We start from the raw sequence: 59825 nt of genomic DNA, 5'->3' as shown, positions 1-59825 counted from the left end.
AAACATCTGTGACAGTGAGTTCTCTTTCGGAGAGTCAAAACCTTAGAGTGAACCATAAAGAAGGAGCTTTGAACAGAAGAATGCCATTGATCTTGCATGGTTTGCTAAAATCCTAGCTAATGCTGACTGAGCATTATTATTATGTGTACCACTTCATCTTTCAACATCTTTAACTGCCTTTTTTCTTATGTGGGTGAGGTCACCACCTTCTCTCTCTAATATCCTGGAACCAACACAGCTACAACTACAGTACATACTTTTTCTTACATAACATTTATATCTCTTGCATCCCATCATGGCTCTAGTTAAATTATGTATATTCGTCAAGTAAAAAGAACACCAAATCTGAGGTCGGGGGGGGAAAGGTAAAAATGTTCTATTATAATTTTAGAACTGTATTAGCAAGTTTTTAAATCTATCTATTGCTTGTAATGTGAGTAAACTCTTTAATATAAAAAAAAAAAGCCTGAAGGAGATGGTAATTATTGTAGAGTTGCAATATTGGAAATATTTAGATGTAATAGCCTTTGTGGGGAAGTTAACTGATGTTTAAAGTTGTCTTTAATAGTTTTCATATCTGTTTATACAATGTGTATATATACTAGAAACAATTTTTCTTGAAATTAATAGTTTTATGATCTGTCAAATACTTCATTTCAAATATATTTCATGTATATATGGCATATAAATATGTATAAAGAACAAAAAATCCTTTTTCCTGTGGATTTATATAATAGAAAGGGGGTCATTTAAAGTATAAGCATTCAATAGCTGTTTCACATTTTGTTTTAACCTTCAGTCGGTACTGAATAAATGTAATCGATATAAATTTATTGCCGTCCAATAGTTTTAAAATGTGATTTCACCCAACTTGGATTTTCAGATTGGGTGGATGAAAGATAGAATAAATGGAAAGAAACAAAGTAGGAAAAAACAATTTGTCTTCACCTTTTTGCCATAGAATTTCAAACCATTTTGTGGGCTCTACAGTGATGTGTCATACAAATGCCTATGAATAAAGTTGAAAATGTTCATCTTTAGAAAGTTACCTATTTTCTGAAGTCAGGAACACTTTCTGTAGCTTGACCTTTTGCTGTTAGCAATGCAACTGGAATTGAAGTTCACTCAGAAGCCATTGTGATGGCACTGTAGGGAATAGATAACAGTGTTTCATGAACTATGATTCTAGCATCCTGAGGGAGGCTCAGTCAAGAGCAGGAGAACTGTGAAGGGAAAGTTTAAGGAGGGGGAACTGTTCTACCTTTATTGTTCTGTTTTCATTTGAATCAAAAAAAGTGCAGACATCTGTTACTGTTCTGTATTCAACAGGGTGGCCCTAGTCCACATGTAAGTGCACTCTTTTATTGGTGTAAACACTACTCAGTATAAAAATACAATAGTGGTACAAAATACAAAAGGGTTTGTTTTGTACCTTAAAGGAGGAAAATTGGAACAAGCTGAGAAACTCTGATACAGTTGCTAACATTCTAAAAGTTAGGCCACCACACTAGCTTTGATAGAATAAATGACTTCTTTAGCCTTCAGCTTCTGGGTCATATGGTTTTGATGGTACTACTGATTACCTATGAGCCAAACTCCGTCTTTGAATGTAGACGTATCTTATGATTGGGCCATAGGACTGGGAAATGAGAAGGTTCTTAATTTTGATTGCAGCCCTTATGCCGACTCCCTCTGTGACTTTGGCCGAGTCACTTGATTTCTCTTCTTCAGTCTCTTCCTATGAGAAATGAAAATAATGCTTCCCTACTTACCTCATAATGATGTTGAAATGCTCTGAAAATGAAGGATTTATTTCTTCTTTCCAGTGTAAATCAGCAAAAACTCCAGTGAAATCAATGGAGTAAGGCTGGTGTGAGAGAGTAACAAATCAAGCTCAAGACATACTGTGAAGTGCTGCAAATTAGTAGTCAGACAGGAATTTTTCCACAAAATGTTATTGTTGGAAAATGCCGATTCATCCAAACTGAAACCTTTCATGGGAAAAGGTTGGTGTTGATGAATTTCCCATTTCAAAACATTTTGGACTTCCTTTTTAAGTTGTCAGTATCCCATTTTGGCATTTTTGAAAGAAAAAGTTCAGTTTTTGGTTGAACACAACCTGTTTTTTTTCATTATTTAATTTATTATAATTAAGAAAAAATGTAAAATTTTAAAAGGTCAGTCTAAAGGAAATGTGGAAATTATTGAAACAAAATGTTTTGACTGACCCATTCCAAAAAGCTTTTAGGATTTTTGTTTTGCAAAAATTTTCAAGTTTTTAAACATTCCATCCTGATGTAAGAGAAGGTTTTGTTTTATATCTCAGATTCTCATGGCACAAGAAAACAATTTTCTTGCACAGTTTTACCAAGTGTTATATTCATTGTTGCCACTCTGCATTTGAGTTAGTCAAAAATGTTTTTTCACAGAAAAAAAAATTTTTGCAGAAGAAATTAAAAAAAATATATATTTCTATTTGAAAATACTGCCATGGTGTATCACAGGAATTGTAGTTCAGGAGCCTTATGCTCCAAGTCCCCTCTACATGCTGAGCTCCCTGGTTAGACTGTTCCCCATAGTACACCACAGTCTCACATATTGAGAAGTGAAGTGGTGTATATTGGGAGTCCCTGACCCTGGTGTATCATGGTGTACCATTGTGGCCAGGGTGTCCCGCCTATAGAGGAGAACATTTGCCTCATATCCACAAATTACAACTCCCATGAGGCCCAGGAGCTGCATTTCCAAGTTGAAATATTTTGATGTTCAGATAAAATATTTCAATTTTGGGGCATTTGTTTTTCTGACAAAAAGATCAACATTTTCCCTGGAAAACAGACAATTTGCAACAAAAAAGTTTAGTCAAAATCCCAGTTTTCTGATAAGTTTCAACAGAAAATTTTTGACCAGCCCTACTCTGCATACCGTGGGCCTGTTACCACCAGAGCAGCTCTTCCAGCCTAGATGTATTGCAGTCTGCCTCAGAAAGGACAGACTGCTTTTTACACTTTTATGTGGTGCAGTATCTAATACATTTCCAGAGCGGTGTAAAGCCTTTCTCCTGTTCATTCATGTTTCCAAGTTGCAGTGTATTGTGATCTACTTTGTGGAGGTCACATAATAAATTAATTAGAACTAAAATTACATGCCTGCAATACATTGACAGCTGCTACTTTGTTAGTGACAGGTTGAGATCACTTGGCAGTGGAAGACAGCCTTGAGTGATCTTAAAGACAGGCTAATGAAAGCCAAAGAAAAAAGTGAAACTCTGTTCATGTAATGCAGCAGTGAAGACAGTATGAGTTACATCAACTAAAAATTGAAAATTAACACTTCTGCTTTCCGTGTCATTTCAAGAGTTAATGATCTAGATAGGGGAACTGTTATTTAACTTGTGATCATGATTAGAGAAAGGGGCAGCAGTGGTGAGAGAAGGCAGAGCTGATGGAAAGATGAAAAATAAAGAATAACCTCAAATAGAACACTTTAAATATTTACACATTTAAAAAATAAGGTGTGTTCATTTAATAGTCCTCATAAGAGAATATAAATAGATACACAATTTACATAGCAAGAGATTACAATCCTGTGAAGAGTTTTATACAACAGATGAAATTTAAGAATTTGTTTTTCTGAAATCCAGATGCATCTCCCTGTGGTAGCTTGTAGTGATTGGCAGGCCCAAAGAAACCATCCAGTCTTTTAGCAGATGTGAATTAGAGCCAGTGCTCCATCCAGTCCCGTGTCTGCCTCTGACCAGAGCCGGTAACAGATGCTTCAGAAGGAGATGCAAGAATCCCTATAATGACTAATGGGGGTTGGGGGGAATCTGTCCATTAGGGAAATTTCTTCTCAACCACTAGTAATGGGAATAACTTTATTATTTAGCGTCCAGAGTGTGCTAGGCACTTTATAAAACTGCTAGGTAGTATATATAACCCTGCTGCTTCTCCTCTGCTATGGGGCCATGCTCTCTTGACTCCACTCTGTTGCGCTCTTGGTCCATCAGCCTCCCAGTCTGAATTCCTTACTTGTGCTTATGAGACAGGTACACGCAACCAGCCAAACAGAAGACACTGCCAAAGTTTAAGGAGCCAAAAGTAGTCTCTGGGGCTTCCCCTTGTGTTCTTAAGCAACTCCTGTTGCTGGCTGGAGTGAGCCCATATGGGTATGTCTGCACAAGCCTCCTAACTGAGGTAGACAGGTGCATCGCACTAGTGGGGCTCAAGCTGGGACTCTGTGTGGACTCTGTGGCTCTGGCAGAGACTTGGGCTAGCCCCCTGCGCCCACGCCTGGGGGGATGTGACATTATCTAATTAGAATTTGACCACACAAATCATTGTTGCTACCACTGTTATATAATTGCAACGAATCTTATACAAACTGTAATACATGGCCAGAAAGGGTTAAGCATCCTGCAGGCTAAATGACCCAGAGTCAACCTGTAGAGCCATGTTAGAAAAGTATATAAATGGTAATTAGGGCCACTCCATGTTAGACAGGCTAGAACTTAGAAGTTCAAACCTGTATTGTTAGAGAATTGGAGGTGATACTAATTGTGTGTGTATATCGTGTTAGATGTTAGCCGTGTAAACAAACAGTTCCTGTGTGTCCCTATAGCTATTAATTCAATGATCAAAAGGAAATATCAACATTTAAATGAACTGTAAACATAGTAAATTGCTGTATTCATCTCTCTTTGAAATGTATAGCAAATCACCTGAGAATGGTGGAAAACGGGCGATTGCCTTATGTTAAGCCATATAGCTAATTATCAGTGATGCTTAGGAAATAGGTCTATTTAAACGTCTCCATAATTGCCTATTGTGCGCCTGAGGATTCCGAACAGTACAAGAATGTCTGGGGTCCTGATCCTTTTTATCTCAGATCTGCTTGATGCTTCATGCAGGGGAAGCTTAAGCCAAAAGGCTGAGCTCTCCAGTCCTAACCTGAAATCACCCTGAATATAAACATTGGACTATAACCTATGAACTAATTATGAAAGGACTCTTTGCACCTACAAAGCTCACCATCTGTACTATGAATCTGAATCTCAAGAACTGTACTCATGTCTGTGTGTATATGGTTCTTTTAACCAATACCCTCTCTCTTTTCTTTTTTAATAAATTTTAGTTTAGTTAATAAGAATTGGCTGTAAGCATGTATTTGGGTAAGAGCTGGAATATTCAGTCCCTATCTCATGACTCACTAAAGAAAATGTTTTTCATCATTCTTATGGCAGGAGGATGGAAACAAGAAAAGGCTGATCATGTGATGACTGCTCCAGTCCTTCACTCCTACACCAGAAAGATGGTTAGCATTCCAGCAGCTTCCCTGACCATTGTGGACAGCAATTTTTTCTCCAAACAATGGTATAAAACCATGGAGTGTAGACATAGCCTGGTAATGGACAGATCTTCATTAGTATTGTTATAGCAGTTCCGCTTGTATGCACCTCCTGCTGTGCAACATGTATGCTTTCAGGAAGTATACTGCAATGTCTGGCAATGAATGTATCAACTGGGTGAATTAAGAATCCAGTCACTTGGAACGTTAAAGATCAAAGATATTGTTAGGGGTTATTCCCAGGGAAAATGTCTGAATAGATCTCTCAGTTGAGGTTGATTTGTCACCAAATGAAGCTAGCAGTTCTTTAGGCACACAGGACTGAAGGGCACATCCGTCTTCAACAGACAAGCACTGATGAAGTCAACCATGCACACAAGAGAATTAGAGGATCTGGGGAGAGCAGCAAAACTAGGCGGAACGAAGGAAACAGTCTGGAAGACAAAGTAGCCACAGCAGCAGGAGGGCCAGAAAGGTGAATTGCAGCAGTTTATCCACACACAGGTATTTATATGGGTTTTGTGAATTTCCTGCTGAGGGAGGCTAAGTAATCCTGGGTACCCCAAAGAAATTCTGAACTGTTAGAAATCCAACAAGCAGCACTGCTTGTATTGATGGTAAGTTACTTGGACTCATTTGTTCTGTGGAGCAGCTGCATGAAAGGGTGGCAAATACAGCTGGATGACAGATCTTTTCATAGCCAGCACAATTTTATGATATGTTAGCAGTTTTATTTCTCTGATACAAAATGTGCCCTTAGGGCTGGCATTCCCTTCACATACTGTATCTTTGAAATTCAGTTATTTTCTTGCACGCATCCTGGGATAATATGGTATGAATGAACCAACCCTTCCAGAACATTATCAGCCAGAGAATGATGGATGTCATGTAGCCCTTTTAGCATGTTTAATGTGCTGGCACTTATCTATGTTACACTGATCCTGGGGCCTTTAGGCTGCTCTAAATTACACTGGCAGGAACAGTCTGTTGAAGACCATTCCTCTGGCTAGGGATTACTGGAGCATAACACACTCCAGTCATGTCCCATCGTATCCCCACATTGCACCAATCACGTCTCCCTATCCCTAACCCTGGAGACAAGAGTGGCTGGCTGGCAGAGAGCTGGCTATGATGGCTTTACACTGTCCAAGAATTCGCCTGTTCCAGAGGGAGCCCCAGCTACCTCTATAAGGCAACTTTTCAGCTCCTGTGTGCTGTTTGAGCAGTGCAAAGCAGGCAGAAGGGTGACTGATGAGCATTTTTATGATATCTCTGTCTCCTATCCCTTGTTTGTCCCTTGTCCTCAGAACAAAAATAAAAATGCCCCATCAAAAGCTGGAATTAACATGCTATGTGCCCTATCACTTTGGTATTATACTTTGTCCAGCTCTCCCTCACTTAATCTGGTTTTTGGTTTCATCCAAATCCTGCAAACACTTACACTCCTGTGTAACGTTACAGGATTGGGACCTTCGATTGTAAAATATGTGGGGCAGTGACTCTCTCTGACTATCTGCTTATGCAAGGCCAAATTTTGTTTGGCACCTTTGGGAATTGCAATAATGCAGTAATCAGGGCCGGCTCTAGCAATTTCGCCGCCCCAAGCACGGCGGCACGCCGTGGGGGGCGCTCTGCTGCTCGCCAGTCCCGCGGCTCCGGTGGATCTCCTGCAGGCGTTTCTGCGGATGGTCAGCTGGTCCCACGGCTCCGGTGGAGCTTCCGCAGGCGTTTCTGTGGAGGGTCCGATGGTCCCGCAGCTCCGGTGGAGCTGCCGCAGGTGTGTCTGCAGGAGATCCACCGGAGCTGCAGGACCAGGGCAGCTCCACTGGAGTCACCTGCCGCCCTCCCAGCAACCGGCAGAGCACCCCCTGTGGCATGCCTCCCCAAGCACACGCTTGGCATGCTGTGGCCTGGAGCCGGCCCTGGCAGTAATATAGAATATTAATGTTGGTTGAGTGGCCGGCGTAGCTGAGGCCAAGCAATTTTAGAAACCAGTTTGACTGCAATGGAACTTAAAGTGGGGTTCTATTCTGAAAAAAGTACTGTAAAAATGGTACCTACTTTTGTCCTTTGGGTATTCAGAGCCATAAGTTAGTAGCTAAAATGAGTTTTCACTGCTTTTTACTCATGTTAGCCCTGCAGAGACAACACAGTTGACACAGAAGCTGGATTCTATTCTAGCTTGTGCAGGATCAACGTAATTTTTTATTAAGTTGCAGATAGTTTCACCCAGGGATTATGACTGTAGGCATAATGTGACAGGATGGGTAAGCCAGGATGGGTAAGGAAAGGTGTCCCTAGCCTCTGTTTATCAGAGGGTGGAGATGGATGGCAGGAGAGAGATCATTTGATCATTACCTGTTAGGTTCACTCCCTCTGGGGCACCTGGCATTGGCCACTGTCGGTAGACAGGATACAGGGCTGGCTGGACCTTTGGTCTGACCTAGTATGGCCGTTCTTATGTTCTTAACAATATGGCTTCATATATGTTGCTGAGGGACTGATTTTGCCTGCAGAACCTTTTTTACAGGTCCTAATGCATGAGAAGCAAAGACCGCAGCTTAACGCTTAGATCCCAATTGAGTCTTCAGGAATGACAGTTAAAATATCTTTTTACTTGTAAATGGAGGACAGTTGCTATGGAAATCACTAAGACACAAACATGGAACCTTGCACTGCCACTTAAAGGTCACTTTTCAGAGCAGATCTGACCTTTAGACTATGTTTAAATGGAGTTGTGAAGCCAGTGTAAAAGAGGTCTTAGACAGTCTGCTCCTCCATTACTGACTGACTCTCTTGAAATAACAGGGCTCAAGCCTGGCATGACCTAGCAGAGTTCCTACAGTCAGCACATTTCGATATTCTCATTGGCTTTTTTTTTTTTAAACCACTGGATCAAACTGTACTGCAGTTTTGTTTCCTGTACGACCCAGAGGTTTCTTCTGCTTCAACAGCAGTGTCGTGAGAGTGGTACACCCAATCACCCTTTGGGGGAGAGGTGGAGGGGCATTATGGTCCTGCCGCTTAGTTTGAACGACTGCCTCTAATTTCTGGGCCGTATGGCTCAATGTTTGGGGTCAACAAGGTGGCCTTCCTATGTTGGGCTTTCCTATACAGCTCAATAGCCAAGTCAATGCGGTTTCCCTCCCAAGTGGCACTGTGTGGCCTAATAGCCAGAGTCAATATGACTGCCCTCTTTGTCAGGGCGGTGTGACCTAATGGCCAGACTCCCTATAGTTGCCCTCCCAGTCAGGGCTGTGTGGCCTAATGGCAGAGGTCAATAGGGCTCCCTCTCTGTCAGGGTGGTGAGGCCTAGTGGCTGATGGGTTGGAGGGGTAGGCTGCCACCTCAAAGTGGGTGGTGGCCAGGGTCAGGGGACCCAGGCCCTCCCTTCTCCATTGGGTCCCAACCAAGGGCCCTGGCAGTGGCAGGGTTGCCCACCACCAGCTTGGCAGGGATCCTGCCAAAAAAAATGCCACTCTAATCTCTGGTTCTACGACCCATTCCCCATTAAATTCCCATGGGTTACTTCTACCTGTTTCTCTGCAGCTTGTCATCTTGGGGTTCATGGTCTCTCTTCCCTCTGTGGCCTCAGAAGCCTTGGGGTCATGGGTCATTACCATCTGTCTGGCCTCTGAATCCTGAAGTGTCAGCAGTCCTTCCACAGGAGCCTGCAGCGCACCTCCACTCCCTTTGGTAGTCAGCCTAGACTGAGCTAAGTTGCTCCCTTTCATATCCTGGTTCCAACTGGAGCATGCTCAGCACAGCCGAGGGAGCATGGCCTCCTTGGCCCACAGAGTAGGATTAACCCCTGCTGAACACCCCATCACATGCAACAAGACAGAACTCTCAAATATCTTTGAATACTTAACTTGGGAAAAAATGAAATGAAACACACTAGTTCTGCATTTTAAATTAATAGCAATGTTAAAATATTAATAAAATATTTGTAACAGCTGTGAATACTTGACATTTAAGCATGGAACCAGCAGGCAGTGCACAAAGAGTCACATGATGGTTGCAGAAGAAATGCATTACCCAGTGTGTTTGGAAAGAGGGTTCAGAGTGAGGCAGAGGTTGCCACTGTATGTCATCTGAGACCTTGTGCTGCATATCAAACCTCTGGCTGAGTGGGAATAACTGAGAAAGTGTAGCACAGGCATAATGTGGCTTATGATTGGATACCATAGGCCAATATAATTACCTTAGGTTGCTTTAAATTACTCCAGGCCATTTTGATCTTCAACTGGCCTAGGATCAGGGATGAGGGAGGCAAAAAGTTCCCTTAGAATTTACACTTTGCTCAGTGGAAGATAGAGCCTCTAATTTCTAAAACCTATGTATTAATAATTGGCATAGAGACACAATGAATAATAATGATAGTGCTTATGCATCTCAATGCACTTTACAAACATTACTTAGCCTAAGATTTGTTCAGAATCATTAGTAAAGCAAAGGGCTTGGTTTGTAGTTTCAATGCCATAAAAGCATCATTAATCCCTGCAGAACAGAGGACTATTAGGATGACTCTTGCCTTACCAAGCTATAACTTCAGTGTGGTGTATAGGTGACAGCAATAAACACTCCTGCTTTAAACATACTTTTCACAAGGGCATTGAATCTAGCAACAGGAAATGTAATATCATTATGTAAAATGTTTTCTTTCTGCTGGACACCATCATTCCCTAATGGTGAGCCATTTATGAAAAGTAATTACAGAAGAGTGACTATCATGGCAATAGAAAAGCCAAAAAGACTTGTTCTCCTCTGCTAAGTGCTTCAGCCTAGGGGCTCAAATAACTCACAATTTTAACCTATAAATAACTGCTTAAAATCAGATTTTAGTACACAAAAGAATCGGAGTAAATAAAGTCCTGTTCAGTATCACAGCTACAAAATTAGCTCCTTCTTTTCAGTTTCTCTAAAACTATCCAGGTTGATTCACAAAGTAAGATCAATATTTTTCCACTGTATGTACAGTATTACTCATTACATGGATAGAGAGTTTTCCTTTCAGTTCCTTCTCCACAGAAGGATTTCATTAGAACTTTCAAATCCCATTTTACGCTCTAAATGCCTGCTCTAATACCCACTGACTTCAATGGGTGCTGGAGCAAGCCCTAAGTCAGGGGGGTAAAACAGGTGTTAAGAACAGTCTAGAAAAGTACACAATCCTCTTCCATGCATTTATGAAAACACAAGATGTGCCCAACATTTGCATCAATGAAAGGTCTTTAAATTACAATAATATTGCTGCACTGGTTTTAAAAAGTCCTCTCTCTTCCCTTGACAAGTTTTTCTGTATAAGTAAATGATCTAGCACGGGATTACTGACACACATATTGTGACCACATGCAATATCTTTAGCGACCATATTGTATTAAGGGTCTGAATGGTTTATGTATCACTGTGAGCCAGAGACTGTATGCAACTCCAGGAGGGGAGGGTTGCCAAAGCTTTGCCAGGAACTAAGAACAGTGCAGGGTGTTGCAGAGAGTCAGCTCCCTGGCTTCTTCCCCAGCATACATTTCTGTCATCCATTTATCCATCTATCAGAATGTATACAGACCTCATCACTGTAGCAGCAGGTATTTGTGTACCTCATTTTAAAATCTCAGGATACCTCAAATCCTCAGTTGGGACAGATGCTTTGGTAGCTTTTCCCTCCCTTTTTACTTTAATCTCCTCCTCTCCTCACCATAAGTGGAAAAGGAGCCCAGAACCCCCAGTCCTTACTCAGGCAAAACTCCCTCTAGCTTTGGTTGGAGTTTTCCCTAGTAGAGTTCCAGACCAGGCCCATAATAATGGGAGTATTTAGTTTTAAATGACAAACAAATTCACGAATCACCAAATGATGGTGGGCAGTTGTGACATGCAGTGAATTTTTTTGTTAGTTTTGTTTAAACTATGCATGGACAACAGCCCCATTTACTAATGGTGCCTATACACACCACAATAAAATACAGTAGCACATCTACCCAAGAGAAAGCTTTATTATTGACCTGCAACATCATTTATTACAAACTCTTCCCCCCACAATAGAAAACATTTCCAATCTAATTTATGTTGTTTCTTTGCTCACTGAACATGTAACTGGAAATCCTATTTTTTAAATCCACTATGCCTTTACAGTGTGAACACATCTACAGCATAAGAAGCAATTTAACTAGAAATCCTACCCTTCTCTACTTTCATGCTAGATTAGAAGTCATGCTTCTATCTAGGAGATAGGTCCTTATTATCTGTTGTGACAAAGTCAGGCTGGATGGCTGCAGGAGGGTCTGGGAAAAAAGGTATGTTAGCCCTAGAATGCTAAAGGCCTTTTTTCCTACAAGCTGGAAAGGGGTTACTTCAGGTCCAGTTCAGGGCTGCCTGAAACCTGTTAAAATCTCTCTCCCAGTGAGAGGGGATCCAAACTGCTGCAAGGCTGGTGGCAGCAGGGAGATAGGTTTCTGAAATGTGAGACACACCAAAACCCAGTGCCTGTTTAGGGGAAGGACTGACACCCGGGGGCCAGGGAAAGGCATTTCCTTTTTGTTTTGGTGCTTTATAGACTTGTTCCCCTTTGTTTGGCAGGGTAGCACTCCTCAGGCCTGCCCAGAGACCTACGAGGAAGGCTCTCAGAAAAACTCCAAAGGGGGAAGACAGACACGCTCCAGAGTGGGGGCTGACTGACCCCAGGCCCTGGCCCTATCAGAGGGGGAGCACTAAGCCCAGAGAGGCAGAAGGGGTGCCCTTGCCACATAGTGTAACAGTTGCTGCTAGCAGCCTAGGAATTCATTTTGGAATACCAGGGCAACCATCAAATAAGCAGTTGGTCTGTGAACTGTAACAGTCTGTAGCTTATATGTGGAGCTATTGGAACAAGAGGATACTACTATATTGAAATGTATCTAGAGAAGTATTGTGTGAGAGAAGAGGGAATTAGTAATTCCTTTGTACACAGCCTTGCTAAAACTTGTACTGTTAGGTATCTCATTACTATAAAACACCACAGGATTCACTTATGACTCAGAACAATTAAAGGAAAAAAAACACAACTGAGGACAGGTACATCTGTTTTATAAAGCAACAGTAATTGCTGGATAGTCACAGTTGCAACTGAGTTGTCATTCTAAACCCTGTTTTGAGCCTCTCTCAAAAATCCGCAAAGTAACATAATAGCCTCAAAATTAGATGATTAGACCTAAGGTAGAGACTGAATTGTATTACAAAGTTTGAAGAAAATTGGATAGGGTGTTTGTTCTTCATAACACCCTAAACACAGGGATGGCGCAAAGTTAAAGAAGTTTTGTAACAGTTTATGCCATTTTGTCACAAAAAAAAATCCCAAAAGGAAAATGCCCCACCAGAAAGCAGGAAAGAAATAAGTCTTAGTTCATGGAACTCCCCCAGTGATCTAGTGCCCATAGCCAAAATGTCACTGATTAAAGTTTAATTTCAAAAAGGTTTTAACTTAGTAATGTTGTTATGGAACATCAGTGCTTAGGGTAGGACGTGTAAAAAGAAAAAAAGTGCTGGAGACCTAACTTTTTAATTTTAGAAAGTAACAAAGCTAGTCCTTTTCCTTGCAGAGAAAGAGACCTACCTCATCACAGAACTCCAATTCTAGCAAGTCTTGTTGTGCAGTTGCGGGAGAGGAATTTTCCACCTGAAGTTCTTGAAGAGGGGCTGACTAGGACTCCCTTGTGGGTTGAGCCTGTTGAACCTTTGCTTTATTAAGCCAACCCCACCTTTGCTCTATCACCACTGCCAGCATTGATTGCCCATTTGTCAAGTTTTCCAACAACCACCTTCTTTCTTTTCCCCATAGCCTCTCTCTTTATGCATGGAAGGAGTTCCCTGTACAATACCACTACATTATCTTCCCTTAATATTTCACTTGAAACCTGTGCATTTCTGCACATCTTTTTGTCAGAAATCGCAAGCAGAAATACTTTGACTAGCTTTTTAAAGAGTTTTTCTAGTCCTGATGAAACCAGGTAGGACTAGCAATCTTGGAAGAAAGCGCTTTCTTGTAAGATCTCCACCTCAACATCCAATAAAAGAGCTCTACCTATGCATGAAAGTGTTTGGATCTTCTCAAGTTGAAATTTCAGGTGTCACAGCAATAAGCCTGATCCAAAGCCATTTGAAATCTGTAGAAAAACTCCACTGACTTCAGTGGACTTTGAATCAGATCCAACATGCATGCTGCAGTGGTCTCAGCACAGGGAACTCATAAATACTGCCCCCTGGCTCTGCTACTAACTATCTCTGACCTTGGGCATGTCACCTAGCCTCTCTGTGCTGCAGTTTCCCCATCTGTAAAAAGGAGGCAATAGTCCTACCTTGCAAGGGGAACAGAGAATGAAGTAATTCGTAAAGCCCTTTGAAGATGAAAGTCATTGTATAAGAGTGGTAAATATCTCTAGTAAGAAGTTATATTTTATTTTAATTCTGAACAGGTAATCTACCTAGTAGGCTTCCACAACATTTGATATTTAAGTGTCCTAACAAGGTGGTCTGGCTTTCCGAACAGTTTGAGATGCAAGAAAGGGCTGCAGACTGTCCAGATCTTAGAGAAGCAAACTTCTGATGCTTGTTTTCCATAAATTCTTATATAACAGACTCTTACCACACATGGATTGCAGAGTTAGTCATTCAGCCAGCAGTTTACCTCAGTCTGAACCACAACAGCAGCTGGAAATAGCGGTTTTGACAGTGAAGGTGTGGAGAGGTGGCTCAGACAATAAGCATGTCCCTATTTGAGAGGAAGGGGAGTCACTCCAGTCAGGTAGAGAGCCACAAGGGAAGGTTATATCTGGTCCAGCGATAGAGAAAAAACTGCCAGGGTAGGAGTAAACATTTTGGGACTGCTCAAAAAAGAGAAGGCAGCAGATAGGAGTCATTAGTGGCTGACTAAAGGGAGATAGCATCAACAGAAAGTCAGAGAGGACCAAGGAATAGCAGCAGAAGAGGTTGAGACAGAAGGGCAAGAGGGCGTCTGGACATGGATCAGTTACTTGGGTCCATAGGCAATTTTTAAATTACAGGGCTATAAATTTTTAATCTCAAAGTCTTAGTGCCTTGAGTCCCGTTCTCAAGGTTTGTCATCAAAGCCCCTTGACAGAATGATAGCACCCAAATTCAAATGTGCCTTGTATTTCTGGGTGCCCTTGCTAGGTTTTAGTTAGATCTCAAATATAAAATACAAATCCACTTACACTCTTTGACAAGCCAATTTCTTAAATGGCCATGTTTTGCAATCTCCACTCTTACGAAAAGGATCAACAGCTTAGACACTAAATAAATTATATCCCCAAAATGATCTAAACATTTAAAATGATGAGAAATTAATAGGCAAAAATGAAAAGATGTTAAATACTCAGTGCTATGGAGATACAGGAAACTATTCCAGCTGAAGCATGAATCTATAGGATTTTCTATACATAAACTGTATTTAGGCAAGTAGTTTTGTTCACCGAAGGCACAGAGTACCTACAACCTCCACTGAAACGTTTAGGTTTTTAAGAATTGATTTTTGGGGTATCTAATGCTAGGTACAAGGTTGAAAATTTTGGCACTCATATTCAATTGCTCTCTCCTAATACCATTAGCAGAGTCACTGAAGCCAAAATTCCCATTTAAACTACTGACAAAGCAATCTCTGTGAGAGCCTTCTCAACTTTGGAGCTTATGGCCCCTGTTCCACAATAGCCTGAAATGTTTTGATCCTTAAAATATGCTCCAAAGAGTAACTTTTGGAATAGCTATTTAGGGTCATACTGAGTGAGGACTGTGCATCAGGTGGATTGAGAAGGTTCTTTCAAACAGCTGTGAAAGGGAAAGATTGTTTGGTAGTTTTGCTGACTTGCTGTTGTCCATCTGCAGAGCTCTGCAGCTGCTTTGGTTTTTATTATGAACTTTATTTTTTGATTGACAGCAGGACAGCTACAGCTTGGAATAGGTAGCAAGTTTAAAATAAAACTAGATTAAAGCTCAAACTGTGACCCTAGAAACTGGTAAAGAATGCCCTTTCAGCACTAAACTACTATACTAGAATCCAGGTGTTATAAGGTTTGATTTGACATTTACAGGGAAGCTAGGTCAGTTTTAATGATTTGCGTAGGCCTGTTTTAAACAGAAATGTGAACGAACATGTTTGAAATTCTGCATTGCCAAAGCTGTTCAGAATAAAGGTATGAAATTTTCTTTGCTGACTGTGACTATACCTAGTGTTGTAATGGTTGCATTCAACATGGCACGGACTGGAGTGAAAGTACATGTTAAAAAAAAAAAAATCAGCTCAACTTCCAGAAACTGGAAATACTTAGTGACAACCTCTAAATGTTTAGGGCAATCAATGTTAACTTCAAGAGGTAGAGACAACAGAACATGGAATCAGACTGAGCACATACAGAAAAAAATTAGAATCCGCTAGTCAATTATATTACCATGAACCACAACAAAAGTGTGCCCCCTCTCACCTTCTTAGGATCTACTGTAATCATGGTTTGATAGATATTTGGATATGTCATAGTATCTTTCCCCAATCTGAACCTTAGAGTCCAAAAGTTGGGGTACCAGCATGAATTCCTCTAAGCTTAATTACCTGCTTAGATCTGATATGCTGCCACCAATCAGGAATTCCAGTGCCTGATACACTCTGGTCCCCCTCAAAACCTTCCCTGGGGACCCCCAAGACCCAGACCCCCTGGATCTTAACACAAGGAAAGTAATCTCTTTCCCTCACCCGTGCCTCTCCTAGGATTTCCCTCCCTGGGTTACCCTGGAAGAATACCGTAATTCAAACTCCTTGAATCTTAAAACAGGGAGGAGTGTCCCTTCCCCCTCCTCCCCTTTCTCCCTCACCCAGAGGCAATACAGATTCAAGCTCCGTGAATCTAAAACAAAGGGATTCCACCCTTCTTCCCTCCCTTCCCTGTTAAATACAGACTCAATTCCCTTGAGCCTCAACAAGGGGAAAAAATCAAAACAGGTCTTAAAAACAAAACTTTTAATTAAAAAAAAGAAAGAAAAAGGTAAAAGTTCTCTGTAATTGAGATGGTAAAAGTTACAGGGTCTGTCAGCTTATAGAAACTGGAGAAAAAACCTGCTCCAGCAGAAATACAATTTAAAATACTTCCAGCCAAATACACATTTGCAAATACAGAAAACAATCAAAAGACTATAACCGCCTTTCTTACTAAATACTCACTATTCTGAATACATAAGAGACGGTAGCAGGGAGATTGGCAAGAAACCTGGTTGCACGTCTAGTCCCTTCCAGGACCCAGAGAGAACAAAGCCAAACCCAAAAAATACAAACAAAGGCTTCCCTCCACCGAGATTTGAAAGTATCTTGTCTCCTGATTGGTCCCCTGGTCAGGTGTTTGGTTCCCTGTTTGTTAACCCTTTACAGGTAAAAGAGACATTAATCCTTAACTATCTGTTTATGACAGGACAATCCTCTAAATTAGTCAGATTATCTTAGGAAATGCAAGTATTTCTTAAGTGCTGCATGCCCTGAACTCCAGAAGACTCCATTAAGAGTATTAGATCTGCCCAGTTAATTTACAAAATGGAAACTTTTACAAGGAAGTTTCTGCCTAGTTCTACAGGTGGGCAGAAATGCTGCTATTCTGAGATATTCAAGTAAAGTCTTGTGAAAATGATTCTCCATTTGTACCTCTTGGAAGTGTCTGCTAAGGGACAGTTCTTCACCAGCATCCTATATCAAATCTTGATTTTGCGCAACACATTCCATCAGCCATCTTTATGCCACTGCTCTTCTGATAAGTGCTTTGAGATATTACAGCAGTCCATTATTACTGAAATACCCCATATTTTATTATTGACAGAAACTAGATTAATTGAAGCATGGAAGTGCGACAGTATGGATATTCCAGTTTAATGCTATATAGTAAGTGTGCACTGTGAAACAGAATTTCTCTTCCATAAAGTAGGAAACTAAACTGCAACAATTACTGTTTGAATTCTTAGACCAGACACACACAACTTCTACCCTGACTCAAATTGTGGCCGTTAAGAAATAGTGGAGAAACTTGTTACAAGTTGCACAATGAAGTCATGGCATGACTTACATGGCTTGGCAAGTTACGCGGAGCCCCACCCTTTCTTGGTTATGAGGAAACAAGACTGGTTTGCTACCAGTTTTCAAAGTGTCAAATTTGGGATCACTGCTGAAGTGTGGTTTTAGTCAAAGTTACTCTAAACATGACATTGTACACATAGTTTATTTTAGAAGAAATAACTGCCCTGTAGAAATCCACAAAAGGAAAAAAATAATCTCTTTAGCTGCCAGGACTACATTCTCAACCTCAAAGACAAAAACTAAAGTTCTCTCTCATCCCTCACCAGAAACAGGCTCTCCAATCCAAAGTCTGGCTTTCAACTCCACTCCCTTCAGGTATTAGCCCAAGTCAGACTAACCCTTTTTATATGAGTATAATCATTTTAGTCTTAGCCCATTACCACAAATGCTGCTCAAAGAAACACAAACTTGCCATTAAAGCAAGCAGAGGTGACCAGACAGTTAACAGTTCTGTTGTGAGTTTGTAATTTTTAAAAACACTTTTCAGAGAACAGCCATTAGCTCTACTGAATCTTTCCCTTTCCCAAACTCCATAGTACAGCCTAGCTTTCCTACAGTAATTATAGTGATTTAAGTGAAAATTGATATTGGGACAGTTTTAGTGAGAAAAATAATTTTGCTATAATCCACTGGATTGGGTTTTTCTGTATCTGTAATTTCTGAACACAAGACTTGACACTAATACCTAGTTTTCCCAAGTTATCTGCAACCCTTAGTTTTATTACAGACCAATAATATGGATTTATCTGTCAATCTGAGCACCAAAGTAATACCAGAGTGTAGAAGAAATTTTGATCAAACTCCGTTGGGTCAAAAGAAAAAAATGTTCCTGAAACCCAACAGGTATTGTACTGGGCTAAAACTATCAGGGGGCTTCGCTGCTTAATCATCAGCATTTCAAACTTATGACAATCAATTCTAGAACTAACAGTTGAAGCAGCATTGTTCTGTGACATGGCAATTGGGAGATGCTTTGCAGAGAAGCAAGATCTTCTAGGAATACGATTATTCAATATTTAGGCCAGATTATTTCCCAATTAAAAATATTTGCTTTTCTAATAAAAGCCACACTAAACAAGTTTTCAATTTTACATCTTTTATTATATGCCAAAATTCACTAAAGCCAGGTTTTTGCTTGTATACAAGTTACTCAGAAAATTAACTGTATAGGCAAAGATTGTTAGCAATTTGATTTTATACTAATTTTTAGGTTTGTTCAGTTCAACCAGGCTGCAAAGATTATTAATTTTGTGTACAAGCAATAACAGAAAAGAGCTGCAATGTTCAAGGAGTTTCGAAATATTACAGATTTTAGACCTCATCAGATCAGTAAACATAATACAAAAAAATTACAAATAAAAGCAGTCACAATATAAAATAGCAGCTCATGTAGCTTTTTTCAAGTTTTAATTTTATTCAGAAAGTGACATTTAGTTCAGTTTGCCTCATTCTTTGAAGCTTCATCAAAATTTTCAACAAGATCTAGAGAGAAAGAAAAGTACATGTTGAAACCAAAGCATCGGTACCTTTTTCACCTTACCAAATATATCGAGTCTAAGATTTTTATCTTAAGTCAACGTTAAGTATTCTAATTATGAGATGTTATAGCTTTAGCATTTACAATGATACAATTTCTACATAAAAATATAAATGCCACTCAAGACACTGGTGTAGATGAGCCACTAGTATCTTATAAATCCTGTCTTCAACAACCACCAACACCAGACTGCACACTTACCTGTGCTATACCACACAAGTGCGGTGGGAAGAGAAGAGGAGGTTTCTTCTGCACTCTCCTGATACGTATTAGGCCAATTCCTTGATTCACACTATTGATAGCATGTATTATTTTTAGTTTACCAATATTAAAAACTACAGATGCTATTATTTCTACAAAATAGCTAAAAGAGTGGATTAAGCCAGAGGCCCATCTAGTCTCATACCCCGACAGCAGCCAGTATCAGATACTTCAGAGGAAGGTGCAAAAAAATTTCATAGTTGTCCACCATGGAATAACTTGCCCATAGGGAAATTTAACTATTAGTGGCTGACTAATCCCCTAACCATTTCTCCACCATGCCCCCCACCCCAAGTCTGTTTCATGTGTGTGATGTTCTCATTGTCAAACACAATCTTTTTCTTTTTAATCCTACTAAATTCTTAGCTTCTATTCTATGCCTCAATTCTACATTATGTATGTACTCTGCGGGACAGTTTCATCAGTTTCTATTTTATGTTTGTTCTTACCTGGGACTTCATCATCATCCTCCTCTCCAGTAGCAAGTGGTGCTTTTCCATCCACAGCTGTAACCACAAATAATGTAATGTCCATTTTAAATGCCAAGCTTATTTGTAAAAATCTCAATTTACAAAAAAAATTTTGGAATAAAGCCAAAACTGAAGTTTGACGTAAACTTGAAATACATTTTCAGCAGGGGAAGTGTCTGTGATGCAAGTTTATTACACAATTGTGAAATAAGACCCAGCTAGGAGTATATATATATATATTTTGGCTATTTCATTATGTCTCATCAGAAGACACCCAGCACATCAGTAAAAATAGTTGTAGCATATGTCCTGTTTCCTTGGTCAACTTATTACAGCAATGTACACTTATTTCAATCAACACTGCAAATTAAGTGCCTTGCATGAACAACAATTTTCATCTGCAAATGCAAAAGCTGGGATTTTACTCAGATTAAAACAGCATCTTGATTATTGATAATTCATTTGTTCTCTGTCTATCCCAGACACTAAACCAGGGGTCGGCAACTTACAGCACGTGTGTCAAAGGTGGCACATGAGCCGATTTTTGATGGCACGCAGTGACAGGCTGAGTGGCTCAGCCAACCACCGCTCTGGGGTTCCGGATGCTGCCCCATTGCCAGCCGGGGTCCTGGCTGCCAGCCCCACTCAGCACCCACTGCTGGCCTGGGGACCCCCAGGGAATCCCAGGCTGGCAGCAGGCTGAGCAGGCCGGCAGCTGAGACCCTGGCTGGCAGGAGTCAGCAGCCAGAACCCCAGAGTGACAGCGGGCTGAGCCGCTCAGCCTGCTGCCGGCCTGGGGTTCCATTCACTCAGCCAGCGGCGGGTTGAGTGGCTCAGTCCACTGCCAGTCGGGGGGTGCTGGCAGCACTCGGCAGGGTGCCGGTCTGGGGTTCCAGCTGCCAGTCCCGTCAGCCTCCTGCTGGCCTGGGTGAGCAGAACCACAGGCTGGTAGATGGCTGAGCGGGGCCAGTGTCCAGGATCCTGGCTGGCAGGAGCTGGCGGACAGAACCCCAGACCAGACCAGCTCTTGCCAGCCAGGATCCTGGACGCCAGCCCCCCTCAGGTCTCTACCAGCCTGAGATTCTGCTCACACAGGCCAGCAGGAGGATGAGCGGAGCCGATGGCAGGGACCCCAACTGGCAAGGGGCCGGCAGCAGGCTGAGTGCTGCCGGCACCACAGACTGACAAGCAGACTGAACCACTCAGCCCCCTGCTGGCTCCTCTCAGTCTGCCACTGGCCTGCTCAGCCCGCTGCCGGCTGAGTGAATGGAACCCCAGATCAGCAGCGGGCTGAGCAGGGCTGCTGGCTGGAACCCCAGACAAAGATCACACTAAACTGATAAGATCTGCATTTTAAATTTTATTTTAAATGAAGCTTCTTAAATATTTTTAAAACCTTGTTTAAACACAACAGTTTATTTATAAAATATAGGACATAGAGAGACCTTCTACAAACGTTAAAATGTATTACTGGCATGCAAAACCTTAAATTACAGTGAACTTGGCACACCACTTCTGAAAGGTTGCTGACCCCTGCTCTAAACAATAAGCTACAGCATGCTTAATTGTGCTTATCCTGGAGATTATAAAAGAAGTGAGTGTGTTTACCAGAAATTTGAGTTGGGAAGACTGAACACCTTCATCACCCCAATCAATCAATCAATCAATCCTTCCCATTAAAAGTCTGGGAAGAGTGTGATGACTTTGCAGCAGATTTCTGAAATCACTAAATCCTGGCTCTGGGGACCAAAAGGGTAGGTAGGAAGTAAATTCAAGCTCCCGCCTCCCAACCAAGAGCATCCTGCACCACATTTAAAACGGAAAGGAGGTTGTTCACCCAAGTACTCCACTACAAGATGAGAGGGAAAAACCCATTTGGCGCTTGATAGGTCAATAAATCAATCTTAAATCAGTATTAAAAGCAGGCTACTAAGGAGTCAAACTTCGTAGCTTACATCGGCTGAGCTTATTCACACATAGAAGGACTCCTTACATCCATCCATTCCCAATCACAAGCTCCCTCTATACCACACTCCCCCACCCCATTATTTTTCAGGGAGTCCCTGCAACTCACCCTAATCTCTCCCCTGCTTGGGTCTCTGTGCCCCCTATTACCCACCTCTCTCATCCCACACTAGAGTCCCACATTCTGGCAGCTCTATGTGCCCCTTGTTCACTCTCCCCATTCTCCCCCTATGGCAGGGGTTCTGTGTACCCCCCATTCCGCTACCCCATTCTCCTTCCCATGGCAGGGACTCTGTGCACACTTCTATTTCTCCCTTCCCCACCTCCACTTATTCCAGCATCCCCAAATCTTCCCCCTTCCCCTCCACATACCAAGTCCCCCATTCTTTGCCCCATAGCTGGGGCTGTGTGTATGCCTCCATTCCCCTTTTGCCCCCACCATTCTTCTGTCTGGGACAGAACTCAGAGTGTCAACATGTTAAACTCTATTGGGAGGATAACAGGAGATAAGATACACTTTAGCTGGAAAGCGTTGAAGGGTTCCGCCAACCAGTCTGATCTATAGCCAACTGCAGAGATACTCAAAGTTGTGGTTGTGCTAAAGAGCTTCCTGTGTCCCCCATTTTCCCCCAAATCAGTAAGGTTCTGGCCAATGATGTCTAGCACATTCCCTGAAATTACTGATCAGATGCAGCACTCAAAAGCTAGCATTCTACAGACAAACTCCATCAAGTGTAAGGCCTCTACAAGCTTAGCCAATAAACTGGAGGAAATCAGCTATTTCAGTCAGTTATAAATTGAGCAGTTTTAATAAAACAGCATGGGCAAGTCACTTTTCAACAATTACAGATTCCCAAATCCAATAAGCAATATTGCATGGTGGATTTAAGCAACTGTTTATCAATTCAAAGTTGAAGAGTGTTTTACTGGCTCAAAGTAACATTTTAAACTTTTTAATATTAGACCTTCAAAGTTTTGGTGTATCCAAGATTAGCACTTGGTCATATAAGAGAGAGTCAGGGTCCATTATGGTGTCATGGGGTCCTTTTATTTTTGAGGATTTAGGAGACCCAAGGAATCTTGCTATTGCTGTCCTGAGGAAACCTAAAAGGATGACAGGAGGAAGGGAGGGATCTGAACTTCTGGTGAGACAGGAACAGGCTGCCCAGCTGCTGAAGATGTTTTGCAGATTCCTCTGGGCCATAGGAAAGCATAAAGAACCCTCTAGTCTATCAGAGGGGATCGAGCAACCTCCTCATCCACATCTGAATTAACAGCAGAAAACAGGAGACCCACCACCTTCCCCCATCCATAGAATAGACAACTATGCCTCCCCTACCCAGAAAAGGGCCATGCTGGAGGAGACTCAGTATGTCCACACTGCAATTAGACACTCGTGGCTAGCCCATGCCAGCTGACTCAAGTTCACAGGGCTTGGGCTAAGGGGCTCTTTAACTGCTGTGTAGACATTCAGTCTCAGGCTGCAGCCTGAGCTCTAGGACCTTCCCACCTCGCAGGGTCCCAGAGTCTGGGTTCCAGACAGAGCATCTACACTGCAATTAAATAGCCCCTTAATCTAAACCCCTTAGCCCAAGTCAGTTGGCATGGGCCAGACACAGGTTTTTAATTGCAGTGTACACAACACCTAAGCCATTCAGTACCTGACCGCAGATATAAAAGCAGCAGGCGGAGCCAGAGGACTGTCCAAGCAACATTTCTCCACCCCCCCAAAAAACAAATGCCTTAGATTCTGAGTAGGGTGCATTGGAACAGGGAAAGCTGCAGCTAGGCTCACTATTGCTGGAAACTGGCTATCACCTCAACTGCTCGCAAAGGCCTCATCCTTGAGCTTGAGCAAACAGTTTGTGATTCCTCCCCCAGGTATTTCAAAAGTTTAACCTGGAAGAGAAGAGCAAGACCAGGAAGCCCCCATCCACAGGCAGTCAGAGAGATGCCCAGTGACACTTAAACCACCCATTCCCTCTCCTCCAAACCCTGCTCTGTAGCAGCAGCACCTTTCTGTGCTGAGGGGACCCACCCTCGGCTCTACTTACCTCCTCTTTACAGTTCAGGCATATGGCCTTGATGGTACCTCTTTCAGCCCCTACCTGCGTTAATCCAAGGCTGCACGGTGATGATTGCTTCTGCTGCTGGTGGGAGCTGTCTTGCTCCCCTCTTCTCATTTACCTAGGAATTTGGAGGTGGAAGCCTTGATTCTCTTTCCCCCATACCAACTCTAGGAACTCCCCGATACTGCTTCATTGCCTCCTGGCTACTGAAATGTTTCGCCAGGCAGACCTACCTTTGCTAAAGCAGACGGGGAGCATGACAGCAGAGCGCCTTAGTGCCTCTAAATCCCCTCCTGAAATTCTGTGCAAGTGAACACAGCCAGTTCAAGAGGAAAAACAGCCCAGGCTGCTTTTTTTTTTTTAAAAAAAGTAAATTAATAAATTTTCCAGATAAAAATGTGCTAACCTATTTTACAGATGAGTGTCCTCAAACTAAGCAAGCTGACCTAGAGGAGTAAAATAACCATTAATTACGTTGCTTCCAATTTCTTGGAATTTGGAAAACTACATGCAGGTTAAGGGATGTGTGCCACTTTCTTTTATTTTATTATATCATGTTGGAAACTGATGTGTGAACAGGATCTGAGAATTAAATTTCTCTTGATTACATTTATTAGCTTATGGGTGGAACACCGAATTTTTACTCCTGAAGTTTACTGCTGTGATACAAAAAAAACCCAAACGTATAAATCTGCTAAAAACGTACGTTGAGGTTACTACTTACGTTGCTTGGGTAGAGCCTCTGCCAATCTCCTCAAGCTAGTCAGACTGTCAGCTCCAAGCTGGTTTAAGATGCTGGGAAGCATTTCCGTCAGCTGCTTTGTCTCAGCATGGCCTGTGATAGTGAAAGTGTTAGCAGCCAGAGATGCCTGAACTTTAGGGTTATTGAAGTGGATGACTGTTCCCTGGTTGGTAAACATGTTTACCTGCAAGAAAAAGTAAAATTATAAAGACAGTCAAATTTTGGACTACAATTTAATGTCAACAGAAAACTTGAACTACTAAGCATTGTTCAAGCTCAAGGCTTACTTGCAACATTTGTAACAGTTCAAGAGTGTACTCAGAAATAGATATAACAAACTTCACAAAACTAATTAAAATTAATTAAATAAAGCAGTTACCTCTTCAATACCAGAGATGTTGTTGACTCCCAGTTTCTTTAAGGAGAACTGAAGTTTCTTGTCATCTGCTGTAGCTGTTCTGTGGACAACCTTCTTCTTTCGGCGAGCGGTTCCCTTTATGGAAAGGGCATATGTTTTACCTCTATACTACAGCAGTTCTCAAATTAAAGTACTCTTATTTCACACATCACTCACAGGGGATGATGATAGTATAAACATTAAGAAGGAAGAACTGGTAAATTTGACATCTATGTCAACATCATGCGCTAAAGATTTCAAACAAACATCCCATCTTGGCACACTTTAAAGATTTACCACGTATACTTTATGGAAAGTCTATCAAATCCTCTTTTCAAGAGACACATTTCTAGAAAGGAGAATGGAAACCTTTCTAGGTTTCTTAAATTATATCCATTGATATTTTTATAAACTTAAAATTAAAGGAAACAAGTACAAGAATGATTTCCTCAAGTTATCAGAAATCAATATCTATTCAAAAAGAAATGAGAAAAACTATACAGAACCCCAAGAATAAGAAGACATGCTACAGCAGTAAATAGGAATGTGTCACTCAAACACAGAGAAACTTTGCCCCAAGCAGATGATACCTATGTCTGACAGATGGGGATTGGTCTTTTCTGATTTGGCAACTCATATTTTGCACATCAATAAAGGTACTATTGAACTGAATTCTAGGTCACACCCATTTACAAAGCAGATGAGATGAGTTCTCTCCTTGCTGAGGGCCAACTCCCCCCAACCAAAGAGCCCTAGATTTATGATTTGGTGCAGTTATTTGGCAGGGAAGACTGCTCTTCCCCACGTCAAAAATCAGCATGGCCACTTAATGTTTCTATTACGGTCACAAGATTTTGGCATCCCCTGAACGACAGAGCGCAAAACTGATGGCTCTATTAACCTCACTCCTTTTCCTCCCCAAGTCTGCTGTCCCAAACCTTGCTGGTTTTGCTTCAGGCCAGCCAGATCCTAGCAATAAGAAACGGTTGCACATCCATTTAGACATAATTCTCTCAGAGAGCGTACCGATCAGTGAACTGGTGTAAGAAAAATGTAGGTGGACATTATAGGCTTTAATCCAGTCAAAGCAAAAAGCCCAGCCCCTTTTAAAGTTGTGTGTGGAGAAAGGCCCCCCAGGATGGGTAGGCTAGTATAGGAAGACCAATAGTAGCCCCAGTTAAGGTGAAATTCTACCACCAAATTGGAAAGGAATCTCAGCCTGAAACTCTCTGCCTGCCTAGAGTCTGAACCCAGCTCACTCAACAATTTGAAAAAGTCACTACAACCAGAACAGCGACCTTTCATGTAAGAAAAGCTCCTTTTGGATCACTCATCAGCCTGTCAGGACTACATTAGTATTTCAGAACAAACGGCTTTTTAATAGGTTTAGAAAGTCATGCCTTGCAGGAATCTGACAAAAAAAGTTTTTTTGAGCAGGTGTCTGCAGAGACACCTGCCACTTCACAATAGGTTAAAACAGGTGTCAAATGCATTTGGACTGATTTAAGTCTTTATGCTAGAGTTGTCCACTAGCTGAATCTCATAGTTAATTTCCATTAAGAGGATAGCAGCTTTCATCTTTACAGAACTGAAGACTGTACAGATTATAGGTTTCTGACGCATAATCCACCTTGATCCTGCCGAGACATGCACAATTCCTGGGGTTCCACCTATGTATTAAAGATGAGTGGCTGCTGAAGACTATGTTTGGAATACTGTGAAACACATCTGGCCAAAGCTGCCCTAAAATTAAAATAAATTTGAAGTGCCCTTGCTCACTGGCAACGATTATATCTTAGGCAAAAACGGCAAGTGATAATAGTATCGTCAAGTGGCATAATAATCCTGAAACTCCACCCAAATGAATTGAAAGAAATTTTGCTAAAGCTAGATATGGAGCTGACAAAGAAGTCTTATAAAACAGCCTTGAAAATTTTCTAGACTAGGCACATTCTATTCTGTGCATGATTACCAAACTTCAGTTTTCCCCATGAGTAAAATAGTACTTATACCAAGTGAGTGGAGGAGCAGGATATTGCAATGCTGCAATAAAGTACTTCTGACAGTATGAGACACCATCAAATCCAGTCTATTTTTAAAATAGCATATTCAGGTACTATCTCTGCCCCAATTCTCCCAGGCCAATTTGAAACTGAACTATAGCATCTCTAGCATATTAAAACTCCACTGTTTTCGGTTACAGTCACAAAGCAGCTAGTATGCCTACAAACGCACCCAGTTTTGGATGCTTATCAACACTACAATGAGCAAGTTGTAATCTGGAGCAAACTAGGTGTGCACATGTACGTGACTAGAATAAAAATGTCTATACCCAGCACTGCCATATCAGGTTTATCTAGACTAAGTATGTAACCAGACAAGCCTCATCAACAAGACACTTCAATTTGTGGCTGAAAGCATTTCTGTGTGCTTTATAAACCAGATTTATGTAATGACTATGCTACTTAAATGCTTTCATGCAGAAAAATCCTGTTTAGTTCACTATAATCTGTATTTATAGAGATCGCAATCTGCATTTGTTATTTCCTGGTTCTGCAGCAATTTTATAACCCCCTTCCTTCAAAACAAAGACAAGACAAAAGTTTGCCTTTAAAGAAAGCTACAGATCTATTCCCTCAAGGGTGGGTATAGCAGACAGCCATCAATAGGTTCCCTCCACCACTTCTAATTTTCACACTACATGCATGCAACAACTCCACATCTCAAAGATAATATGCAGTAGTGTTTTCCTGAAAAATTCCCTTAACATTAAGGAAATCATTTAAAATAAGCCTAGCTTAAGTAGTTAACAACAGTAGATGTAAAATTACATAAAGGCCTATTTCAAAGGCTAATAGAAAGATTTTCATCCAGCCAACCCAATAATTGAGAAAATGTTTCCCTTGCAAGAATTGATGGCATCACTAACAATCTAAACAAGGCACTAGTTCTGGTACTAGTGATATCAGTTCTTGCAGGAAGGCACAGAACCTTTAATCCCTCTTTACAAACAAAGGACTGACTGGTTTTAAAATGTTTTAAATGACAAATAATTTTGTGTCTACAGATTTGTTAATGATTTGGATCTTGTTTTAAAGACATGGAACTGATACTTCAGAAAGTAGTTTACCTATTCAATACAATGATACCAGACAAATGCAGGAAAACCTAGTCAGTTTGAAAACTAGAACATACATATGGGCAATTAATCTTGTTGGGTAAGAAATATGGTATGCAGTTTCATAAATGTAATTTTGGTTTCTTTTTATGAAAACCCCTATGCTTGAACTGAATGTATATTTTGCTTTTTAAAATCCAAAGGTTTCCCAATCTAAGTTATGAATCACACATTTAATGAGACACTTGATCAGCCTCACTTCTGCCAGATTTCACTGGAAAAATCAATTAGAAGAATTTCCATTCTATTTTTACTACTGACCTAGAATACCCTAAATACATAGGTAATATGTAGTCATAAGGAAAGTATGTTGGATTTGATAGGCAAGAGACTGTGGGAAAACATATTACTAATAGAAACAGTACATTGGTTAGATCATATTCATACCACGCCAAGATAAAACAGTAAGTTTAGACAGATTTAAAGTTTCACGTACGCTACTTTGTGCCCTTACCTTTCCCCCAATGCGCACTTGAGCCTGGAGTTTGGCTAGTTTTTCTTGATTCATGATTGTTTCTTTCATCTGAAAAGGAAGGACAGTAACGACACTATGGACACGGCTCTGCTCGCTGGGGAGCTCAGCCCCGCGACGGGCAGCGCCTCCAACGCAGCGGAGACCCCGGCTATCTCCGGAACGAGGGGAAGCATCCCTTGCCCCCCACCCCACGCTCCGTACCGGGAGGGCCAGCCAGGGAGCAAGGCCACGCTGCGGACACCAGCCACATCCCGGGGACGGGATGGGGAAGCAGGAGGCGAGACCAGGGAGCGGAGGCAGGGGCTCGAGGCCTCTGGCTGGGGAGGGGGAGGACAATTTACTCAACCCCGAGTAACTCCCATAGCCGCATCCCGGCCCTTTCCCAGCAGCAGGGCCGCGCCCCCGCCGCGGCTTATCGCTCCCCGACTGCTGGGCCCCGCGCGGCCTAACCCGCCTGTGTCTCTCCCGACTCACAGGCCCGGGCGCTGCGCTAGGGAACCTCTCCGCGAGCCCGCTCCCCAGGCCAGCCCCGGGCCCCTTTGTACCTTCCCGGGCGGAAGCGGCTCTGTCCTGGCAGAGGACAGGGCGGGGAGCGCCGAGCTGAGCGCACACACGCGGAGGGGCGCAAGATGGTGGCCGGAAGGAAGGAGCTGGGGGCGGGCGCCGCGATGCGCCGACAACATCCAATGTCCGGCGCGCGCGCTCCTCCTACTTCAGCCCAGGAACTCGGCGCGCGCTCCTTGTGTGACGCCGCTGGGGTGAGCCCAGCCAGCGCGGGGACCGTCACACAGGTGGGGCGGGTGGGAGCCCGGGGCCCGAGAGCAGCTGAGCTTGGGGCCTAGAGAGCGCCCCCCTCACAGCCCCAGAGATGGCGGGGGCTGCTGGACCGAGCGTCCTGGGAAACCCGTTCTCAGCTGGGCACCTTTGTCAGGCGCCTGCCTGCAGCAACCGCGGCACGAAACCAGGTCGCCGCCTTTGGTCTGTGTTTTGCCTCCCTAGCTGCTGCAATCGGGATTGCTGGAGAATTGCAGCTCTGTCTTTGGGCACGCGCGTGGGCTTTGTTCTGCATTTCCCTAAACCCTGTTCTTCTTTCTGCTAGAATACAGCTAAACTCTGGCCATTCCCTCCTATCTACATTGCTAAAACCTTGTTGTTGTTTTCATCGCTTCTTCCCTGTATTGCAGTAACCTCTGTTCCTCTGGCCTCTGTGTCTGTTATTTTCTATCTCTTACATTTTATCCCCAGATACCACTGCTAAAATCATTCTCCTCTAAGCTTCCTTCTATCAAATCATCCTTCCTTCACTCTCTTGATTGCCTGCCTGTTTTTCACGATATATAATTCAGGCTCCTTGGATTTTCTTTTGAGGTCCTATATAATCTCAATCCTGCCCACATCTCTGTTTTTATTTTCTGGTACTCTTTCCCTTTCCATCTTACTCCTCTCACCCCAAGACTCTCTTTGGCTTCATACCTTTTTTCATGTTATACCCTACACTTAGAACAGTTTCCCACTTCTTGTCTAACAAACCCTCTGTGGTCATCTCCAAGAGTCTTCTCTAGGTTAGTGTTTTTATCAATGATTCTTCACGCTCTTTTTACCTGGACTGTTGCCCTGCATTTTGGTATTGTCTGAACTGGATCCTGATACTGCAAATCATTAAACACATAACTCCACACTGAGAATACTTATGTGTGGAATGGGACACCCAAATACCTGGAAAATCTGTTTCAATACAGGAAAAAACAAACATTGATCACACTTAGTTGTCACCTACCACCCCATACTAGAACCCATACAGGTATCACCAAACAAATACAATCTGTGCCTGATGGAGACCACATCATGAAAGAAAATTTTCCCAAACCTTCAAACAACCCACCAGCCTTGCTAAACTCATCATCAGAAGCAAGCTCCCTACAGACTGGCATATACCAACTCAAATCAAAACCTGCCAGAACAACAGATGTAAAATCTGAAGACATATCTCCATTGCTACGATGATCACTACTTCAAAATACCACCTTTTAAGATTCATGGGTCCTACATATGCCTATCACAACATGTGGTGTAGCTCACCCAGTGCATCAAATGCCCTAGCCACAACTATATGGTTGAAACCAGACAAGCACTATGCTTTTGAATGAATTCACACAGAAAAATTATAAAAAACAAAAACATCTTGTCACCTATGGGTGACACTTTTCACTAAGTGATCACTGTATATCTGGCCTCTCAGTCCTCATCCTCAAAGGAAACCTGCACAACATCTTTGAAAGGTGAGCCTGGAAACTTAAATTCGTAAGTCTGCTGGATGCTAAACACCGTGGACTTAGCAGAGAGACTGGTTTTATGGCTCATTACAACAACTTGTAATACATCTTACTGCCTACTAACCCTTCATAGTCCTATGACTTCAAAGGTATTAATTGGCCACTTCATTCTAAGTGATCTCCTTCAACATGTATGAACTTATGGTTAACAATCTGTCCTACCTTGTATTTAGCTTGGACACTCTTGTTTTCTTCTCCAGATCTGAAGAAGAGCTCACTGAATCATCTCAAAAGCTTATCCCTTCCTCCAAAAGAAGTTGGTTCAATGAAAGATATGACCTCATCCACCTTGTCTCTCTCATGTGCATAGTTATTCAGGTGTGTAAATGTTTTCAGGATCAGAGCCTTAGGTTGTAAATTCTTCATGGCAGGGACCATTTCTTCGTCTAAGGCCCGATTCTGCACAGACTTAGACCAGGTCTACATTATAAATTTACATCAGTATAAAATCCATACCCCTGAGCAATGCAGTTATACCAACCTAACCTCCAGTGTTGACAGTGCTGTGTCCACAAGAGGGCTTCTTCCATCAACATAGCTACCACCTCTTATGGAAGTGGATTAATTAAGCCAAAAGGAGAAGCTCGCTGGTCGGCGTAGTACTGTCTTCACTAAAGCACTGCAGAAGCACAGCGGCACTAGTGCTGCTGCTGCAACTTTTAGGTATAGACCTGCCCTTAGCAATGTACTTGACTTTGCTCACTGTGAGGAGGCAAGTGGTACAACTCACATGATTAACTGGGACTCATATGATTGACTTCAATGGGACTAATCACCTTGCATAAAAGTAAGCACATACATAAGCCTTTGCAGAATCTGGGCCTACATTTTGTAAAGTTCAGTGTATGTTTTTGGCGCTATATACATTAATAATAATAATAGAACTATAGAATAATAGTGTCCTTTAACTTTGATAACTTTTTGGTGACTTATTTGCTAGGAATTTCATGACTAAATTACAGTTTTAATATTTGTTGTTATAACAAGACATGTTTTAAAAGACTGTTAAAAAACTTAGCCCCAAAATATAGTTTTATTTGTTTTAACAAGTCTACAGAAAAGTAATATGAATATAAAATTATGTAATCAGTTTTAAAAAATGAGAATATTTTTTGTTTTAAGTATTTAAATATTTCCCTCCGGTACGCAAGGCCAATCAGAGGGCGGGCCAGGAGGGCCGTTTGGCCTGGGCCTCAAGCTCAAAGGGGACCTCAAATTTAGACACTTGTTAAACTTATAAAATGCCAAAAAATTAATGATGTGTTTTTTGTGCATCCCTATCAGATCAAAATGTGACACCTTCTCGCAGATTAGAGTGGCAAATTTAAGCAAATAGAAGATGTGATTTGGTAAAACACATTTTTTTTTGTTAACTGATATAGATTTTGTCATATTAAAGAGTTAAAATGTTCATAAATATTAATAAATATGTTAGTTTTGGTGGCATAAGATTAGACCGTGATGAATGTGTCCTCAGATCAGCTGATTATATAAAGAAACCACTACTAGTGGCTGGTGCTGGATCAAGTGTGTATTGAAAGGTAGAGAATTGTTACGTTTTAATGTCTTTATAGTTTTACATCTAGTTGACTAAGGAATTATATATGTGTGAGAATTCCTCATTATTATCTTCATATGGTAGCTAAAATCGGTGACTAGTTGGTTGATTGAGCCCTAGCTTGGTAGCTTGGTTATCATCATAGATTTTCGTCGTCTATGGGCTCAGATTCAAGGTGAAAATTTGAGAGGACTATCTTGTACAGAGATTTTTGTTAGGACACATGTTCATGGGCAGCGAGTTCTATGGGCTCGAAGTGCCTGGGCACCAGGTGCCCAGGCACCACAGGCCTGGCTCCAGCACTGGTTTCTCCCTCAGCCCTGCCTTCTGCCCCCTCCCCGCCATGCGTTCCCCAGGCCATTTAAAACCACCCGGGGCCACCACTCACCAGCAGTGCAGCAGAGCTGAGCAGTTTCCTGCCTGCTTGCTCTATGTGGCTGCCGGCCCCTACCTGAGGCCCCTGGGCGGGGTGGGTCTCTGTCCCACCCCAAGCACTCCCATGGCCAATGGGAAGCTGCTGGGGCAGTGCCTGGGGGTAGCAGTGCACGGAGACCCTCGGCTTGCCCTGCCTAGGAGCCCTAGGTAAGCACCCCCCCCCCACAGCCTGCACCCTCACCCCTTTCCCACATCCTCTGTACAGCCCCCAAACTACCTCCCAGAGCCTGCACCCCCTCCCTCCACACCCCCTCCCAGAGCCTGCACCCCAACTCCCTCCCACAGCCTGCACCCGCAGCCCAGAGCCCGCACCCAAACTCTGTCCCAGAGCCTTCACCCCCACCCTTTTCCCAAGCCCAGAGCCTGCACCCAGCACCCAAACTCCGTCCCAGAGCCTGCACCCACACCCCCTTCCCACATACCTTCTCCCACCCTCAAACTCTCTCTAAGAGCCTGCACCCAGACACCCCCAGAGCCTGCACCCCCATCTCTTGCCCCATCCTAGAGCCTACACCCAAACTCCATCCCAGAGCCTGCACCCCAAATCCCCTCCTGTACCCCCACCCCCTGCCACATTCCACAGCCTCCACCCAGCACCTAAATTCCATCCCAGAGTCTGCACCTTAGACCCCCTTCTGTACACCCACCCCCAACGCCAGCCCAGGGCCTGCACCCTAGATTTCTCCCCCCACCCAAACTCCTTCCAAGAGCCTTAAGCAGGTGGGGGAGGAGTTTGTAAGGGTGGGGTCTGGGCGTTCTTGGCACCACCAAAATTTCTACAAACCTGCCACCCCTGCACGCATTTGAAATTTTTGGACATTATCCCTCTGTCTGTATCCGTGTCTGTGTTTACTATATATATGTCATTCCTTTGTCTTCAGCTCAGCCTGTTATATTATACCTTGCATACTTGAGATTTGACTCAGTGATAAGGATAATAACTTGTCTGACTGTTTAATTTTGTGTTCTTAATTAGTATTCCTTCGTTTTAAGTCTCTTCATCATTTGTGTACCATTCAGCAGTTGTGTACATGTTTACAGCATAATATTTCAAGTGTGGATAGGCTACATATTGACCAGATAGATCACTATGAAGAGGAGATTTGAAAGTGGTGCAAGCAAGAGACAGCGAAAACAAGTGAGTGAAGCAGCAGCTAAGAGCGCAAAGCCAATAACTTCATTTCTCAAACCACTGGAAAACACATCTTACCCAACAAACAATGCTACAGAAATATCAGTAGTCAAGAAGATGTGCCAACAGTAACAGATGCGACAGAAGATACTGTGTAGGATCAAGAAACTCAACAGCAACGGGAAGATGTAGATCTTGCGCATCAAGAGCAATTCATGAGTACTACAGGTTTGACTGTGACAGACATTGGAATTATTGATAAGAGCAATGCTACCCAAATGCAGTCTTTTCTTCAAATTAGTTGTAGCCTGCCAGTACTTCAGCAACAACATTGTTGCTCAGGGCAGGTCTACACTATCCCTGTCTTGCCGTTACTCACTATTTTGGGGGTCTTGTGGCTCATGTGCGCTTGCCTGGGGTCAGACAGTTAGTGACAGGTGTTTTGAGTACTGGCTGTGTTTTAAAGCACTAAATCAGTGTTGTCTGTGTTGCAAACAGTACTGCTTCTGTAAAATTTAAACTTCACAGAGATGACCTTGGGAGCCCAGCCTCGCTCTTTGTTATTGGCAGCAGAGCAGCTGTGCAGAATTAGAAAGTGGTCAAGAAGAACTAAGAAGGACCTTCTCCATGAGGTTATGATGCACTCCGCCACCAAGAAACAGGACTTGAAGGAGTGGTGGGACAGTGAGAAGAGGGACCTAAAGGAGAACGCGAAACATCAGAAAGAAGCCACAGAGCAGCTCTTAAACGTTATGGAGTGTCAAGTGGACACACTCCAGGCGATACTAGCTCTTCAAACTGAGCAGCTCTGTGCCCGCCCTCCCCTGCAGCTGCTGTCGCAGAACTCTTTCCCATGTGCTCTCCACACACCGCCAACACACAGTTATCAACCTCCTGGCTCCACTCTCTACCAGCAGCTCCACTCCTCCCTCCTCACAGTCCAGCAGTGTCAACTCCCACTACCCACTGCACTCAACACCCATCACTCTGCAGTTTGGCCCTCCTGAAGTATAGCACCCACTACATTGTACTCCAAAGGAGAAAGTTGGGTATGAACCCTGAACATACACAAATCTGTAGCTGTCCTGGGACCCCTCCTCCTCTTGAGACCTCCCCTTACCTCATCCCCCATCCTCCTCCCTGATGATGAATTTTTTTTCTTTTGACTCTCTCTTCCGGTTGTTGTCTTTTAATAAAATAATTGTGTTTGTCTGAAAGCAATCTTTATTCTATTAAGTGAAAAAGTGCACTGCAAAGCAACATACAATTATGTTAAGGCCCCTTCTTGCATCATGTACACCAATCACCTCCAAGCATTACAAGCACAGCAATCCCAAGCATAGCAACAAATATTAGTGGCTTTCAGCTTCAAATTGCTGCCTTAAGGCATCCCTGATCCTTATATGCCCCTCTAATAGCAAGCCATCCTGGAAAAAGTGTTGGTTGGCAAACAATTCAAACTCACTATCGCTAAACCAGAACTCCTTATTTTTCCTCCTAAAATTGTCTTCTATGCTCCATTACTGTTGAAGACACCACCATCCTCCTCACCTTTTGTCCTCAAAACTTTGATTCCTCCAGAGTTTGCTTTCTGTTTGTCTGTTCGTCCAGGTTTTTGTAATGTCACCCTTTGTGGTCATCTCTGAATACCTCCTGAAGAGTTGCATACAAAATTTACAGCTGTCCCATATCTTACATTTTCTCTCAACTTCCCCCAACACAGTAGGGGAATTTTTTTATTTGAGATTTTATTTCCTCCTTTCCCTCTTCTTTTACTTCTCTCTTTCTTTCTGTTCCTTCTGGTTCTCACAACTTTTTATTCCTGTTCCACCTCCTCTCTACGTCTTTGCTGGTTTTAGTTGGGGATTTGGAAAAGCTAAGTCAAAGAAGTGAGTTTTACACTTCATTCTGAGGGTTGTGAAATTAGTTGTTGTTCAAAAGCTCTGGTGCCAAGAAAGTCCTGTTGCCTGGTCTCATAAGTTTCATCCTTGAGGATGATAGTTTCTGAGGTATATAGCTGCTAAGGGAGAATGTTATCTGAGAAAATGAGAGGCTTTCTGTGAGATACTTAAGGTTAGTTTCATGGAAAGCCTTGAAAATGGACCATGACTTTAACCTTGATTAGGTATTCTATGGGGAGCAGTGTAATGAGTTAAGCATAGTTATTTATGCTCTCAGTGACGGATATTACTGAGGAGACTGCATGCTGCATTCTGAACTAACTGAAGCTTTTAAAATGCAGAGTACTCATGCCCAGTATACCGAGTTGCAGTGATGTAGCCTGTAGGACATGAAAGTGTAACTGACCATGGCCAAGTCATCATCTGATAACATGGGACACAGTTTTGTAAGACTCCGTTGCAAGAAGGCATATGTTGTAGCTGCAGGTATTTGAGAAGCTGGAAGTATTGAAGAGTGCAAAAGGATCCCAATAATGTGGACTAATCTGACATTCTGGGTGCATATTCCTTGGAGAAAATATTATCTTTCAGCAATGGATATTTAGTTTCTAAATTTCACAAGTGATGCAAAACCATATCTGTGTCATATTTTTCTTTCATTGTATTTCTTCTCCCCCCTCCCCGTCATGGTTGGAACCAACTTGTTCTTTTAATGATGTAACTGCTGGCTCACACTGGATATCAACAAGGGATCAAACTTGGGACCTAAATGCATCAGCCTCTACTGTCTGGGCTAGAAGATATTTTACTCTTAGCTAAGGCTGTAGTAGGCTCATCAAGCACTAGCTGGTCTAGCCACCACCAGAAGGAGACAGAGGGCCACTCTGAGCAGGCAGGGGTTACAATGAAACCATCTTTCCAAATCACCCATTGGTCTGATCTGAGCTCCAATGAAGAGTAAACACAAATACCATAATTGTGTGAAGCTCAGCAGTGTTCCTGTTCCACAGCAATTACATCCAGCATGTCAATGTTGTAATTCATGAACAAGCTTTGAGTAGTCTGTGTAAAGGACACTTTGTGTCATCCTTAATAAATAATGTGTTTTAATGGGGCTTGTTTTATTTTGAGTGAGGTAAATCTGGGCACACACTGAAGAACCTGTTTTATTAGCAGTGGCTCAAACAGCTGGCTGTGCACACTCATGTGCTATTCCAGTCCACTCTGAGAATCCCAGCTGAATTTGGTTTGGTTTTTAACAGTGATTGCATTAAAAAAGTGATTCTCAAATTTATTTGATCAGGCCTCCCTTCTTTGTGTCTGTAGTTATTTATGTCCCCTCCCCCTGCAAGTACATCTCCGCCACCCAGCTCTGAAGGCAGAACAGAGAGCAGTGTCTGCTGACTGGGTGCCTAGCTCTGAAGGCAGCAGCACAGAAGTAAAGGTGGCAATGTGAAAAGTGATATTTGTCAATATCACTTTTCACAGCGGACTTAGCGCCCATATTGCCAGCCTTACTTCTGCACTGCTGCTGACAGGTGTTGCCTTGCTGCCTCCAGGTAATTGAATGGTGAGAGGGGAGAGACCGAGCCCAGGCTCCATCTGTCTGCTTTATCCCCACCTCTGGGGTGTGCAGGGCCCTTCTGCACATGCCCCAGCCACCCAGGGCTGACAACCAGAGCTCTTTAAAAAAACAAACAAAAAACCAAAACCCACACAGGTTATGTCTCCCTTCACACATTCCTGTGCCCCATAGTTAGAGAACTGCTGCATTAAAGTATACCATAGCATTCCAAAACTTACGTTGTATATCCGTTTTTATCATATTAATTGTATTATTTTATTTGCAAAATGCTACATTTTTGCATACCTTCCCATGACCCTCTTAGGTCACTTCTGAAACCATGAGGGTCCCAACCTGTACTTTGGGGAATTGCCTTCAAAGTGAAGGAAAACCACAAGTTTGTGTGACCTAACTGAGCTGTGACGTGATCATGCACATCTCATTCACTGTATTATAAAGTACACACTGAATAAGGCATGGCTCATTTCCTTCCAATATTCCTTGCATAGGGCATATTCCATTCACTTGCCTTACTTAAGGAAAGAAGTCCCAAAACTTAGGACCCCTTTCTGCCTCCTTCTTCACCATCATCTACTCCACAACATCCTTTCCATTCCTACTCTCCTTTCATTTCTTCTTCCTTCCAAGTCAATAGCTATAGCTCAACCCGCCCACACTCGGCCAGTTTTTGAGCAGTGAATAGGAAGTTTAACAGACATGTACATGCATATGTGAACTGTGTTTGAGAATATGTGAATCTAATTTGATGTGGAGCAGCCTTTGCGTGAATTTACAGGTGAAATTCCCAACTTTTACAGATTCAGATAATACGCATTAATTTGAGAAAATCATCCTTAATGAATAAAAATATGCATGTTCCTGACTTCTTGAGAAAATGAGAAAGAGGCATCCTAATTCTTCCAAATCAGAAATAATTCCTGCAGATTTTTCCAATTTTCCCCTAAAATAATGTAGTTGTTAGTACTTCTGAGCAAGAGCAATGTCTGACCTCATCCTAAATGTCTGGCAAAGCGTGCTCACATTCCCTGACTCCCGTGCCAATCCAAACATAAGGTTCAAAGGGTGCCTAGCTATGTGTTGAACTAAAAATCACCTGGGGAAGGTTATTGTGTAGATCATTAGTTCTGAGCTATTATTTTTTATAAGACTCAAAAGGCTCACCATCAACATAGCAGTGAAGCCACCCAGAACAGTCTAGATGACTAAAATGCCAGGTCAGATGGGAATTTACTCATCTCTTACAAGAAGCATATTTGATTTAGCAGGTGCCACATCTGTTTCCATATGCAATCCAAGGTATTGGCTTAACCTAGAATGCCTCAGATGCTCAGCTTGTGACTAGCTAAGAGACTGCTTCTCTGCTTAGTCATCCTTCCCAACAGTGGAGATCAGCTAAAGAATTCTTGTTCCATCTCCAGATTTGAATCCTGGGGATTGGATACAGGGGAACATCCTTGGCTTTGGAACTTGCTCATCCCCAGCCTTCTTGAGACTGTGAACTTTTAGGGAACAGCATGGGACTGGTCTGTTGGATCAAATATGTGCTTGAAGGTGGTTTGGATATATAGGGATTTTAAAAGATGGGTTAGAATGAATAATAGTCAAGGGGACTATTTGCATTAGTAAACTAAGCAGGATTTGATCCTATGTATGTAGTTAAACCCTGGTCTACATTACAAGGTTAGATCGAATTTAGCCGCGCTGGGTCGATTTTATAAGCAATGCGTCTACACAACCAACCCCATTCTGTCGACCTAAAGGGCTCTTAAAATCAACTTCTGTATTTCTCCCCGGCGAGGGGAGTAGCACTAAAATAGATCTTGCTGGATCGAATTTGGGGTAGTGCAGACACAATTCAATGGTATTGGCCTGTAGGTATCAGAGCACCATACATGCTGCTTCTATGATCAGCTGCATGCCATTCTAGGGGGAGACCCTACCACTACCCCACCACTGTCCATGGACACCTGCAAGGGGGGAGTCTCATGCAACAGGGAGGAGGATTTGGGGATGAGATAGAGGAGGAGGAGAACGTGCAGCAGGCAAGCAGTAAATCCGTTCTCCCCGGCAGCCAGGACCTTTTCATCACTCTGAAGTCAATACCCTCCTAAGGCGGATTCTCGGACTCTGAAGGTGGAGAAGGCACCTCTGGTGAGTGCACATTTGTAAGTACAGTACACGGTTTAAAAGAAATTGTGTTTAATGTTTGATTTCCCTGAAGAATTAAGATGCATTCGCGGCCAGTACAGCTACTGGAAAAGTCTGTTAACGTGTCTGGGGATGGAGCAGGAATCCTCTAGGGACATCTCCATGACTTCTATAAAATCAACCTAATTTTGTAGTGTAGACATACTCTAAGGTATAAGTTATGGAGTATATGATACAAGCATTTTAGCAAGTGAAAAGAAGTATGTGTATGTGTGTGGATACTTAAAAAAAAAAAATCCCGACATTATTCTAATCATGTTGTCCTCCCCAGGGTAACAGAGCTACAGACTTTTAACCCAAACTTCCCTTCCTTCCCAGTTCTGGTATTTTAAACATTCCTGTTGTCTGAAAGTTCTAAAAAGCCTCTGTTTCTTTTTAGGAAGTGTCTCATGTTATGTGTCTGCCAGTGAACCCAGGATAGAATACGTGCCATGGTAATCATTCATGCCCAGGCATATTCCTGCTAATGATGCTGGCAATCTTACTCTGCATGAACAGAAGGACAAAGGATGATCCGAGTATGAGTTATTGTGGATCATTATGATTATTATTTTGCAAATATAGCTGTAGTCTGGGTGTGAGAAACTATTGGGGGATTTTGTCATTTTTATTCTTTTGTGCTGTATTGTGTAATTGTTGTAGCAGTGCCGAGGCCTTAGGAGAAGTGCCCTAAAGGAAATACAAATACATACATTACATTTACTATTTTGCTGCTTCTCTAGGGCTTCACAAACTTTTTACATACTACGATTTTCATGTTGTTTTTGGTGTTGCAGGTTAAATCATGCTTTTGCCCGTTCCCCGTTCTCATCTCTCCCACTTTGTCTGTATTGTTCCCCGCCCCTTCACTTAGCAGCCTACATTATTTGTGCACCCTCATTGAAGTCAGTGGCAAAACTCCCATTAACCTAAAGGCCCTGTAAGCGAACTAAATGGGGACTGGATAAAAAATGAATGATAGAAACAAGAGAACAAGCCTCCCTCCGGATAGTAATCCCATGGACTAAAATGGAACTATTTCTAGGTGTAAAGGTTTGCAGGTTTGGATTTATAGTTTCTCTCCTTATATAATTGGCATTGAAAAGGCCCATCCCTTACACCCCTGGGTCATATAGCAGCAGATACAGCCCAGGAAAATGTTTCTTTTATTACAAAAGCTCACTGATGATTTGTAAATTAAACAAGAAATCTGAAAGTACATTGGGACAAATTCTGCTCTCAGTCATACCCCTGAGACCATGATCATTGAAGTCAGTGAGGATCAAGGAATATAGGGTAGAATTTGGCCCAATTTGGGGCTGGTGACGGGGTCTGAATGGAAATCCTAATAGTTTCCTCTTGTCTAGAAGGTGGGTATAAAAATGATTAACCTGTCCACAATGCGACTGCTTTGGTTTGTTAGACAATGTCAGGGTTGGCAAATACTAGAGAGACTCTCTCCTCAGAAATGGCCTGTTCATTGCAGAGGATGTTCAGTGTTATCAGCAGTCATGAAAATTCCTTAGTCAGGGCAAATAATTGTCCCTTTTTGCATTGTCGGTTAAACCTTTGCTGACACCAACTCTTCCCGATTGTGAAACCTGCTTAGAAAACAAGTTTCCTGCTCAGTGTAATGTACTGAATGGCAATCTCCTATTCACATTCCTGTATCAGTTGAAATATCCATATTGATATGTTTGCTTGTTAGCATTCTCATCAATTTTTTTAATGCAAACTGCACTTCTGTGCCTTGGTCTAGACAGTATTTGGTCCTGCCATGAGGGCAGGGGACTGGACTCGATGACCTCTCGAGGTCCCTTCCAGTCCTAGAGTCTATGAGTCTATGAATAAATGGCTAGAGTTGTTTGCTGTGAATGCTGATGGCTGCATCTTTCTTTTCTGTTTTCTTTTCTTTTCTTTTCTTTATTGACTGTGGGTTTTCCAGAGGAATGCTTCCATTTAAATAAATGTACACAGTAAATAAATGGGGACACTTTTACATGAATATAGACTAGAAAGCAAGAAAGTAATGAGTAAATGTATTTTCTATGAGCCTAATTGTGTCATCAATTTGAGGGAATTCTGGTTACAAATCGATAGCATGATATGGCCCCATATTGTTTTAGCGAAGACTTTTATGTTTACACACTCTGCTGTCTAGAATGAAGTATACAAATCGGTAGAATCATTGCCATTAACAGTTAATATCTGGATCTCTACTGTTCACATTAAATAACAACATGCCATAACTGTCTGTAGGAATTATATTAACATACTGCATATTACTAATGTATTCAGTTTCTAAAGCCCTCTCCAGTATTAAGAACTTGTACAAAGTGCATTGTCAATAGAAGAATGAAGTGGTGGAAGCGCTTCCACACCTTGAAATTAGCATTTGACAAGTGTACAAAGAATAGACACTAAACGTCAATCAGAATTAATCCGGGAAAAAACTCAGGGATATAAACAATGTAGTCTGGTAGTTTGTTTCCATAACAGTCCTACATATTTTCTCCAGTGGATTGCTGTTATTTGCAGATACTTAGAATCATATAAATTCCTGTGTTCTTCCTTTTAATCTTTGCTTGTTAGCATTCTCATCAAATTTTTTAATGCAAACTGCACTTCTGTGCCTTGGATCTGGAAGCAGAACTCCCTATTGATTTCACAATCGATAGCACAATATGGCCCAAAGAATTCCATTTAGCTGCCCAGGCACCGGCAGTGTCTTTTCCTACAGCTGGGGCTGGAGCTAATCATCTGGTGGCAATGCTCAGGTTTCTGGGGTTGAGGACTAGGGCTGTCATCCCAGCGCACTGTACTGAACAAACTCCGAAAGCAAACTTGGCCGACCGCGGTGGAGAGCGCGCAAATACCCGTGTTCCGGCATGCCAGCATCTTTGCCGGTAGGTGGCATCCCTTGTCCGCAGAGAATCTCCGCCAAAGAGAGCTCTCTGAAAGGAAATCTGCAGAGAAGCAGCGCGATTTCGGTTCTGATGGGCAAACTCAACTTTGAGTTTCGCTGTCTTGTCTGTAAAAAGAGCAAAACATCAAATCGCTGGGCTGGCGGTTGTTTAGCAAAGAGCTCCTATCTAGGACCGACAATTCTTCATTCCGAGCACTGTCGTTCATTTGACACATGCAAGAAAATGGACTTTGCTTTCTCCTTCTTTACCTGCTGTTTGATTTCCTGCACGAGCTAAACACAGCAGAACTGTCCAGAGAACTGCAGCCAGGGCCTGCTCCCGAGGTTATTTCCCTGATGAGCGTTGTTTGTTTCGTTGTCTTCTGTTACACATTTTTAGCAAAGCCTTTATAAGTTTGGAAGGAAAGAAGTCTATTCTTTTGGAGAAAAAAAAGTCCCCATCATTCTGAGGGACTGCAATAAAAACCTTATCTTAATTGTCTGTAGAGAGAACTGACTCACTGCCCTTCAGAAAACCCCACCTCTCTTTCCTCGAGTGACTGACTTACAACATTTTCAAAGTGTGTTGGGAAGATACATTTTTAATCACCTAAGACAAAGGGACTCAGGGTATGTGTATGTTTCAGTTTTTCATCGGCGTGTGCGTCAAAATCATGGAAATAGAATGTTGCGGTACGGGTCATATTCGAACACTGTTTTCTGCATGTGTTAGGCATATAAAATGTACATAGATGAATCATGCACGGGTTTTGGCAGACAAGATAAAGGCAGGTCTGGTTATTTTTTGCATTCTTTTTTCTGTGAAGCTGGAGCCGACCCACGAATGTTAAACTCCATTCTTCTTATTTAGTTCTTTTTGGGCGACTATAAACATTCTGGAATGTAATAAAAACACAATGAGAGTTACTAGAAGACAAGGAGAATTTAAAAAAAACACTAATTAAGAAACTAGAACAAACAAAAACCAACTGTCAACACTTTTCAAGCAGGGAAACTTTATATAATAACTTGCCTTGGTATCCAAAACGGAAAACTATTTTCCCACATAAACGATATTTCACTCACTATTTTTAAATACAACTCGAGTTACTTTATCATTTCTCCAGAGGTACAAAATCTATTAGCCAAAACATAGCCATTGCTTTAATTATTCTTTTGCTTTTGTAGCTTTTTGCGGTATGCTCCTTTGGCTTCTCAGTAATGAACACAATATAAATAGGATTATTTGGAAATAGTAACAAGGATTATGTTCGCAAATCCATTAACCTGAGTTTGAAACGGTTTTGCTTGCAACTTCTGATTTAGAAAATATGTTGAAAGTATATTTGAATAAAATGTTATATTTGGCATATGCGTTATAGCGCGTGGTTATTTTTTCTTCTCAAAATAATTGTAATCAGAATAAAAAGATATTTTGTATATACTATCCTACATTAAAACAGATGATCATTTAGAGTTAATTCGGTAGAACTATGTATAATATGTATTTAAGATGGTTCTTTTTAATATCAGAGAGCTTAGAAGTGCTCTAACGTCGGAAGTGATCCATTAAATGTGTGCGCCCTCTAACTGAGAGGAGTATAATCTTTTGTCATCATAAAGTGTGTCGTCTGACATTGATAAATATCATGATTTTATTAGGAAATATAATTTTGTTTCATTTTCTTATTACTTTTGCTCCACAGCTCAAAGGCGAAGAGATTCTTAAAATATTATGTTTTGTTTTTCCTTGCAGGAGTTTTCTGTGTTTCCTACAACCGAAAGGGCTACACTTCTTCCTTTAAATAAAGTCCTTAAAATCAAATACAAAAATAGTGGGGGTATTTTTTATTTGGTTGACAGCTAGAGCTATACAGTATGTGTGATACCACTCCTAAATGACAAATACCATGAAGAGAGGAAAAAAGAGTTTTCTACAAGTTTCTGCCTAAGAAGCATTTTTCACTGGAGGTTTAGACCACTACCCCCATCCTGATGGTTAGGAAATGTTCCTTCTACCAAAAGTTCCATTCAGATCCTGTCCTGGACTCGAAGACTGACTTTAATTTTCAAGGGCTCCTATATTAAAATGATGTCTATATTTGTATCAGGCGTGTTCTCCTTTTCCTTCGGCTTAAATTGCAGTTATTGAATTAAAATCAAATTGTCTTCAGAACAAATCCATCTGCAAAAACGACTATGTTCTGCTAACATTCCGGTGAAAACAGATGGTTTTGCAACTTCTCCTCCGCAGGGGAAAAAAAGAAAACATGTCCGCTGGGGGTCTCAAAATCCTAATGAATGAAACAGTAAAATGCTGATTTCCCTGCCACCCGTGGGATATTTGCATGGACGGTTCCTGTATTTGGGATTGCCTCGCTCTCTTTTTGGTGCGATTTCCCCTTTTCCTGGGAAGGTTCGAGCTACAAGAGACATGGAGGGCGTTCTGTTTTTGAAATGCCTTGCGATTTGGGCAGTGATTTGGGTTGCAAATGTGTTCTCCGGCGACTACTCAAAATAACCCCAGCAACAGAAGTGTTCTTTGGGGTTGCGGCACATGGAGAGCGGAGGGCGGGGGAAGAACTGCAATAGGATGGCACACTGTATTGTATATTGGGAGATGCAGCAGAAAGTACTGCGTATTTCACTTTCCCAACCCTGACCTTTAGCAGTGCGAGCAGTCGAGTTTCTTGGAAGTATCAGGACTAGTGGGGCGGGCGATTTTGTCGTGCCTCCCCCCGCAGTCCCCTGCCCCCGGACTTTGCCTGCTCTGGGCTGGTTTGATTTCTCCGAGGAGGAATGCGCTAAGATGTTTCCCCAGTTGTGGCGCTGACGTTTGGAGCCATGTGATGGGCCCCCTTTCGCTATAAGGAGAGAAGAAAGGCCGCCCTCTTCTGGACTCAGCCCCAGCCTTTTCAAGACCTTTCCCAAGACTCTTCCCCCCACACACCCCCCCCAATACTAATCGCTCTCCTCCTTCCCTGGATCCATTAATGTCCGAGGGCTCCTGCGAGGAGGAGAAAGAGAGGAACCAACTCCAGGGCGCAGCCAAGGGGGATAGATTTCCCGCTGCCTGCTCGGCTGAGGCTACTGCTAGCTGCTGTGTTTGTTGCTTGTTCGCACCAGGGCAGCAGATCCTGGCTGTGTCTGGGCGGATTCGCCGCCTGGAGCAAAGCAGGCGGACTCCAGCGTGCACGGCTCCCCGGCCCCGATGAGCAGCTCCGCCAAGCCATGACTCTGAGCTCGGAGATGTCCGATGCCTCGGGACTGGCTGAAGAGACCGACATCGATGTGGTGGGCGAGGAGGAAGACGAGGAGCCCCGGCGCGGCGGGCGCCCCTATGCCCAGGAGGAGGAAGAGGAGGAGGAGGAGGACGACGAGGAGGTGGGGGAGCTCCCCGATGACATCTCGCTGCCCAGGTCCCCGGCGTGCGGCGGCGCGGGCAGCTCCCCCACCTCCTCCCAGCGCCCCTACAAGGCGGCGGCGGGCGGCGGCGGGGCCAGCAAGAACAGCCTGGTGAAGCCGCCCTACTCCTACATCGCGCTCATCACCATGGCCATCCTGCAGAGCCCCAAGAAGCGCCTGACGCTCAGCGAGATCTGCGAGTTCATCAGCGGCCGCTTCCCCTACTACCGGGAGAAGTTCCCCGCCTGGCAGAACAGCATCCGCCACAACCTCTCGCTCAACGACTGCTTCGTCAAGATCCCCCGCGAGCCCGGCAACCCGGGCAAGGGCAACTACTGGACCCTGGACCCGGAGTCCGCCGACATGTTCGACAACGGCAGCTTCCTGCGCCGGAGGAAGCGCTTCAAGCGGCAGCAGCTGCCGGCGCCCGAGCTGCTGCTGCGCGGGGTGGATCCCGGCACCTTCCTGCAGCAGCCGCCGCCGCCGCAGCAGCCGGCGCCCTACGGCTACGGACCGTACAGCTGTGGATATGGCATTCAGCTCCAGCCTTACCACCCCCACTCCGCCGCCCTCTTTGCCTTTCACCACCACTCTCCGGCGGCCCGGCAGCCGCCCCCGGGCGCCGCCGGCCCGGTCCTGCCTCCTGCTGTTGCTCCGGCAGCTCCTCCAGCTTCCTTACTGCCAGCGGCGGAGCTGGCCAGGACCTTCAGCTACCCGCCGCAGCTTAGCCCGTCCCTGACTTCTCTGCACGCTGCCAAATCCAGCAGCTCGGCTCTGGCCCGGTCTCCCTTCTCCATTGAGAGCATCATCGGGGGGGTTGGCAGCAGCTGTGCCTCCCAGTCTGCCGTGGTTCCAGTCTTAGCCAGATCTCTGGTTTCCTCTTCCTCCGTTTCTTCTGCCGCCGCGGCCTTAGGGGCACTGCACCAAGGGACATCCTTGTCTAATGTCGAGAACTTTACTGCTAGGATTTCAAACTGTTAACGATTTAAAGTCTTTCAGAAGGTAGGATTCGAGGTCTATCTTTTTTTCACCTACACGAATTGAAACGGACATTTTATGCAGCCGATTTGTGTCCTGCCACTTTGTTGTTCGGTACCTATATTTATGCAAAGCCAATTCTATATGCTGCATAGGCAGAAACTTTTGTTGTTGGAAAGTTATATCTTATTCCTTAAAAAAATATCTCTAAACCATTGAAGTTCGGAGATTCTCAGGTCCAGGAATTCAAATACAATAATGTACAAGAGAAATGAAAGGTCTTGAGGGAGGACAATAAAGCAATACTTTTTCATTTTAGTACACTTGTCTCATGTACTTTTATAAAAGGAAATTAACATGTTTACACCGAAGAAAGTCAAGATTATCCTTTCTTATTTTAACCTGTGTTTGTATAATAGACATGCGGAGTTTTTATTTTGTACTTTATGCGTATTCTTTACAAGGAATGTTGTTAAAATTACTGGCAAGTATTATTGTACTATTCTAATGTACATTTTTTACACATTTTCGAAAATAAATTTTTTAATTTCCAGAAAAGTCCCTCCCATACAATTGGCTTTGGACGTTCCCCTCCCCATAGAGTGAGAGTTCTGATTTGCGATTAGTAGAATAATAGAAAAGTTAATACAACAGTAACCACGATACTTTACAGCAAATAGTTATTTATAAAAGGATTTAACCAAGAAGAAAATCAGATGATGATCTTCATAGTCTAGCCATTGTCAGCTATAACAAGTAATACAAAGTAAAAATATAAATGGGGGGGAGTAAGTAAATCTATTTGTTGTTGGAAGATACCCACTTCCTGCAAATTACAATGCTCTAAAACTAAAAGTATTTATATTTGGGTCAATAAATGTAGACTATTTAAATACTTTTGGGTGTGTTTTAAATCATAACTACATCAGTTTAGTTTTCAAACGGTATGAAGGAAAAGAAAAATAAATTCTATATAAACAGCTCTTATGGGGAATTTTCCCCTTATACTTTTAGGTTGAAGTAAAGACAATACAAGCACTTTCAGCTACTTTTATATAGAGAGAGAGTACAAAAGGTACATTTAAATATATAATATTTTTCTGTCGAAACCATTTATTAAATATTCAAGTAATTTAAATATGAATATATAAATATACAAAATATACGCAGTTATTATATCAGATTTAGACAAAAATTGAGACACTCAAAGTCTGAATTTGAAAAACATATTTGTAAAAAATGGGCCTGTGACTGAATGGAATATTATGAAATACAAACATACGGATTCCAAATCAGAGAGTTCTGTTTAAAAGGTATCCTCTGTAATTTTATTTAACAAAGTATCCGGATTTCCTGGAAAATGGAAGTTTTTTTCAGTTATATGCTTTCACATTTCAAGATTTTTTTTTCGTCAGTTTACAGAATGATAGTGACCTGTGGTCTCGTGAATAGCTAAATAATGATTTCGGAATTCTTTTGTAGCAATGCGGTTTTAAAATTGTTTTTAATACGCGGAATGACTGGACGTCTGGTGTCCGCTGAGTTCTATTTGCAGCATATAGATAAAGGGCCGCTTTGGGTCGCCTGAGAACAACAGTGTGTACAGTCACATTTAATTTTTAGAATAACAGAAAAATTTCAAAGGCATCATATATTTGTCCTTGTAAGAAGATTGGAAAAATATTTTACTTCATTATTATTCACAAATGACCTATTAAATACGGGTTTATAAAAGTTCCCGAAGAAGAAATAGGTCTCCATTTTTCAGAAACGTTTAAAGTCAACTATTGCAAGCCATGTTTGTTGATGGAGTAATATATTGCACTTCGAGTAAATATGTGTTAAATCTCGCAAACACTGCACTAATAGAGTTTAAATTAGCTGCCCAATATCCTTAAACTCATGGTTTAATTATGAATTAAACTACTCATAGCAGCTCTCTAAAAATACAGGCCAACGTATTCAAACGTGAGTGACTAGTAAGCTCCCAATGGGAATGCAAGTTCTCAGCACATTGGGAAATCATGCTACTTTTATTTAGATGTCTAAAAATGGATTTAGTAGCCTAACAGTAAATAGCCAATTTAAAAAATGTTATCCATAGGAGTTAAGATTTAAAATTAATCAGTGGAAGTTTGTAGTGGGAAAACAGGTCTATATGTATGCATTCTAAATAGAGTTGTCAAACACATAGAATAATATTCATGCTTTTATTCTTCTTGTTAGCAAGATTGTGCTTTTAGATACAGAACTCGTAAATCTCCACCCTTTATCGGTGCAACAGGGAAAGTAGCCTCAGGTGGTCCACTTCCCATTACTTGTTTCTTTTCGCTTTATAACAACCAAACCCAGGAAGAAAGCCATGTTACATGTCCATAAGGCTGTCTCCACACACGCAGGTGTGTGTGTGTGCCTGCGTGTTACTTTCCCTTGGGTACCTTTCACGAGTAAAGGTATATTAAAGACTTCTTGTATATTTCATGTCAGTGGTTTCCCTCGAATTTGGGCATAGGCTTCCATATGGAAATTGAAAGACACGATAATTAGTCGCTGGCAGATAGAGTTGAAATGACTTCCCATCACTAATTTGGGGACAAATGTGGCTGTTTAGTCTGACTCCACCGGCAAGACCTAACTTCTTTAGCTCTTGTGTCTTGTGCTTCTCCAAACAGCCATGGGCTCTGCAGAGCCCTCAGGGGCCAGCGCCCCTGTGCCCACTGCACTGAGCAGCTAGTGTCCAGGCTGCTCTGCCAGAGCAGGTGCTGCAACAAAGGCCGGCCGACCGGCCAGCCCTAAAGCCTTTGATGGGGCTAACAACATCTCTGAGCCAGGGGTCCCCATTCGCATGCAAATGTAGCGCAGCGTCCCCTTTTCTTTGAAGGCAAACAGAAGGACATTTGTAGTGTTTGCAGGGATGGAGCCCAGTGGAGCAATTCTTCCTAAATAGGCTGGCCTCTAATAAACAAACTGGTGGGGAGACAAACATGATGGTGTCGCCTCCTCCTCCTCTCAGCTACAAAAGTGTGGGTTCATTAACCAGGCTCTTTTCCTCCTCATATCCCCGTAGGGCTGAGAGACGAGTTACTGAAGCTGAACTGGGCGGGGATTGCTCTATATGGGGGCTAATGTTTCAAACAGTTCCTCCAGAAGGACCACACAAAAAGAAACTTTTTAGTTTATGGTGCTATTATGTAGCGTTTTAATTTAGTGATAGATTTAGCCAAATGTTATCTATTGGGAATTTAATGCAGCCCTTATGTGGTTCAATCGCTTTTTATACCACACACGGTGCCTCTTTCGAGAAATGTTTCCTTCAACGTATTGCTTTGTTTCTATTGGATAATTTATTTATTTTTAATTCTTTTCGACCAGATTATATACTATTTCTCTCAGATATAAAACAAATTTTTGAGTCCTTCCCCACTCCTCCTTTAAAAAACCAAACTGTTCCCCAATTCCAAACCTGAGTAGTTGGCATATCTGCATATTTCCTGCCTTACCAATGGTTCTGTTACACCCAAAGGTTCTGCTGATATAACTGAAAGTTGTGATAGTTTTGCTGTTAACGTTCGTGTCAACGAACAAGAAAGAAAGAAAGAAAGAAAGAAAGAAAGAAAGAAAGAAAGAAAGAAAGAAAGAAAAAGGAAAGCCAAGGTCATTATACTCCTGGCTCTTTTTTATAGATTGCCTCCTTTACAATATTGTCCAGAGGTAGTGTGGCTATTATTTTGAAGATGCACTTGTTTCTTGTCATTTTAAAAAAAGTCTTCCTGCGGAACAACTGAATCTGTCTTTTCTGGATCTCTCCCTCCTTAGTTCCTTATCTCTGAGTTCTGGCTTGGCTGAGGGTTGAGTTAGAGTCAGGAGCTGCTTCTGTTACTGCCTGGTGAAGTAGATTTGCTGCTACTGATGATTCAGTCCATTTCTATGTAGTATTATTTCAAGTATTCAGTGTCAGAATTCTCCTGGCTGTCTGCACAGGAAAACTGTTTTCACCTGTTCCCAGATCTATTTCAGCACGGTGTGGTTCGTTAGTTCAAAGACTATTAAACACAAGAAGTAGCTTGCAGTTATTCTCACTAAGACTGAGGCCTGTGGATCTGTTGGAAAATGTGTGCGCTTTAATGGCCTCAGGTATGAATGATAGACAATACACTGTGTGTAATATTTTCCTTCATTAGTCACAGTAAGTATCTGAGTAGTCTCCGATAATATTGAATTTGACAGAAATAATGGAAATTGTGATCATAACCCTGCTTTTCAGGGTTTATACTATCATAACCAAATCAATTTTTCGAGTATTCTTAACAGCATGTCTCTCCCAGCTCATACAACGTTTCGCCGGTTTCCCTTTTAATTTCGAAAGAGGTTGTACCAATTATGCAGATTTTGATTTCTCGGATGGAGGAAGTTTCATCGGCTCAGAGGCTTTCCAGATCTGCAGCAGGTAAGTGTAATATTGGTACTATATTCTATAATGACACATGTTAATTTTTTCTTGCAAACAAACTAACTTTTAAACCATTGTTGATATCCCCTTCGTTGCCCCAGAACTGTTTTCCCCAGTGTTGCTGCCCCGTGTTGCTGTTTACCTGCTTTTCTGCTCTACTCTGTAGTTCTTTCTGTTTGTGTGCAAATACAAATCACTTTCAGCGCCACAAACAGCTGCATTCTTCTCCTAACATCCTATTTCCCTGCTGATTGTTCTCCAATCACCTTAAATGAATATTTCACAGAAAACCTGGAACACTTACTCGTTTTGAATCCGTGCTGCCATGATAAAACCAGAGAGCCATGTGCACTGGAGTCCTAATGATATATGTTCCGATTTATTTTATGAGAGGGGCATACCCGCTGGGAGCCACAGATTTGCAAATCGTTTGTTAATATTGTTCTCCGGTACAATAGTACTATATTTCACAGTCATAGGTTTATTGAACTGATTACTTTGCTCCATCTTTTGTTGTGTGTATATATTTCCCGAGCTGCTGTTATACCTTCCTGCGGAAACTCTCCACCTGTGCCCATCCGCAGCTGCTGATTATTTGAGGTGCATACTCCGGCAAGTTTTTCTCCTGCTAGAACATTTGACCAGCTGCACCAGGAAGCTGCCTCCCTTCGGCATTCCGAGGGTCTGCCGCGAGCAGGCAAGTCGAACCTGACAGCCGTGTGGCCAGGGCTCTGGGGAAGGCTGTCCCGGGGAGGGAGTGGAATTCTGTTGGCTGGGGAAGAGAGAGCCAGAGCGCGAGCCTGTTCTGTGGGTGCAAAGTGGGGGCTGTTAGTCGCTGCAGTGTCCTTGGAGAGGTTTTCTAGATATGCTCGTTGTAACATTCATTGCGCTTCTGAGCTGAAAGGGATAGGAGCTGTCAGTATTGCCTGTCTGGATCTGAAGCGGGGGAAAGAGGGAGTATATATACTCCAGGGATGGCCCAACCGGTAATTACCAGGTGTGGGGGGACCATGAAAGTGTCACGCACCTTAAATCCACTATTCCCATTGTGAATAGTCTCTAAGGAAGGCGCGGGGACCCTTTTCAGTACAATAGATTTGCTTAACACTTGGATGAAAATTTGACCTGGTTTTCAGTGCCTGTGGGCACTGCTGGTTCTCAGCACCTCTGGAAATGAGGCCACGTGTTTACAAATATGGAAAGGTTCTAGCTCTCACAAAGACATTGGTGGAGTATTTCTTGCAGTTCACATGGTCTTTTTTTCTGGGCTTTGAAAATAGACAATTGATTTAGGCCACGGAGTATAGTTTGTGGGTGTCAAGAAAGCAGAGTTAATTATGAACTGGATTACACAGAAGAATTGTTTTTAGATGCATTGTCTAGTCAATTACAGAAATGACATCAGGGAACTGAATTCAGAGGGAAAGTGTTTTTATCAAAACAATTAAACTTGTCCTTCCTCCAAATCGGGAAAGACACACTGCACTGATTCTAATGTTTCCTTTCACTGACGGTGCAAAACAAAGGACAAACCTCTGCGGGGCCTTGTATTTAGATGATAAATCACACAATTTAAATTGGAAGAGAAGAGATAAATAGATATTTAAATTGCATTAATCCTTTGGATGAAACTGGGAAAGAATTGTCTATGATTAAGTCTGAGAGTATTTTTGCAAATATATGTGTGTATCTCAGAGAATTTTGTTGAATAAGATCGGGAAAGAAATGTCCACTCAACAAAAATACTTTATGAAAGAACAGTGGACATTTCTTTTCCAGTTATATTATGTATGTATGTATGTGTTTCTACAGGTTGATTATATGTGTGTTTAACATAATCTAATCTATCTACCTGTAATCTTTTAAAAGTAAGACCCATAGCTCTGACTAATATATTTAACAAGCACAACATGAAGCTAATAGTTTTTTCATCCATATGTATGTGACGATTCGAAATTCCGCCTGTCCAGACTACAGGTTCCCTAGATGATTTACCTGCTTCAATACTATTTGGCAACAATAACTATTGCCTATGTAAAATAATCCTCATTGTTAAATCTAGCTTTATTCCTTCCTCTAACTTTACCATCGGACACGGCTTTGGGGTTGTTAGAAGATAGTTAATGTCAATGTAATATACCTAACATTGTGAAGTCTTCGCTGTACTGCTCCATCTCTTCACTAGTGACTGATTACAGTAAAACAAAACAACACAGTGCCCCAAAGCTTTGTCGGGGAGGCCAAAAGGAGTCATTTTTCTGGAAATTTAACTTCTTTAGATCACTTTCAGCACATAACTCATCTCAAAGTACTGAGCCTGTTTTCTTGATTTAAAAAATTTGCTCGCCTGCCGCTGTGATAATGTATTTAATAGGACGATACTTGCAATTTTTTCTGATCCGGACCTATTTTTCAGAGGAACTTCTGACAGGCCGACAACAAACTAGATAAACTTTCAATCCCCAGCAAAAGCAACCTAATCTGGGTTATTCAAGAGCAACATTTGCTTAACTCCTTTAAAGAGTCACAAACATAGAATCCCAATAACTTTTTGACGAGTATGACCCTTAGGAGAGGCATTTTGCATACATGTTTAAAACAACCCTACAGCCCGGAAGAAATTTTAATTTGAAATAAAATCTAAGTATATTAAGAGCCCAACATCCCCCTCCTCAGTCTGATCCTGTTTGCTGAGCTGTTCTCTGTCAGTAAGTACCTCAAGTTGCGCTATAGAATGTAGATAGAATTGAGTAGGTGGTTTGGGGTGTTGGACTGGAAAATACCTTTGTGCATTGTGTTCGGGATACTTCGGTCTTATCTGCTTTCTCTATAAACAAACACCAAAGTACACGGCTGTGTCTCAGGGGAACTCAAGCTAATGTCACCTGCCTTGACCTGCATAGAAGCAGCTCCTTCGAGTGACACAAATTGTCTAGAGCACTCAGAGTTTGTTGACATTAGGAGTGAATGGTCTGGAACGTCTTTTAGTGAACAAACTGCTTTAATAACAAATAATATATTATTTTGCTTTCTTCAGATTTTGAATCCCAAAGATCTCTGGCACACAAAAGGAAGAAAGGGAGAAGGGAAGTGATTTAAATCGCTTAAGTTTGTCCTAGAACATTCTTCATCGGTAAAAATCACTGGCAGGATATAACTCCTAGTTTTAGAGATAGATGTGTATGTATGTGCGTGTCTGTGTGTGAGAGAGATCTAAAATGCTAGTAAGAAGCCTCAAAGAGTTTAAGAACGACTAATAAAAACCCTGCTTGTTCTGATAATAGAGAAAGAAGTAAAAGTGTTTCAGTTAAATAACATAGTAAGGAAGGTAATATAGATATTAACATTTTGCTTGACTGCAAGACTTTTAATGATCATGACGCCTTTGTGGTGCTGTTGCAAATAATCCAGTCGTGCCAGAGCCACTTTTACTGCTCTTAATGGCGAGAGCGCCCCAACAGGAGACAAATGTACCGGGCTCCCTCTTCATCCTTTGAAATACAATAGTTGCTGATGTCCCGGGCTAGCTCTTGGATTCTGGACTGTACTGAGGAGGCGTTGGATTTATGGATCTATTTACAGCCTCATGCCTGTCTTTTACTTCTCTCGTTTTCATTGAGAATAAGTAAAAAGAAAGTCAGTTTTGCCGGGGGGGATCGTATGCATTGTATGAAATTGTTGCAGACCCTCCTGGGATCCTCACATACAGGGTGGAGGGGGAAGAAGCAGAACGTTTGGCGTTGCAGGCTGATTCCTGTACTAAAACGCTCATGCAAACTAAATTCTTCACCAATTGAGTTCTGGATCGTTGATTTGAAAAATCGGATTCCTTGCGTGGAAGCAGTTGACAGGGACCTAAGAGGATTAGTTGCATTCCATACAGGATCATTTTTACTGGTAACATTTTGAAACGATTGATCCCTTCCAGACCGTAAACAATGTCCAGAAAAATGATCTAACTAGACTTCTATTGTTTTCCTTTGTTTGCGAATCCCTTCACGGCTTTTGCCAACGGCTTGATGGAGGCCTGGCAGGGTTTTGCTTCTGAGCAGAGTATTTAATTTCAAATCGTTGGCAATTTTGTTTGTAATCTCAATCTGGAGGAGAATGAATGGCGCTTCTAAAAATCAGCGCCGCTGAAAGGAAAAACCGGGTGTTTCCCTGTGATTTGTTTCTTATGCGGTCTTGTGCTGACATGATGCAGAAAAGGGGGTGTGTGATAACAGATCTTTTACACGCTTGGGCATTTTATAATCTGGTTCATGCCAAAGGAAACGGAAACTCGCCGCACTCTCTCTCCCATAGGCACGGAAGGGGTTTGCATCCGTTTGTGGCCCCGGCAATGGGAGCACTGCACTTGGTTACACTTCTATGTTGTAATCCTTACTAGGCGGTTTTAGTGCAGCTGGAAGCGGGGTTGTGCCTGGAGAGGAGCTCAGTGGAGGGAGGAATTCCCGACCCACTTTTGCATGCCATTTGCAAAAGCCGAACAACTCCCCTCATTCAAACAGGCTCAAGTTTGCTGCTGTTTATGCACAGGATGTGTTCAGATTCCGAGTCCCTTCCTTTCTCTAATTCTCCAGTGTTTATTCTGCTGTCAGTTGAGTTATCAAGGTGACAGTTCGGAGGGAGTTGTGACTTGCCCTGATGCGTTTGCTGATTGGCAGACTTTCCCTCTGTTTTTACACCTGCACACACTACCCCACACTCCTTTGGCTGATTTATAGCCCAATTAAAGGTTTAGTTTTCCCAAAACCACCCGCGCAGTTTCCCTTCGGTATCTTCTTCCTCCCTGCAGCAAGAATATGAGCTGGAATGCGCACAACGTCAGCCAGAGCCTCATCTTTCATTCTCCCAGCCTTTGGTAGGCTGCAGCAGGAGGAAATCACATCAATCAGCTCTTGTAGAAATGCAGTATAGTCAGTCATGAAAAAGCCCTTACATATTACACAGGGTATCGTCCTATGTCCATAACAGAACTGAACAAGGAACTGGAAACTAAATCCCGCTTTCGATCTCTCTTACAAAGCCCAGGACACTTTCTTCTTGCATAGAGTTCTACCTTTAGTTGGAAGGGAGGCTTCTATTACACAGCGCAAAATCCTAATTCATAGACACCGGACTATTTAACCATAAATTCCTAATCTACCAACAGCCATCATAAGTGTGGAAAAGGCCTGGTGGACTCGATCCTGCGGTCCTCGTTGAAATGGAGACGGCAGGATCGGGCCCAGCGACTTCTTCAAATGTAACAAACATCTTCTTTCTGGGACTCCGATTAGTTAGTAAAAACCAGACTTTTTCTGATTGTAATTGGTAAACTGCGGCACAGATATAAACCTTTACACCAAGGCCACTTCGCACCAACTTTTTGTTCATTTTAGTAGGTATTTTAATAGTGCAATGTCACTGCTTTGTCAGTAATCGGGGGGAGAGCATCTCCTTCGGCACAGGGAGCATTTATTGAACAAAGCACGTGTTAACACGAGTTCTCTATTGTGTTTTGATGGCACTTGACCTACGGGAAGTTTATAATTTTGACTCCTCCTTTCAGGAATTATTCTACAGAAAGGGGAGGTAGCTTGCGTTTCAGGGTAGATTTTCTTGGGGGGTTGATGGCTGACTACTTTGTAAGGGAGTCGGTGTCTTGCAAGTAGATCCGGCTGCTCGCCATAAAAAAATAATGCTAGAATTTAGCCACCTCTCACCAAGGTAACAACTGGGGACAGAGAGCTTAGCTTGGAAAACACACTTATCTGGAGAAAGAAACAAGGGCAGTTTCTCATAATTTTTTTGCAACCCAAATAAAGTTCTGGAAAGTTTTTTCTTCGCCAGCTTCATTATCCAGCCCTGGAGACATCCTGAATCCCTTGCCACCATGTCAGACTCTACGACCTTCTTTTCACAGAGAATAAACAGCTCCCAAATACAGATTGGCATCTTCCTAACTCAATTCTGTCTTCCTTACATCGATCAATCCACCTTTCTAATTAGACTAATTAGAAGATCTGTGGAGAGTTGCTGGGCCCATAGACTAAACTGCGTGGGGGCAGTGAAAAGAACCCTGAATTCCCACCATGGGAGGCAGCTATTCAGTGGGACTGTAACAGTTGCTACGTTTATCCCCTGCCATTGAAAAGAGCCCTGCTTAGGGCTCGATTAAAATGTTTGGAAACTAATGCCCCCCTGGATCCCTCTCTAATTAGAGGGCCTGGATAGATCGGCCTGATCACTCAAAAGAAACTCCTTCAGCGCCGGCTTCTGCCTTCCCCTAGCGCTGGAATGAGTTGTTTTAAAAGAGAAAGCAGGCCTAAAAACCCAGGAGAAAGATGTCAGCGGGCTGCAGCCTGGTGATGTCAGGATCTCCGTTTACTGCACACAAAGGCAGGCTCCAGGAACCCCCGGCTTTTCGCCCCTTCTTTGCGGCTGACTAAGAGCTTTCTCCGCAGGGCATCGTCCGCCCCCTTGGGCGCCTCGGTGGTCCCGGATGTGCTGAGCGTCACTTCAAAGTCTTCGACAGAATGTTTTTAAAAGAGTAGCGCCCACTCAGCAACAGGACCGCGCGGCAAGGATTCACGTTAAGGTATTCCCCGCTCCCATCCACGCGAGCTTGGAGAGTACTCAGACCAGGGCTTTATAAAGCCGCGCACAAGCGACCAGTGAGCTTTGCTAACAGGGGCTGCTAATGGAGTTTCGAAAGGGAGTTTGGAAGGGGAGTGGGAAGGGAGCGGGGGTCCCTTGTTGGTCCTATCTGTTCCCCTGTCGTTCCCTTAAAACCTATAATCCAAACCACATTTCAAAACCTCCTTCTTTAAACCACCCTTCCATTAACTAGGAGACAATGCAGGCAGAAGCCCAGCAACAGAGCGGGGGGCTATCCATTTTATTGCACTGAGTGTAGCATGTATGATAGCCACCCATCAACAGGGCAGGTAATGTGTGCAGTCCCTGCAAGAAGCTCCTGGCCCTCAGAGACCATGTACAGACTTTGGAGGCCAGGGTGGAGGAACTAGAGGAGCTAAGAGAGGCAGAGAGGTATGTTGATGAGGCTTTCCGGAACATTGCAGAATTGTCCCACTTCCGTTCAGACAGCCCCTGCGCTGTTGAGGAGGAAGAAAGGCCCAGGGAAGCAGAGCAGTCAATGGGAGCAGAGGGAAACCTTCCCATAGTTGGGACCCTCCTTCCAGATGGTGCTGGAGTTGCCTCTGGCACTGAGGTTACCTTTCCGGGGGAAGGAACTCCAGTTTCTAGGAAAAGGCAGGTGTTAGTAATGGGAGATTCAATCATTAGAAACGTAGATAGCTGGGTTTGTGATGACAGGAAGAACCGTATGGTGACTTGCCTGCCTGGTGCAAAGGTTGCGGATCTCTCGAGGCATCTAGACAGACTTATGTGTAGTGCTGGGAAGGAGCCGGTGGTTGTGGTACATGTAGGTACCAATGACATAGGGAAGGGTAGGAGAGATGTCCTGGTAGCCAAATTTAGGCTGCTAGGGAAGAGACTGAAATCCAGGACCTCTATGGTGTCATTTTCAGAAATGCTCCCCGTTCCACGCGCAGGGCCAGGTAGGCAGGCAGAGCTTCAGAGTCTCAATGCGTGGATGAGATGATGGTGTAGAGAGGAGGGGTTTACGTTCATTAGGAACTGGGGAAACTTCTGGGATCGGGGGAGCCTATACAGGACAGATGGGCTCCACCTAAACCAAAATGGAACCAGACTCTGGCACTAAACATTAAAAAAGGTTGTAGAGCAGTTTTTAAACTAGGAGATGGGGGGAAAGCCGACCGCTGCAGAGGAGCATGTGGATCGGACACAGACTTCTCTTAGGGGAGAGTCTGATGATAGGGAATCTCCAGGCTATAGTCAGGAACAGAGGACGGAAGAGGATAACGTAAGAGCCGGATCAGATGATAACCAGTCACATAAAAAACAATCTGGCACATCAGAAAAGGGCAGAAAAATAAACAGGGACAAGTTTTTAAAGTGCTTGTACACAAATGCTAGAAGTCTAAATAATAAGATGGGTGAACTAGAGTGCCTTGTGATAAAGGAGGATATTGATATAATAGGCATCACAGAAACCTGGTGAACTAAGAGCAATCAATGGGACACAATCATTCCAGGTTACAAAATATATCGAAAGGACAGAACAGGTCGTGCAGGGGGAGGAGTGGCACTATATGTGAAAGAAAATGTAGATTCAAATGAAGTAAAAGTCTTAAGAGAATCCACATGTTCCACAGAATCTCTATGGATAGAAATTTTTTGCTCTAATAAAAATATAACATAGGGATCTATTATCGACCACCTGACCAGGACAGTAATAGTGATGATGAAATGTGAAGGGAAATTAGAAAGGCTATCAAAATTAAGAACCCAATAACAGTGGGGGATTTCAATTATCCCCATATTGACTGGG

General features: G+C 42.6%; 2 protein-coding genes and 1 long non-coding RNA gene across 5 annotated transcripts; 2 read left to right on the top strand and 1 right to left on the bottom strand.

Moving 5' to 3' along the window:
* Positions 1-17909: 17909 nt before the first annotated feature.
* BTF3 (basic transcription factor 3) lies at positions 17910-29212 on the bottom strand. Of its 2 annotated transcripts, XR_004000931.1 has the most exons (7): positions 29083-29212; positions 28517-28585; positions 24867-24980; positions 24470-24671; positions 19691-19747; positions 19182-19272; positions 17910-18925 (listed from the first exon to the last, which is right to left on the bottom strand). XR_004000931.1 is itself a non-coding variant. In XM_030566833.1 (6 exons), the coding sequence occupies exons 2-6, from the start codon at positions 28583-28585 to the stop codon at positions 18879-18881; spliced, it is 489 nt and encodes a 162-aa protein (XP_030422693.1). In that variant the 5' UTR covers positions 29083-29212; the 3' UTR covers positions 18524-18878. The 2 variants fall into 2 exon arrangements, 1 of the variants encoding a protein (XP_030422693.1); XM_030566833.1 differs by lacking the exon at positions 19182-19272 and having other exon boundaries at positions 18524-18925.
* A 22-nt stretch (positions 29213-29234) lies between these two features.
* Positions 29235-44380, top strand: LOC115653474. 2 transcript variants are annotated; one of them, XR_004000933.1, is made up of 3 exons: positions 29235-29328; positions 31071-31188; positions 32155-32359. It is a non-coding gene; the product is annotated as an uncharacterized LOC115653474 (long non-coding RNA). The 2 variants fall into 2 exon arrangements; XR_004000932.1 differs by lacking the exon at positions 29235-29328 and adding an exon at positions 44330-44380 and having other exon boundaries at positions 30454-31188; positions 32155-32219.
* Positions 44381-45522: 1142 nt separating this feature from the next.
* FOXD1 (forkhead box D1) lies at positions 45523-46959 on the top strand. The gene has a single exon (XM_030567983.1). It carries the CDS (start codon positions 45805-45807, stop codon positions 46957-46959), a length of 1155 nt encoding a protein of 384 aa, XP_030423843.1. The 5' UTR covers positions 45523-45804.
* The last annotated feature ends 12866 nt before the right edge of the window (positions 46960-59825 follow it).

This window comes from Gopherus evgoodei, chromosome 6 (genome assembly GCF_007399415.2).
Source record: "Gopherus evgoodei ecotype Sinaloan lineage chromosome 6, rGopEvg1_v1.p, whole genome shotgun sequence".
In the NCBI taxonomy this organism is placed as follows: domain Eukaryota; kingdom Metazoa; phylum Chordata; order Testudines; family Testudinidae; genus Gopherus; species Gopherus evgoodei.
This window is presented reverse-complemented; position numbering and strand designations above follow the sequence as displayed.

Excerpts from the sequence above, each read along its gene's own strand:
- BTF3 (XM_030566833.1), bottom strand. The coding sequence starts at position 28,585 with ATGAAAGAAACAATCATGAATCAAGAAAAACTAGCCAAACTCCAGGCT. Across the intron at positions 24,672-24,866 it reads ACATCTCTGGTATTGAAGAG|GTAAACATGTTTACCAACCA; the intron begins GTAACTGCTTTA and ends TTTTTCTTGCAG. Across the intron at positions 19,748-24,469 it reads AGAGGCTCTACCCAAGCAAC|CTGTGGATGGAAAAGCACCA; the intron begins GTAAGTAGTAAC and ends TTGTGGTTACAG.
- FOXD1 (XM_030567983.1), top strand. The coding sequence starts at position 45,805 with ATGACTCTGAGCTCGGAGATGTCCGATGCCTCGGGACTGGCTGAAGAG.